This window comes from Petromyzon marinus, unplaced genomic scaffold, assembly GCF_048934315.1.
Source record: "Petromyzon marinus isolate PM22_M1 ecotype Great Lakes invasive population unplaced genomic scaffold, UKy_Petmar_22M1.pri1.0 PM_G_Scaffold_98, whole genome shotgun sequence".
Taxonomy (NCBI): domain Eukaryota; kingdom Metazoa; phylum Chordata; class Hyperoartia; order Petromyzontiformes; family Petromyzontidae; genus Petromyzon; species Petromyzon marinus.
The window spans coordinates 373,516-445,604 of record NW_027423055.1 but is presented as its reverse complement, the minus strand read 5'-3'; the positions used below and the strand labels follow the sequence as shown (position 1 = coordinate 445,604).

Genomic DNA, 72,089 nt, shown 5'->3' with positions numbered 1-72,089 from the left:
AGCTCCGCCGCGCGGGACTCGCTGAGGCACGGCTTCTCGTGCTCGCTGCCATCGTCCTGCGGCGCGGCTTGCATCGTCTTCAACGGACAAAACGAGGGCAATCAAAAAGCTTTTGGGTTTTGCAAGTGCACGTTGGCATCCGCTCCATTCGTGCAGCGCAAGGCGCCTCCGATGAGCACGGTTGGCTACGTACGGTGCGAAACAAGCTCAGCGTACACACGAGGCTACACCCTGGAGGCGCTACGCTTCACGGACAGCCCACAGTAGTTGTCGCATTTACAGAATTGTGCCGACACACGTGGCATACTACTGATTTAAATTACATCTCCGAGATCTTTAGCATCCGACTGTGAAGCAGACAGTCCGCAATATTTACAGTTCATACACCCACAGCGTTAACCGGGGTGGTCGTGGGGCTCGTACCACAAACATCTGCAACGCGCTACCGCTCGGCCATGAAGTCAATCGATCGATCAGCGATCAATAAACAAGTCTCTTTGCTCGCATCACATTTAATAGCAACACATTTCACCGAACAGAAAAGCACCACTTAAACATGTCAGATATAAGATTCGTAATAACAGAGAATTATCCTTGTGTATTTCAGTGGAAATACAGCCAGTGCCTGATAAAGTAGCATTACTGTAACTGGAATTATAACAAGAACCGTGGGTTTATGCAGCATTGGGGAGCTGCAGCTATGGCCCACCGAGTAAACACCTTGTCCCGTAAGCACGAAATCACGTGTTCAAATTCCACTGGATGTGTAATTGTGTGAATAATAATCAGGGCTTAATCTGTCACTGAATATTTTCCGGGTCGCTGGTGCGGAGTGGAGTGGGCAGCACAGCCCCGGTAGCCACGGCGATAGCGAAAGGTACACACTGGACGTGGTGTGCCGGGTGTCAGCAGATTTTTCAGAGTCGCTGACACAGAGCAGCCCTGGCCGAAATTATCTCCATACATATGTAAAAGGCAAAGTTGTGATTATGTGTGTCTATTCAAAATGTTTAGCGTACTTCCCGACATGCAACAAACTTGAAATTTGCCATGTGGGTACTTTCCAGACTGTACACCACGCAAAAAATATTAAAATACACTTTTGTGTTTTTTTCTGGGGGGAGGAGGGGGGGAGCTCAATAATGCATTTTTTTTGCACGGCAAGTGAGCTGTGACGTCAAATCTGTCACGTGACCCACGCATGTGGAAGCTTAACGCATTGTAGTGTAGTGGTTAGCGCACTGCGCTACGAACCCGGCAACCCGAGTTCAATTCCCGCTCACGGCCACCACCGGTGACGATTATTTCAACCGCTCCTGGGCCTCCCCTAGATCGACTCAGCCTCAAACGAGTAATTGCTGTGGTGTGTGAACATCGCCACTGGGGACACAAAGGCGGCCGGGCGTGGTGCTGTCACCCACCCCTTCGTCTGTATATATAAAAGCGAAATTTGTGAATATGTGTGTCTGTTCGAAATGTTTAGCATACTTCCCGACATGCAACAAACTTGAAATTTGCCATGTGGGTAGCTTCCAGACTGTAAACAATGCAAAAAGTATTAAATATACTCTTTGGTTCTATTGGGTAAAGTCACGTAGGTGAAAATAAAATAACAAAAAATCACGACGTTTCGGCCACAACACAAGCGGCCTTCATCAGGTGAAGGGACGAGACTGTCTGGAGGACAGCGCTGGAGTGTGAGAAGCCACGCTCAGATCACGACCTTTAAGCTGTGTGAGAAGAAAAACACAAAGCGCCTTGACAAAGGAATTAGCATATAATTTAGCATTGAAATGGCTCATTGAAATAGCTAAGTTAAAGTATACACATCCGCAGAGGTACCCTTTGACAAAGGAATTAGCATAGAATACAATTTTATAAAACAATAAAATTGTATTGTTTTATAAAACTACAATTGTATTGTTTTATATTTTATTATTTTACTAGCGGTAAGTACCCGGCGTTGCCCGGGCGAAAAAGATAGACTCACACATCAACTTACACACAACAACAACCGCCATTCGCCACTAAGTGGCGGTGACGTCACCACGACGCTTGTGCCAGGCTATGTGCACCCTGAGGCCACGTGAAGTGTCGAACGCCCGCTGGCAGGAGGTCACGGGGCAGACCCAGGTGCCACGGGTCGACTGACTGAGATGACTGGCTGATGCACCACCTGTGCCCCCTACTGTGCCAACCTGCTGTGCTTTAGCCACCCGGCGCTCCGCTCGCTGTTGTGAGCGTCGCTCCTCCGCCCTCCGTTGTTGTTGGAGGGCGACTGCCTCCAACTGCCCAGTAGCATCCTTCACGAGCCTCCTCCACAGAGGCCGATCTTGACACCGCTGGTACCAGTCATCGGCAAGTCCACTCAGCTCCACGTCCTCCTGTACCACATCACTCCATCTCTTCTCTAGCCCGTGCCGCGCCCGCTTAGCCCCCTCAATCCGGCCAAACAAAAGCTGTTTCGGCATGCGGTGGCTGGGCATGCGGGCTACATGACCCAGCCATCGCAGCCTTGCCTGCCGAAGGAGCTCACCGATGGGACCCTGCCCAGATCTTTCAAGGATTTGTGAGCTCCTCACACAATCCAGTCTGGTTAAACCCAGGATGGATCGTAGGCAGGTCAGCCTAAATGTTTCTAACCGGCGAAGATGTTCCATTAGGGGGGTCCACGTTTCGCAAGCGTAGAGAAGGGAGGGAATGACCGTGGCCGAGAAGACCTGAAGCTTAGTGCGGAGCGACAGACCAGGTAGCTTCCACACAGCGTTACGCAACCGATGAAAAGATATTGCCGCTCGACTGATTCGGAGTGAGACCTCTGCTGTTAAACTGGAGCCAGTCATAAGCACACTGCCCAGGTATGGGAAACTCTCCACTCTCTCCACAACTGCCCCATCACCGATTGGGAGTTGTGGGGGTGGAGTGTCCGATGGTACAAAATACCCAGGCAGGTGCTTAGTTTTGGTGGGGCTGATGGTAAGGCCCCACCTCTTAGTGGCACGCTCCAGTCTCAGCAGCAGCGTCTCCAACTCCTCCTCTGACTGAGCAGCTATTACCAAGTCATCAGCATACATAACGTGGTTGAGCAATAGGGAGCCATCCCTTGACCGCACCCGGGCATCGATTAGCCTCCCATTATATCTGTACCATATGGAGATTCCCCCGGTACAGCTATTGAAGGCTTCACGAACTACGTGGTCAAAATAGATGTTAAATAATGTGGGAGCCAGAGGACATCCCTGTCGCACCCCAAGGTGTACAGGGAATGGTTCTGACTCCCGGCCACGTAGTTTTACCCGGGCCCGCTCACCATCATGAAGGTCCTTAATGATCGTGAGCAGAGGGTCAGGTACTCCAAAAGCACGAAGAACGACCCAGAGCCCAGGCCTACTGATGGTATCATAGGCCTTGACCAGGTCAATAAAGCAGAGATGTAGGTCTTGTTGGAATTCCCTACACCTCTGCTGTAGCAGACGGACAGAAAATATGGCATCTGTGCAGGACCGCCCTTTCCTGAAACCGCATTGGGGCTCCGCAAGCCTCTCCTCAGCGTGCCTGGCAAGGCGATGCTGAATAATCCTTGCCAGGACCTTTCCCGGCACACTGAGGAGTGAGATGCCCCTGTAGTTGTTACAGTCTGTGCGGTCCCCCTTCTTAAAAAGGGGGACTTACACACAGACATCGACCCACACACGTAGAAACACATCGACTTACACGCGCACACACATACACATATAGACTCACACAGACAGACATCGACTTACACACACACACATATGAACTTACACACACATAGACATCCACTTTAGATACACCCACATGGAGTTACACACATACAGCGACTCACACACACATCGATTCACACACAGACAAAGGTGAACTCACACACACATTGACGTAAAAACACGTCATTACACACACACACATATCGAGTAAGACACACACACACACGGACGTATATATACACACACATGGACCCACGCACACACATTGACTTACACACACACACATAGACTCGCACACACATAAATAGACTGACACACACATTGCCCCACACACATATGGACTCTACTTTAGATACACACACATGGAGTTACACACACATATCAACTCACACACATGGACTTACACACACACACATGTATGGACTTACACACACACATGTGGACTAACATAGAGACATGGACTGACACACATACACATGGACGTACACACACACATCGACTGACACACATAGACACACAAACGCACATTGACTTACACACTGACATGGAGCCATGCACACACATTGACTAACACACACACAAACACATCGACTAACACACACACAGCGACTGACACGCACACATGGACTGACACGCACCCTTGGACTGACACACACACACAAACACATCGACCTACACACACACACAGCGACTGATGCACACACATGGACTGACACGCACCCTTGGACTGACACACACACACACATCGACCTACACACACACACATCGACTGATACACACACATGGACTGACACGCACCCTTGGACTGACACACACACACACACATCGACCTACACACACACACATCGGGGGTTGTCCGTTAGAAAAAGACAGACACACGCATGGTCCTACACGCACACACGTATGGACTCAAACACACACATCAAATCACAAACAAAGATCCCCCATATAGCCTTAACAGACTGTAGGGGCAAGTGCTGTTAGCGAGCACCTATGAAGGCCGGAACGGTACACCAGGGGGTGAGTGGCCAGCACCACGCCCGACCGCCTTTGTCTCCCTAGTGCCGATGTTTACACACCGCACCAGGTACTCATTTAGAGGCTGAGTCGACCTAGGGGAGGCCCGGGACCGGTTCAGATAATCGTCACTGGTGTTGGCTGTGAGCGGGAATCGAACCCAGGTCGCCAGGTTCATAGCGCAGTGCGCTAACCGCTACACTATCGCTCCCCACATCAAATCACACACACACATCGACGTGCACAGCAATCCCCGATGATGGCACAGCTATGAGCATCGCAGTACTACGTATCAGCAAATAGTGTGACGTGAGCAATCGAAATAGTAGAAATGCATAGAAGAAATCAGCTGAAATAAGTGTACATGAATGAGCATCAGTATGCACAGGTAAGTTGAGAAGCAGGCTACAGTCTAGATTATAGAGTGGCAGTATGTCGACTCAATGACATAAGCATAGCTACAGTCGACATAAAAAGCTGGCAATATGGGCAGCAGCTGAAAAATCAGGATACAGTCGACATGAAAGGCTGGCAGTACACTGAGTGAGGTAAAGAAGCAGGCAACAGATTATAGACTGGCATACACTCATAATGGGCAAAAGCTAAATTAGCAGTGTGTATAATAGCGGCGGTGCACTGGCGTGAATTAATCAGCAGGCAACAAGCCACATCACAGACTGGCAGTGCACGGTCTCAGCGTCATAAAAACACAGCTCAAAAAGGAAACATGTAGCAACCTAAGAATTTAAAAAGTATTTTTCTGCACACAAAGAAAGTGATTGGAATATCTGCCACCTTCTTTGTTTCATAATAGTAAACAATGAACCCGAGTTATTATCTGCACACAAACATTATTATTATTGTAATATCAGACAACTTATTTGTTTGGGAATAGTAAACAATGAACCCGAGTTATTATCTGCGCACGAACATTATCATTGTAATATTTGGCAACTTATTTGTTTGATAATAGTGTAGGGAGGGGCGTGTACATGGGCTATGTGTAGCGACGGTCTGTGTACAACTTACCTGTAAGGACTGACATAGTCCAGTAGGGGCAGTCGCAATATCCCTTGCCCCGTAGCAGGAGGGGGCTGTTGGGTGTCCTGGGATCCGCCGGGGTCCCTCCTGGGGGGAGGCGGCTGCCGGGTGTTCTGTTAAACACGTGAAATAAAATGTCCGGTGTGAGCTCCACTGAACGCACAACACTTGGCGCGGTCCACCACCCCCTTCCCCCCCCCAAGCAATTGGCGTGAGTTGGTACGGTCAATGTCGCGCAGTAAATAAATTCATATAGCGAAATCCTACGAAATCGCTGTGACTAATTTAAAGGTGACGGACATGAAAAAGGAAGAGCCTATTCCCACCGTGGGGCTTAGGGCGTGCTGGCTGGCACATTTTTTTCGATGTCAACCCCACGGTTCGAGAGGCAAATCCCTCGCAAGCGCACGCGCGCGGAGACGTTTATAGATAAGATATTTACATACAAAAATTATGCCTTTTATTTCATAATACGAACGCCCGCTGGCAGAAGGTCAAGGGACAGACCCAGGTGCCACGGGTCGACTGACTGAGATGACTGGCTGATGCACCACCTGTGCCCCCTCCTGTGCCAACCTGTTGTGCTTTAGCCACCCGGCGTTCCGCTCGTTGTTGTGAGCGTCGCTCCTCCGCCCTCCGTTGTTGTTGGAGGGTGACTGCCTCCAACTGCCCAGTAGCAGCGTCCTTCACGAGCCTCCTCCACAGAGGCCGATCTTGACACCGCTGGTACCAGTCATCGGCAAGTCCACTCAGCTCCACGTCCTCCTGTACCACATCACTCCATCTCTTCTCTAGCCCGTGCCGCGCACAGACAAAGATACCCCGTATAGCCTTAACAGACTGTAGGGGCAAGTGCTGTTAGCGAGCGCCTTTAAAGGCCAGCACGGCACACGAGGGGGTGGGTGGCCAGCACCATGCCCGGCCGCCTTTGTCTCCCTAGCGGCGATGTTTACACATCGCTCCAGGTACTCATTTGAGGCTGAGTCGACCTACACACACACAGACACATATCCTTGTGCGTGGTCTCACCTGGTCGTCGTCCTCACGGTCAGTGAGCAGCGTGAGGAGTGAGCGCAGCGTCCCAGCCGCCCTCACCACCCCAACCGCCCACTTCTCGGGTTACTCGCAACCACCACCAACACCACCAGCACCACCACCAACACCACGGCCACCACCCCCACCAACGCCACCACCACCACCACCGCCACCACCGCAACCACCACCACCAACACCACCACCACCAACACCACGGCCACCACCCCCACCAACGCCACCACCACCACCACCGCCACCACCGCAACCACCACCACCAACACCACCACCACCAACACCACCCCCACCAACACCACCACCACCAACACCACGGCCACCACCCCCACCAACGCCACCACCACCACCACCGCCACCACCGCAACCACCACCACCAACACCACCACTACCAACACCACCCCCACCACCACCAACAACAACAACAACCGCCATTCGCCACTAAGTGGCGGTGACGTCACCACGACGCTTGTGCCAGGCTATGTGCACCCTGAGGCCACGTGAAGTGTCGAACGCCCGCTGGCAGGAGGTCACGGGGCAGACCCAGGTGCCACGGGTCGACTGACTGAGATGACTGGCTGATGCACCACCTGTGCCCCCTACTGTGCCAACCTGCTGTGCTTTAGCCACCCGGCGCTCCGCTCGCTGTTGTGAGCGTCGCTCCTCCGCCCTCCGTTGTTGTTGGAGGGCGACTGCCTCCAACTGCCCAGTAGCATCCTTCACGAGCCTCCTCCACAGAGGCCGATCTTGACACCGCTGGTACCAGTCATCGGCAAGTCCACTCAGCTCCACGTCCTCCTGTACCACATCACTCCATCTCTTCTCTAGCCCGTGCCGCGCCCGCTTAGCCCCCTCAATCCGGCCAAACAACAACACCACCACCACCAACACCACCGCCACCACCACCACCACCACCGCCACCACCACCAACACCACCCCCACCACCACCAACACTACGGCCACCACCCCCACCAACGCCACCACCACCAACACCACCACTACCCCCACCACCACCAACCACCACCACCAACACCACCACCTCCACCACCACCGACAACACCACCACCACCAACACCACCACCACCCCCACCAACACCACCAACACCACCCACACCACCACCAACACCACAGCCAGCGGCGGTGGTGTTGGTGGTGCAGCAGCAGCAGCGTCTGAGAGCGCCCAGGAAGCCGAGCCACCAGCGGCACAGCGGGGAGCCAAGCGGCAGTGCGGCAGCAGCAGGAGCAGCAGCAGGGACAGCAGCAGCAGGGACAGCAGCAGCAGGGACAGCAGGGACAGCAGCAGCAGGGACAGCAGGGGCAGTAGGGACAGCAGCAGGGACAGCAGCAGGGACAGCAGCAGCAGGGACAGCAGCAGGGACAGCAGAGGCAGCAACAGCAGCAGGGGCAGCAGCAGCAGGGACAGCAGCAGGGGCAGCAGGGACAGCAGCAGGGGCAGCATCAGGGACAGGGCGCGGAGCGTGAGACAGGAAGGCCGTGTTGGCCATGGTGGTGACAAAGTCCCTCGTCCTGGGGGGGAGGGAGGGGGAGTGGGGGAGTGGTGAGTGTACTAGTGGTGAGTAGTGGTGAGTGTACTAGTGGTGAGTGGTGAGTGTACTAGTGGTGAGTGTACTAGTGGTGAGTGTACTAGTGGTGAGTAGTGGTGAGTAGTGGTGAGTGGTGAGCAGTGGTGAGTGTACCAGTGGTGAGTGTACTAGTGGTGACTGGTGGTGAGTGGTGAGTAGTGGTGAGTGTACTAGTGGTGAGTGGTGAGTAGTGGTGAGTGTACTAGTGGTGAGTAGTGGTGAGTGTACTAGTGGTGAGTGGTGAGTGTACTAGTGGTGAGTAGTGGTGAGTGTACTAGTGGTGAGTAGTGGTGAGTGTACTAGGGGTGAGTAGTGGTGAGTGGTGAGTAGTGGTGAGTGTACTAGTGGTGAGTGTACTAGTGGTGAGTAGTGGTGAGTGTACTAGTGGTGAGTGTACTAGTGGTGAGTAGTGGTGAGTGTACTAGTGGTGAGTGTACTAGTGGTGAGTGGTGAGTAGTGGTGAGTAGTGGTGAGTGTACTAGTGGTGAGTAGTGGTGAGTGTTGAGTGTAAACTCACCAGGCAATGCTGAACCCCCCGGACCCGGATCCAACTCCACACGACGAACCGGTTCCAAACACAAGTCGACAAGGAATTGATTCAGACCCTAAGTCGATTCCTCATGCAATTCAATGAGCAATCGATTTCTAACACAACTCTACAATCCGATTCCCCGTGCAAGTCAATGGGAGTCGATTCTTAATGCGTTTAAAAAGGAGTCGACTCCTCACGAAACAATGTTGAGAATTTGTACGGTGGAGTCACGGAGGAAAAATAAAATAAAACAAAAGAAAACAATTAAATCACGACGTTTAGGAGGCAACACAAGTCTCCTTCTTCAGGTGGTGTCAAGTGGACAGCTCAGTGACACAGAATTAGTAAAGTTGGACTACATGTTTATTTCTCGAAAGCATTTTGGCTGTAGACCAGTGTAACAAGTCAAAAATTTAACTGGAGGCTTTATTTCTTCCAGCACAAGACGCATGATATGGTAGCTGCAGTAAGCCACCCACCGCCGACACACACACACCCACGTGTATTTGTGGATGCACTAAGTCCGACACACACACCTGTACTTGTGGATGCACTAAGTCCGACACACACACCTGTACTTGTGAATGCACTAAGTCCGACACACACACACACACCTGTACTTGTGGATGCACTAAGTCCGACACACACACACCTGTACTTGTGGATGCACTAAGCCGACACACACACACCTGTACTTGTGGATGCACTAAGCCAACACACACACACCCACCTGTACTTGTGGATGCACTAAGTCCGACACACACACACCTGTACTTGTGGATGCGTTAAGTCCGACACACACACACCGACCCATCTGTACTGGTGGATGAACTAAGTCCGACACACACACACACCGACCCACCTGTACTTGTGGATGCACTAAGTCCGACACACACACACCTGTACTTGTGGATGCACTAAGTCCGACACACACACACCTGTACTTGTGGATGGACTAAGTCCGACACACACACCTGTACTTGTGGATGCACTAAGTCCGACACACACACACACACACCGACCCACTGTACTGGTGGATGCACTAAGTCCGACACACACACACACCTGTACTTGTGGGTGCACTAAGTCCGACACACACACACACCTGTACTTGTGGATGCACTAAGTCCGACACACACACACACCTGTACTTGTGGATGCACTAAGTCCGACACACACACACACCGATCCACCTGTACTTGTGGATACACTAAGTCTGACACACACACACACACCTGTACTTGTGGATGCACTAAGTCCGACACACACACCTGTACTTGTGGATGCACTAAGTCCGACACACTCACACACCGACCCACCTGTACTTGTGGATGCACTAAGTCCGACACACATCCACCTGTACTTGTGGATGCGTTAAGTCCGACACACACACACACCGACCCACCTGTACTGGTGGATGTCCTCGAAGGACTTGGAGTTGTTGATGGCGAAGACGCAGAGGAAGCGCTGGCGGTCGGAGACTGAAATGGTGGCGGCTGAGGAGCTTGTTCACTAGCTCACTCCTTGTTTAAAAAATGTTGCTTTGAAGGTCTCGCTCTCAAAATAACGCTCCCAAATAATCAACAGATATTGGTAGTGTGCTGCTATCGACCGCCTAGTGGGAAGGATGTTGAAGCTGCGTCTGCACTGAGAGAGCTTTTTGGGCACCTCCCTAAAGGTGAAATAGTTTTAGTGGGTGATCTAAATTGGAATTGGCTAAACCCGCCGGCCGTGGCCACACATTTTGCAGATGAATTTAATCTGTTTCAATTAATAAATGTCCCCACAAGACCCAACCTAAAATATTCGGGACAGTCAACTCTGCTTGACGTCCTATTGACATATGCCCCTCACAATTTCACACTGACTGGTGTTCTGGGTAATAACCTTAGTGATCACTCCTTCATTTTTGGAGTGAGATCATCAGCCAGACCCAAAGCCCCCCTAAATTGGTTGAGAAGCACTCTATGAGACACTTCAGCACTCAGGCATTTGCTAATGATGTGCTTCACTCGGATATTGACAAGGTCTGTGATATCCCCAACCTGATTACGGCTTGGGAGACTTTCAGGTACACGTTTCTCCAAATTCTTAACAAACATGCTCCGTTGGTTAGATTTAAAACTAAATGCAACCGCCCACCATGGTTTGATCATTTGATTACAAAGCTAATGAAAACTAGGGACAAGGCTTGGGCATGTGCTGAGAAAAGTAATTTGGTCAATGACTGGCTAGAATACAGGATTTTAAGGAATAGATACGTCAAAAAAATACGGCATGCAAAAAATGCCTACTTTTCCTCCACTCTCCTGGAATCACATGGAAATGCCAGGATTTTCTTGAAAACAAATATATCGAAAAGGCATCCAAAACAGACAATCTGCCCGTTGAGCTTAACCGAAATGGGGAATATTTTTCAGATCCCAAAAAAATAGTTGACAATTTTAACCTTCATTTTTCTGAAGCTGGTAATCTTTTTTTATAATGTATTGGGAGTCACCTCTGCTCATGCAAATTCCTACACCCCTGTCCAAACATTAAACGAATTTAGTTTCCAGACAATCCACGAAAGTAATGTTCTGAAACAACTGTCTTACCTCAAAGGGTCTTCCTCTTCCGGAGCAGATAGTATTCCCGTCTTTGCTCTACTAACTGTTGGTCACCTAATATACAAACATATAGCCCATATTTTCAACCTGTCCATCAAAGAAGCATCAGTTCCTCTAGAATGGAAACATTCCTATGTCCGTCCACTTCACAAAGGGGGCCCTAAAGATGATCCAAATAACTACTGACCTATCTCAATTTTGTCCCCGTTGATGAAAATTTTTGAAAAATTATTGACCTACCAAATTAGCAGTTTCCTGTCCACCAACTATCTACTACATCTGAAACAATCTGGGTTCGGAAAAAAATACAGCACCACATCTGCTGCATTAGACTCTCTGAATCACATTTACAGTAGCCTTGATAATAAGCAGTACTGTACCTGTCTTTTTCTAGACCTGTCCAAAGCTTTTGATACAGTAGACCACAACACCCTGCTTAGTAAATTAAGTTGCCTCGGTTTTTCCGAAAACACAGTAAAATGGTTACAAAATTACCTCTTTTCTCGCACCCAAACTGTATTCACAGATGGTTGGAGGTCAAACAGTGTTAAGATAACAAAAGGGGTTCCACAGGGTTCCATCCTCGGCCCCCTTTTCTTCTCTCTTTATGTCAATGACTTGGGCACTGACCTGGATCATTCCAGGGTAAATCTTTTTGCAGATGACACAATAGTGATTACTGCTGGCCGCTCTCCGGATGACGTGATTGCTAAGCTACAGGGTGATTTCAACAAACTACAACATCAGCTAGTTGCTCTTAAACTAGTCCTGAATACCTACAAAACCAAGGTGCTATGCTTCTCACCAGGACTGAAGCAGGAAGTCATGTTTCCCCAATTACATTCCTTAAATAATTATAAAATAGAGCAAGTCAAGATCTATAAGTATCTTGGGGTCATCCTGGATTCAAAACTGAATTTTGAAGATCACATTGATTATATTGGTAAAAAGACAAAAATAAAAATTGGTTTTCTGTATCGACACAAGCACTGCTTCCCCCCAATGTTCCGTTTGGAATTGATAAAAGCTACCATACTGCCTCTACTTGACTACTGTGACATCGTGTATAAATCAGCCCCAAGTACTGTACTGAAGAAGTTTGATTCCATCTATCACTCGGCCTTAAAATTTACATTGAACTGCACATATAGGACTCACCACTGTGATCTCTACATTGGGTCAAACTTAACGTCTCTTAATGTTCGACGGCTTGTGCACCAGATCTTATTTATTCACGATGTACTTACAAAAAAATCCACAGACTACCTGCTGGATCTCCACTCTATTTCAAATAACAAATTTGACCTCAGGTCTTCGCTCATTTACCAGCTTCACATTCCCTATTGCCGTAGGAAGGGCCTTTGCTATTGATGCCCCCAGCGTCTGGAATGCTATTGCCAATAAACTGCAACTTGAATCGCTACCAATGAGATCTTCTCTCAAAACTGCTCTCGAGGAGTTGTACACCCCTAGCTGCCACTGCTATTCATTGGCGTAACATAAAATAAAATGTTTCGCTCCGGATGACGCTGCAAAGTATTATCTGTATTTTGATTTAGCGTGCTGATCTTAAAGGTACATTGAGTAATTTGATACTCAGACCGATGCATCTGTTGTTGTGGAGTAACTCATGCAGCCAACTATGGCTCTAGGATTTGGTGTTACATGTTATTTATGTAGTTAATTGTAAAAATTCGGTCACAGTCCCTGTGATCACTGTTACGCTGCAATTATGGCTTTATTTTTTGGTGATTTGGAAAACGTTTTTAGGTTTGGACATGTTTGTTTTGTTGTAGTACGGAGTTAAACTGATGGCCTTAATCTAAGTTTTTGTGGTTGTTGTTTGACTTGCATCCCACTGGGATTTTTTGCACACAGCGTTGGTGTACGGCTACTTTTTTCAGGAATATTTTGCTGTTTTTTTCATGGATTTTCTGTTTGCACAGTCACATAGTCACTTTAAGATGTTTTTCTTGTTCGTGTTTTTGTTTTTTTTGTTTGTTGTGGTTGCACCCGATTCAAGAGCCGAATCGCTCACAGGGCTAAAATAAACTGAAAACTGAACTGGGCCTTCAAACCGTCACGGAGAGACGTGGGTGGAGGAGGGGCGGGGTTTGAAGGGGGCGTGGTGGAAGGAGGCGGGGCGGGGTGGAAGAGGGCGGGGCGGTGCAAGGGGGCGGGGTGTAAGGGGGCGGGGTGGGGGTGTAAGGGGCGGGGTGGACGGGGGGCAGGGTGGGTGGGGTGGGGAATTGCCCCTCGGTTTAAAAAAACGCCGCGTATTTCTATTGGTCGAGAGGCATGCACGTGACCCACTTTATATTTCATGCAGTTCACATTCCTGGTTCTTTCGGTAAAGTCACGTAGATAGAAAATAAAAATTAAATAAAAAATGACTAAAATGAAACACAAAGCAAAAAACCCACGACGTTGAGCGGAAGAGAAACAAATCCCCCTCCCCCCACAATCCCGCCCACTTGGCGCTACCCAGAGTGCATTGCAGTGCCAGTGGCGTGTCCGTGAACACGTGGGGGCCACGCGGTGGGTTGTTGCCATCATCATCATCACCACCATCATCATCAACACCATCATCATCAACACCATCATCATCAACACCATCATCATCATCAACACCACCATCATCATCAACACCATCATCATCATAAACACCACCATCATTAACACCATCAACAACACCACCATCATCATCAACACCATCAACATCACCATCAACAACACCATCATCATCATAAACACCACCATCATCAACACCACCATCATCATCACCATCATCATCAACACCACCACCATCATCAACATCACCATCATCACCATCATCAACACCACCATCATCATCATCAACACCACCATCATCAACACCATCATCAACAACACCACCAACACCACCACCATCATCAACACCACCACCATCAACACCACCAACACCACCACCATCATCATCGTCGTCGTCTCACGATCCGGGCCAAGTTCCCCCCTCCCCCCCCTCCTCCTGCCCGGCCCCACCAAGGCGGCCCCACCAGCCCCTCTCGTCGCCCGTAGCCAGAGCCGGCGACCATGGACACTTGGGCGGCCTGCATGGGCGTCAGGATGAGCTTGCTCTCCATGGCGGGCATCCGCTACGAGGGCATCCTCTGTGACATCAACACGGACGACTCCACCGTCGTCTTGGCGAAAGGTTACGCACTGGGGGGTGGGGGTGGGTGGTTCACGGGATGACTGTGGACACCGCGAAGCTGCGGGTTAGGGGTTTAATGAAGCCGCTTGAGTCGTCCTAACAGGCGACTCGCTCGGGCAGCAGCAGCAGCAGGAGGAGGAGGAGGCCTTGGGACTGGGGAAAGTTTGCCAGGAGGAGGTGAACGTGTCGGCGACGTTGTCGCCTTCTGGACAGATTGGTGTGGGTGTCGTGGGGTCAATGTGTGGGGGGGGTATTAAAGAGGGGTTTGACCCTTTTCAGAGCAATCAAACAGGAGGTGTTAAGATGCTCAAACGACAAATAAGATAGTCTTTGGTTTTTTTCGGTAAAGTCACGTAGGTGAAAAAAATCAATAAAATAAATGAAAAGAAATAAATAAAATCATGATTGTATTGGATTGCTGTATGTACTTTTGCGTTTTCAATTAACCTGGATTTGTAAGAGAGTCCTTAATCTCAGTGGGAATTGCCCAGAAATGTTTAAAATAACAGCCATTGATGCGTCACGTGGGGGTCAGACATTTGTGACGATGTGTGACGAGGGGCGGTGGGGAGTTGAGAAATGTGACGTCACATCAAAATTCGCAACTTTAAATATAGACAACACGTTCTACTTATCTTCTTGGTTATTTCGGTAAAGTCACGTAGAATGGAAATAAAATAATAAAAATAAAGCAATAACATTTAATTTTCAATAAAATTTTATTATGTTTTATTATTTACTTTATTTGATTTTTTAATAAAATGTTATTTTATTATGTTTTATTTTATTTCCATTCTACATGACTTTACCGAAAGAACCAATAAGATGGATCCCTGCAGTCACGAAAGCTTTAAATCAAAACGTTATACTTAATTAAATAGACTTTTTAATAAATGTTTTCACCTACAACATCAGAGTGCAGCGCCACATTAAATACGCGCTACAATGATAATAGTTTAAAGAGATTTGAAGCATGTTTTATATTTTTTTTTTGGGGGGGGGTGGCAAAAATCGTCCAAAATCGCGCGACGTCATTTATGGCCGGCGCCTCTAGCTGTACTGGGGCAAAGTTCTTCAACTCGTCACCCGCTTAATCACGAATGTTCTGAGGTTGTTGTTCTTGCTGGTTCTGGGTCGCAGTGGTTTCAAGTATTTTTCAACGAAGGTTATTGGGTGCACAGCCGTTTCAATACGGGCACACATTGTTTCGTCCATCTGTTTGCGTTTCTCCCTTGGCAACGGGACCTCGTTGGCTAAACGTTGATGTTTATAAGGGCAGGGGGTGACCAATAAGGGTTTGAATCGATCTGTAACAATCTAGGGGCACTGATAAGGGGTTGACAGCTATGCCAACACGAACGCGCGATTAACCCCGTTGACCTGAAAAAGTTCGTGGTTTCGGTGCGTGCGCGTGTTCAAGTTTCAAGTTTCATTTATTAGGTATACCCCTGTGAGCCATGCGGCTCTTAAGTCGGGTGCAACCGCAACAAACAACATTTGAACACAGAACATCTTAAAGCGACAACGCGTAACAGAAACATTCTGGAATAAACCAGCAAATATTCCACACAAAAAAAACTTATTAAAACGCTGTGTGCAAAAATCAAGTGTTGAAGCCGGGTCGGTAGTCACAGGGCAATGAGACGCGGCTGGTCATAGACGGCGCGTGACCCGGCCAAAGAGCCCGGCGGTGCCACATAAGGGGCCGTCCATAAATGACGTCACGTGATTCTGAACGATTTTTTTGACCCCCCCCGCCCTCAAATATGACGTCACAAAGCTCTGCCCCCTCCCCCCTCACCCCCCGCAAAAAAAAAACACGCTTCAAATCGCTTTAAACTATTGTTGTCATTGTAGTGCGTATTTAATGTGCCGCTGCACTCTGATCTTGTAGGAGAAAACATTAAAAAGTCTAATTAAGTGGAACGTTGTCTATATTTAAAGTTGCGCATTTTGATGTGACGTCACATTTATCAAACTCCCCCCCCCCCAGTCGTCACACATCGTCACAAATGTCTGACCCCCCCCCCAGGTGCGTGACGTCATTTCTGGACGGCCCCAAAACAGTTAATTTGGAAATGTTCCAGATTCATTTTTGCCTTCATTCACAGATTTGGGCCAACGGCACCTGTCGGGATTAAATTGGCACAATGGAGAACTTCTTCTTTGCGACGGTGATGATAGCGATTTGTGATGTTGATACCCATAAACATTCAATACCTGCAGGCATATGGCTAATGGATGACAGGCTATTGGTTTTAATACAGCTAAGACGTAATAAAATAAAATACATATAAAATAAATTTCATTTATATTTTATTTAAATAAAAATAAAATAAATTTCATTTTGAGTTTATGTTTTATTTTTATTATTTTATTATTTCCCTTCTATGTGACTTTACCGAAAGAAACCAGAATATTTAATACAGCTTGTTGCAGGAAATAAATGAATCTCAATTTTTGGCTTGCAGAGTTGAGAAATGTGTGCAGCTCGAAACCCCGCGAGCTAGATTTGATTCCTGGCTACAGACAACGTCGTCGGTGGTGGCTTTGTATCCCAACACATTCTGGGCTTCGCGTAGTAGACTGCCTTCAAGTGAAGTTACCTGGTGCGGTGTGTAAGTGAAAAAGATGATTAAATCAGCACTGGGGAGAATGAAGGTAGCTGAACCAGCTAGAAACTATTTTAAAGAATTGTTTAGGTTGCGGGTAAGGCCCACTTACTATATCGCTCTTTCAGAAGCGACCTGCCCACAAATGGTAGGTAACGCAACGAAGTGGCTTAGCGCGTGGGAACGTTTAGCCGCCAAATACTCTAAACGGATTCACAGATTTGGGCCAACGGCACCTGTCGGGATTAAATTGGCACAATGGAGAACTTCTTCTTTGCGACAGTGATGATAGGGATTTGTGATGTTGATACCCATAAACATTCAATACCTGCAGGCATATGGCTTATGGATGATGGGCTATTGGTTTTAATACAGCTAAGACATAATAAAATAAAATACATATAAAATAAATTTCATTTTAATTTTATTTAAATAAAAATAAAATAAATTTCATTTTTATTTTATTATGTTTTATTTTTATTATTTCTCTTTTACGTGACTTTACCGAAAGAAACAAGAATATTTAATATAGCTTGTTACAGGAAATAAATGAATCTCAATTTTTGGCTTGCATGGCTTGCAGAGTTGAGAAATGTGTGCAGCTCGGAACCCCGCGAGCTAGATTTGATTCCTGGCTACAGACAACGTCGTCGGTGGTGGCCTTGTATCCCAACACATTCTGGTTTTCGCGTAGGTAGACTGCCTTCAAGTGAAGTTACCTGGTGTGGTGTGTAAGTAAAAAAGATGATTAAATCAGCACTGGGGAGGATGAAGGTAGCTGAACCAGCTAGAAACTATTTTAAAGAATTGTTTAAGTTGCGGGTAAGGCCCACTTACTATATCGCTCTTTCAGAAGCGACCTGCCCACAAATGGTAGGTAACGCAACGAAGTGGCTTATCGAAGGACCTGGAGGGGGGGGGGGATCCGCTCGACCCATGGGAAGAGAAAACCTCGCTGACTCCAAATATACAGCAGGTGTTGTCAGGGTTGGGATGAAACGCATGACCTTCGATATATACCAGGCGAGGTAGTTAACTTCTCACCACAGTGGTGCCCAAAACCCACAACCACGCACCTGCTCCGACCTGCATAGGTGCTCTCGACCGTAACAACGCTTGACCAAACGGGTACGTGGAGGTCTGTACCGGCGGCGGGCGTCTTTGTGTGCGCGCAGTGTGCTTGCGCGGGACGGAGGGGCGCCCCGCCGACCGTCCCATTGCCCCTCGCGAGGAGGTCTTCGAACACATTGTCTTTCGCATCAGCGAGATCAAGGACTTGACCCCGTGCGAGTACATGCTGTCCGCTCTGCACCACGACGTGGCCATGGTGCAGGTGAGAGGTGCCGCCGCTCTTTACCATTAAACTATTTATTTATTGTACCATGTGAGGCCCACCGAGCTACTTAACTCTCTTTTCAGAAGCGACCCGGCCACAAATGATTTGCTCAACGAAGCGGCTTATCGCGTGGACATTTCCAGCAGCCAAATACTCCAAATGCACGTCGGTTCTAAAACGTGGAGGTAGAAACTGGATGACCCAGAGAAATCCACGTGACCACGGGGGAGGACGTTGAAAACTCCAAAAATATGCAGGCGTCGGGGGTCTGGATCAAACCCCACGACCTATTGTACTCCAGGCGAGGTAGTTAACATCTTGCCACTGCAGCAGTGCCATGGTTTAGGGGAGCGGTGGCACAGTGGTTGATGCGCTGCACCACAAACCCGCCTACGACCCACCGGGGTTTGATTCCCACTTACGGCCAACGCCAGGTGACGATTATCTGAAACGGTCCCGGGCTTTTCCTGAGGTCTATCCAATGAGCACCTGGTGCGATGTATAAACATCGCCACTGGGGAGAAGGCGGTCGGGCGTGGGTCTGGCTTCCCCACCTCCTCCGTGTGCTTTGCCGGCCTCGTAGTTGCTCGCACTGCACTTGCCCCGAACGTCCGTTAAGCCTTTAAGGGACATCTTTGGCAACATGTTGACAAAATGTGGAAAAAAAAGTCAACGCTGATCGGCCGCATTTCGGGCAAATTTTCCCTTCACGGCACTGGAATCGAGGAAGCCAGAGATGGTGGAGAATACGAGGTTGGAGACTGCACTTCACACTCGGGGGGCTTGATGAAAGTTGCATTTGAGAGTTACAATAGTTAGCTAACAGTGGTAGCTGTGGAGGGTTTTTACAGGTTGAGGAGGAGGAGATGGAAGAGGCTACCAAGATCCGAGCCCGGGTGCCAGCGTGCCAGTGGCTGAATTGCACAACCCTTGGCACCTGATTGGCTCTCGGGTGATGACATCGCAATTATCCCTCCTCCTAAGACTGAAACGGGAGAATCTCTCATGGTAGCCTGATGGCTTACAGAGGTTCTCTGTAAGCCATCTGGCTACCATGAGAGATTCGTTCATGAGGCTATCCACATATACAAACACAGAGACAATTTAAACCGAGAGGAAGGAATTCTGGCTTAGCAATCATTGGAAGGATTTGATAAACCATTCTGGGTCTTAATTGATTGTTCACGCTTACGGTGGCTTTCAGACCGCATCCATCATTTTCGTCTCCCCCCTCCTCTTTTCCGAACATAGATGGACTCGTCCATCTGAATAACTGCCAAATCGCTCTCCGTGGTGCTAACGTAAAAAAAAAAACCGCCACTTTTAAAAAAAAAAATGTCTTGCTGTGGTTTTTACACCTGATGATGATTGCTTGTGTTGCAGTCGAAACGTCGTGAGAATTTTAAAGTTTTATATTTTTATTATTTTATTGTTTCCCTTCTACGTGGTGGTGACTTTACCGAAAGAACCAAGAAGGTGCATAAGAAGTTTGACATGCGTACGTCGTCCGTCGTCATTTGTTCTAATCGCTGCCTAACCCACCCTCACCCCCCGTCCAGTCCTCGCCGGGCACCCCGGGGGGGGCCGCCGCTCGCTGCCACACGTGCGGTATCGGAGCGGCGGCGAGCTGCCACTCCGCGCCGGGCACGCCGACCGGACCCCCCCGCGGTGCCACGGGCGGCCACCCGGGCCACGCGCGGCACGACGCCTGGGCCACAGCGGTCGGGCACCGTCCCTTCGTGCAGCCTGCGTACGGAGGAGCTGCGGGTACGGGAGGGGGGGGGGTGCGGTGTGCGGTAAACATCGGCACTGCAGGGCTGCACCTTTGCCCTCTTAATGCCACGTGGTTTCCGTTGCCCAGTGGCCTTGCCTCGGGTCGTTTTCGCCTTTTGCTCGTTTAGAGGCAACTGCGTGATTTCAATGCGATCTTAATTGAACGCAGTTGAGTTGCAGCTATCTTCATGGAATTATTTCCGTAAGCGCATGCAGGAAAATAAAAGGCTCTGTGTATAACAGCTCGATGATGATGATAATGCGTAGTGCATGCGGACGAGCATTTTTGTTTTTACTTTGCACTTGATGGTGATACCCAGTGATTGTATTTTAAATTGTCGCCTTTTCAAAATAACCCGTCATTTAAAGCGTTATTATTTGGTGCCCTGTCAATGAACTGCTCGGCGAAGGCCGCGCTGTCTTGTCATGCGGGGTGGGGTGGTTATTTCACCTGCCACGCTTCACTTGTGCGGTTGTGGTGAATGGGAAGGTGGGGAGCCAGCCACCGATTTGGATATAATTCGCTCGTGATGTGGCTGAGAATCGAGTTATTTTTTGCGTCGTTGGGTTCGTAGTTGTGCGAGAGCCACTCTTCTACCACGAGATAATACAAATGTGGTGCTAAATGGGTTTTGTTGTTTGCAATAACGGCGTTTATCAAGAAAGCCGCTTTATTCAACGATCATTTGTGGTAAAGTGGCTTCTGAAAAAGTGCAAATATAGCTCGGTGTCTTGCCTGATAAAAAATAAAAACGTTTTAAAATTACCCCTCTTCCACAACTTAACCCAATTAAGATTTGCACCAACAAAATTTAATTGCGGCTTCAAGGTCCTGCACGATGCATTTCTCCATGGCGATGATGAACGAAGACTTTCTTTTTTAAAATCTGTGGTTTTGTGAGAAACGAGGTTGCCAGAGGCAACTTGCTATATTGATCTCAACGAGGTGCTATCGTGGTGCTGAGGTTGTGGCCACCCTGTTCACTGGCTGGGTATTGAGAGAAGAGAGGATTTCTGATCGGATCTCCACCTGCATCTTTTACCAAACACCTGATGCCCGATTTTGTAATGTCCAATGAGACGTCGTACGGAAATATGATTGTTTTTTTGGGTTTTTTTCAACATTCTGGTTTGCCGAAACCACATAAATTGGTGTGGTGCTCCAGGTGACAAATTTGATTTGTTGGGTGGCAGATGGTGTAGCAGAACATTGGGCATTGTAGAGCAGTACCCCAATTTACATTGGTGATGCGTTCCTGAAATGTGCGACGTAAATTTAAGCAATTTTTTCCCAAAATACCGTACATCAATAATGTATTTTGTTATCGAAAGCACAGTACATGTCGTCATGCGCGCGACACCACAGGGTAGTTTACAGGGTAGGTGAAGCAAGAGGCGATGGGGATACGAGAAAGGATCGATGCTGTCACCGACGTAAATTGTGTTAGCGGTGTTCATAATAAAGCGACGACGTGAAAGGGGTGTGAGTTGTAAATTGATATTACTGTGTTACCCCACGATCGTCTCGCCCAGTGGTTCTTAACCCAGGGGTGCACGCACCCCTTGGGGGTTGCAAGATCCCCTTTCTGGGGATTTCTTTCGAAGGTATATCATCGAAATACAGATTGGGCGCGGGCGCGCGGGCCGAGTGCAACCGCTTTGTTTCATCAAACCCCTTACGTCTGTTGACGTTGCACGTTGTTTGTGAACGATTGGGAACCAAAGGGGTTGCAAGGCTGCGGCAAAGGTTACAACAGCAACCGACTTTAACGGAAGCGTCGTGAATCCTCGTGCCGCCCGTGTTGGTGCAGCCGAGGCCTCCCTCTGCAGGCAAGAGGACGAGTCGTGAAGTCTGCCGTGGCTTGTGGACAAGAGCCCCGGTGACCCTCGTTCCACCGTCTCGTTTATTAATGTTAACACCCCCCCAATGTAATGCTGCCCGACCCATAAAAGTTGCGCGCAAACGCCCCTAACGACAAACGTGTGCTAATATTTTTATATTTTAAACCCGTGCGAAATCATCATTTTTGACAAAATATATGAATGGTGGTGCTATGGCAATTCTAGATTTAAAGCTTTCGTGACTGCTAGGATCCATACTCTTTGGTTCTATTGGGTAAAGTCACGTAGGTAAAAAATAAAATAACAAAAATCACGACGTTTCGGCCACAACGCAAGCGGCCTTCCTCAGGTGAAGGGACGAGACTGTCTGGAGGACAGCGCTGTCTTCCAGACAGTCTCGTCCCTTCACCTGAGGAATGCCGCTTGTGTTGTGGCCGAAACGTCGTGATTTTTGTTATTTTATTTTTTACCTACGTGGCTGTGGCAATTGGTTGCATCAAGAGCAAATGAAAGCGGAGTTTCCTTTTCTAAAATGTTGGAGACGCAAACGGGGTGGTCGGCAAACGCTGCGCTTGGCCGCTGAGTGATCTGTGCGGTTTTGACGGCCTCGCTCGAAGCGACGTAAAAATGGCACGCTCGGATACGCTGGGATTTGTGTGCGGTGAGCCCCTCTGCCTGGTGACAACACAAACGTGTGACCTGCAGTCGTGAGGAACGATAGGGGGGGAGGGGTGGTGGTGGTAATTATGATGATGACACTGACACCACGATGGGTGATGGAGGGCTATGGCACTTGTGTCTTGCCCACACAGCTGTTGTAGAACGCCCCCCCCCGCCCCATAATACCAACAGCCGCCTTTCGCCACTAAGTGACGGTGACGTCACCACGGCGCCCGTGCCAGATGAAGTGTCGCCGGTCGTTGCCGGGAGGCACCGAGAGGGTCCCACGTGGCCCCCCCCCGACGGGCTGACGAACCGAGACGACCGGTGGGTGCGCGCCGGCTGTGCCCATCGCCCACAGGTGCGGCAGCGCCCATGGCCGGCGCGGCCGCTGCGCGTGTCAACGCCACGCCGCAGCAGCCGGCGAGGAAGAGCGGCACGGTGGAGCGGGGGGTGCAGACGGTGCCCCGGCGGCGGCGGCGGTGGCGGAGGGCCCCCGTGAAGCAGATTGCAGGTACGGCTACGGGTGGTGTGGGTGGTGTTCGCCCTCTCCACCCGCCACCCCCCCATGCCGTCATTCATCTTTTCATCAAATTTGTAAGTTCGTTTTGAAGCAACGTGTCCCAATTTACAGTCGGCGTCTCGTACCGACGGAGACTAATTAATGCGTTTGCGTATTGAAGGCTCGCCGTGCACAGCTTCTGTGGACGCATTCGTCGTGGGGCTTTGTAAATCGCGGTGGGAAGGCAAAAACCCCTTGCCGCTTTTATCACTGACGTTGCCTCAAAGGCGACGCGGTGCATTAGCCTGGACTTTGGCAATGGCCTTTTGAACATGTGCAGAGGGCGGAGAGAATAACAGATTTTTGGCCGCTGGTGCCGACCTGAATACCGGGCAGCCGGTGCGCTATTTTTTATGGTCGTGAATATTTACCCAGGAAACCTGGGTCGAAAGTAAGAGACTCACATTTGTCCATGAGGGTCCAGCAAAAGTTTTTTTTTCTTTGCAGCAGGGTGTACTCATTGATGCATTATTCCAATGGAGAACGTTTGCAGGAAATCTTTCACATTTGGGGAGAACATGCAAACTTCCAAGTTACAGCAGGAGGTCGAGATAGAACCCACGAGCTCTTGCGTACCAGGCTAGGTAGTTAACATCTCACCACCGCCACCACCGCGGCGTTGGTGGATCACAAACCGAGCTGCCGTTTATTTTTCTCTCCCCGCAGGCTCGAGCCGCCGTGGGCGCCCCCAGAAGGCACAGGCCCTGAACCTGGGCGATGAGTTTCAGGCGGAGTTTGACTTTGAGAGCAGCAACGCGCAGCTGGACCGCGAGGAGCTGGACAAGGAGTTCCAGAACAACAAGGCCAAGCAAGGAGAAGGTGGTGGACCTTTTTTTTTAAAAGGAGCACTTTGAGGGACCCGGTTTCACACCACCACCACCACTCCTGTGGGATGTCTCCTTTTAGAATCAGAATATTTATTTGTCCACTGGGGGATTTCGATGCGCTACAAAGGTTTTTTTGTCCACAGATGTTCAGTAGGGGCGGGTCAGAATGTAACAACATACAATACAAAAACACGATGGGAGTGCACAGTCTATAGGTCAAGTGAACAAATCGCTTGAAAAAATAAAAATCAACTAATCTTGTCTTCTTCTTTGGTTCTTTCGGTAAAGTCACGTAGAATGAGAATAAAATAATAAATTGATAAAATAAAATAACACAATAATATTCTCACGACGTTTCGGCCACAACACAAGCGGCCTTCATCAGGTGAAGGGACGAGACTGTCTGGTAGGACAGCGCTGGAGTGAGAGAGCCACGTTCAGATCACGGCTTTTAAGCTGTGTGAGAGGAACAAAGAGCCTTGACGAAGGAATTAGCATAAAATTTAGCATTGGAATGGCTGAATGATTAGCTTGTGACTGGTCACAGAAATAGCTATGTTAAAAGTTAAAGCATACACATCCGCAGAGGCACCCATTGTTAAAAGGAATTAGCATAGAATTTAGCATTGAAATAGCTAAATTAAGGCATACACATCCGCAGAGGCACCCCTTGATAATGGGATTAGCATAGAATTTAGCATTGAAATGGCTGAGTGATTCGCTTGTAACTGCTACAGAAATAGTTACGTTGAAGTCAGAGCATACACATTCACCGAGGCACTTAGTACAAATCAAACAGGAGAATTTAGCATTGAAATAACTAGGCGAATTTAGCATTGAAATAACTGGGTGATTTGCTAGTGACTGGTCACAGAAATGACTACACATCTGAGCTATTCACAGTACTATATAGTGAACCAATAAAGAATATTATTGTGTTATTTTATTTTATCAATTTATTTTATTCTCATTCTACGTGACTTTACCGAAAGAACCAAAGAAGATGAATCATTGCAGTCACGAAAGCTTTAAATCGAAATTTAACCGCCTCTACGGGGAGGGATTCCACACATCCTTAAGATCATTCAACAGACTTCGGGATAAGAAGGCTCAACTAATCGAGTCACTCACCTTTCTGAAGAGATGCCGCGACTCTAAGGTAATACCAACCGCATTTACACTAACCTCTGCTGTTGCAACTTCTCTCAATGCAAAACGAATTCTAGCTAGAACTAGCTTCGCTCTTATCTCGGAAAAAATCAGACTTACACGCACCGAACTCGATCAGTTAGACAAGACACTCTACAAATCACACTTAAAATTGACAGCAACAATGTCTACATCGGATTGGGAACATGTAGACAATATGACTACCTCTCTGGCTGCCACTATGTCGAACAAATGTAGGGACAATTTGATTTCCAAATTCAATCACCTCTCCAGCAAAAAATCGGATCCACACACCGAAAAGATAGACGTCAACAAAGTCGTAATTAATCGCAGTAACAGTTCCATTTCTGATGGTCTGAAATCCGTTTTAGCTAAAGGTCTAAACTTTGCTGTCACACCGAGACACTTACCGGTTAATGATATCATTGCCCATGTCGACGTTGCACTCAAGGGCTTGAGTCACATCTCTGCAGACGTAGCAAGATCTGAAATCGCTGCAACCCTCAAAAACGCTAAGTTGCCACCTAGCAACATCAGCAAAGACGAACGTTTTGAATTATCTCAATTAAAAAAGAGGGATGATATTGTCGTTCTCTCAGCCGACAAAGGCAATGCCACTGTCATCATGGACAAAACAGAATATAACAACAAAATTCAGGAACTACTCAACGATGGCAGCTATACAAAAATAAAAAGAGATCCCACCAACAGCTTGGTCACCAAAACGAACAAAATTATCTCTGATTCAACAGCATTAATTGATGAGAACAAACAGTTCTTGTTGAAACCCTCTGCTGCCAGACCACCAAGATTATATGGCCTTCCAAAGATACACAAAGAAGATACACCCCTTCGTCCCATCGTCTCTACTATCAGCTCCCCCACCTACAAACTGGCACGTTTTCTGGCTGATATACTGCGACCTTTCACTGGAAAAACCACCTCTGCGGTACTAAATTCTACTCACCTGGTATCGACAATCAAAGACATTTCCCTGTCCCCAAACGACCTGCTTGTCAGTTTTGATGTGGTGTCCTTGTTCATCAAAGTCCCGGTACCTGACACCATCGCTATCATTGAAGACCTGGTTCATCAAGGACTGCATACTGATGTACCCCCCCTGGTGAGACATTGCTTAACCAACACATACTTCACCTGGAATGGAACTTTCTACAAACAAACTGAGGGCACCCCAATGGGCTCCCCCCTATCTCCGGTTGTAGCCAACGTATTCATGGAAAAATTTGAAACTGACGCCATCCAGACTGCCACTCTACGCCCGACCTTATGGAAGAGGTACGTTGATGACACCTTTGTCATCTGGCCACATGGCCAGCCTGCTCTAGACCAATTCCGCGACCACATCAATTCCATACACCCAGCCATCAGATTTACCATGGAGGTCGAAAAAGATGGCAAACTACCCTTTCTGGATGTCTTAATTAAAAGGAGACATGATGGTTCAATGAGCCACTCTGTCTACAGGAAAGCTACCCATACAGATGCTTACTTGAAACCGGATTCCCACCACCATCCATCCCAGAAGAACTGCCTCATCAAGACTCTATACCATAGAGCCCAATGCATTTCCGACCAGGAACACATTACCAGTGAACTCAAGCACGTACACCAGGCTCTCAGGGCTAATGGCTACTCCGACTACACAATCCGCAAAGCCATCACTCCAGTCATGAAGAAGGATCCTCTTGTGGAGCCACTCAAAACCATCACCTTACCCTACATTGCAGGGGTCACTAAAAAGATCTCCAAAATCCTGAATAAACACAAGATCCAGGTCCGATTCAACACAGTACACAAAATCCGTGATTTAGTTCCATCTGTAAAAGATGCTCTTCCAGACATACAGTACCCGGGCGTTTACAAACTAAAGTGCCTCTGTGGTAGTAGCTACATTGGAGAAACCAAAAGACATATCTCGGACCGCATCCGCGAACATAAAGCAGACTTGAAACACGGTAAGACGAACTCCTCTGCCGTGGCAGATCACTGTTACAATTCAGTGGGCTCACATGACATTGACTTCTCCAAGACGGAGGTTCTTTGCAAACCAACTGGCTACCATGAGAGATTCGTTCATGAGGCCATTCACATATACAAGCACAGAGACAATTTCAACCGAGAAGATGGATTCAGGCTTAGTAACCACTGGAAAGATGTGTTAAATCATTTCTGTTCCTAATTAATTGTAATTTTACGATGACCTTCAGACCGCAGCTCTTTCGCCAGCATTGCCTCTTAATACCTCTCACACCACGGTTAATGGTATGGTTTACAACATGGAGTATACTAGGGCTTCGCAGCTGTCTCTCTCCCCCTCCTCTGTTCCGACCATGGACGAACTCGTCCGTCTGAACGGGGCCCGTAGCTATCCGTGGTACGGAAATTTGAGGGTAAGAATCCACCCATTTTTTCGCCATATAGCATTGTGATATATAACGACTTATGGTTGGTAGCTTAGCTGATTGGAGAATATAGAGTTTATTGATAACATGAAGGTAATTTATATTTTAGTTTTTATTGGTTCACTATATAGTACTGTGAATAGCTCAGATGTGTAGTCATTTCTGTGACCAGTCACTAGCAAATCACCCAGTTATTTCAATGCTAAATTCGCCTAGTTATTTCAATGCTAAATTCTCCTGTTTGATTTGTACTAAGTGCCTCGGTGAATGTGTATGCTCTGACTTCAACGTAACTATTTCTGTAGCAGTTACAAGCGAATCACTCAGCCATTTCAATGCTAAATTCTATGCTAATCCCATTATCAAGGGGTGCCTCTGCAGATGTGTATGCCTTAATTTAGCAATTTCAATGCTAAATTCTATGCTAATTCCTTTTAACAATGGGTGCCTCTGCAGATGTGTATGCTTTAACTTTTAACATAGCTATTTCTGTGACCAGTCACAAGCTAATCATTCAGCCATTCCAATGCTAAATTTTATGCTAATTCCTTCGTCAAGGCTCTTTGTTCCTCTCACACAGCTTAAAAGCCGTGATCTGAACGTGGCTCTCTCACTCCAGCGCTGTCCTACCAGACAGTCTCGCTCCCTTCACCTGATGAAGGCCGCTTGTGTTGTGGCCGAAACGTCGTGAGAATATTATTGTGTTATTTTATTTGATCAATTTATTATTTTATTCTCATTCTACGTGACTTTACCGAAAGAACCAAAGAAGATGAATCATTGCAGTCACGAAAGCTTTAAATCGAAATTTAATCTTGTCTTACCAGGTAAAGATCACTGAGCTATTCGCTTTTTCAGAAGCAACCTGGGCACAAATGATAGCTCAATGAAGTAGCTTATGTGGACATTTATATTAGGCCCTTTTTTTCATACGAGTTAGAGTAATCGTGAGGAATGATAACTTGAGAAACTCTCCGCATGTGACAGCCTTTAGTAAGCTTGGCTGTCACTGCACTTGTGGGTGAGGGCCTCGCATCACTCTGGTCAGGTGTGGGTTGCAGAAAGAGTGGAGCTTGGATAATGTAAAGCATGGATGTGCAGTGCAACGGCGGATTTGTCTTACACCGCCTCTCTTGTGCCAACAAATTATTAGGCGGCTGTGGGGGGGGGGGGGGGGCTACCTTGCCTCGTGGGTTTGACCCAAACCCTGACCATTGTATATTTGGAGTTTGCATGCGTCTCTCTCCCCGTGGTAGTGTGGATTTTTCTCTGGGTCGGTTGAACATGTAGGCTTTTGCGACCAATATCATCCATGATAGATTTTTTTTTGGGTTGGATCACGATCTAACCCAAAAAAACCTGTTTTCTCTGAGTCATCCGGTTTTCCCTCCACATTTTAGAATCAACGTGCACTTATTGGAGTTTACCTGCCAGAAATTTTCATGTAATAAGCCACTTCGTTGAGCTATCATTTGTGGCCAGGTCTCTTCTGAAAAAGAGCCATATAGCTTGATGGGCCTGAAATATAATGCAAAGTTTATGGTCGTATTGTTTTAGCCCTGACTCGCATTGGTGAATGGTTGTATTTTAACAAATGGTAAAAAAAAATTTGGAGAATCCCCTGTACTAAATGTTGGTCCCTTTAGGACCATGATGCACTTTTGACAATTTTTGTTCACGAGGAGCAATCTCCACGAACGTCCATCACGGTGGCCTGTTGCCACTGCTGCCACGGCGTCTTCTGTTGAAAAGTTTGGTTCAACAAATCTGTACCGTCGCCCCCCTCTAGTGGCTCACCTCAGCCATCGCCATGAGGGAGACGAAGGTGGCCGGGCATGGTGCTAGGCCCACCCATGCCTTCGTGTGCCGTGCCGGCCTCGGGGTGCCACTCACTAAGAGCACTTGCCCCGATAGTCTGAAGTGAAACGGGGTGGGGATCTTTGTCTTTAATTGTCCAGGCCATCCCTTAATTAGTTTCTGACATTGACGTCTCCCTTTGTGCTGCAGACATGCAGAGGGGTCCCAGCAGGAGCTCTGCCGTGTTTCCTGACAAATGCTTCTACGACAAAACAAGATGCTTCTTTGACAACATTTCCAAAGATGGCGGCAGGTAATGGCATTTCTGCCACTTGTGATTTTTAATTGGGTCTCCTTGCTCATCGCTGGGTTGATGGTCTCGGACGGGCAGTGGTGGCGGCACACCTTTATATACAGCGCCTGGAGGAGGCAACGGGTTGGTGGTTCACAATCTTCTGCCATGTGCACCGACTTGCCAGGAGGTAGCAGTACAGCATATTGATTCATCTCCATCTGTACGGAGATGGGGTTGCTGTTCCCCCCCCATTCACTCTCCCACCTTTGCACGTGTGGGTTTTCTTTGGTTTCGTCCCTCGTGTAATAAAAACTCACAAATGGAGTTGGCCTAACCATCCTAATATAGGATGACAGATCTCGGGCAATTGTTGGTGCCGTTGCTGGCTGCCTTCTCACTCGTATGCGGTTGACTACGCCTCCTGAATATCTGGAAACTTTGGGGCGTTGCAAATGTGTGACGTTAACTTTAATTACTCTGCGCAGAAAATGCACGCCGCGTGAATTGCGGTGTTGCGCTTGATTCGGGAAAAAATCCTAGCTCGAAAATAAGAGGAAGAACCGTGTAATTATTTGACTGGGCACGAGGCGAACATTTCTCTAAAACGCAGGATGGTGTGGAACCGTGCAGGGAACCTCTAATGTAGGGTTTAGCGTTCACTCGAGCAATTCTGTAGTACCGTGATCTATCGTCATCCACAGGCCACTCTTCAACATGGTGTGGGGTGAGCCACTGCTCGGAGCGTCAGACAGAGTCGTTGTCGCGTAACAACAAAACTATTCGCGGTGCAAATCTAGTGGCTGCTCTGATTTATAATACTGCGGGCGCATTAACCGTAGGGATGTACGCCTGCTGCTTGGCAGGGAACATTCAAAGAATCCCGTGACGTGTTTTACAAGTGGCAGGCATTTTTCGTGTGCCGGTGTAAAAACTGCGATATTTGCCAAAATGAAAATGAGTGACTTACTGTGGCCCTTCTGCCAGTAGTAGTGGCACGAGCAAGAAGTTGTAGCACTGCATCTTTATCTCCTCCCTCCACCTCCAATACCAACACGCGCCATTCACTGCTCGGTGAAGGTACACGTGGAATGTCGAAGGCTCGCTGACAGGAGGTCATGGGACAGACCCCAGGTGGCCATGGATAGACTGAGATGACTGGCAAGATGCACCAGCTGTGCTCACAACCCCCGCCACCCCCTTCCTTCCATCTTGTAAGGAACTGCCGCGTGACGTTGGCGGAGGAGCAGCGCTTGAACATGCAGACGTTCGGGGAGAACCTACCGGCCGCGCGCAATCGCCGCTTCTGGCACAGTTGGGGCCACGCGTCCTGGCTCAATCGCCGGACCCTGTGGGGTGGGGACGGGCGGCCGGGCATGCCCAAAGCAGGGGTGCGGTCTCCTCTGCCGGCCAAGGTGCAGGCCTAGACAGATGATGAGGATGAGGAGCACGTGCAGGTAAGGGCAGCTCCCGCTCCTGCACTCCCGTTAAGCTGCAAAACAAAAATATCGAGAATCTGCTCGTGCCTCCCTGAGGAAGTCACGTGACTTGTGTGGCCATCCCTGCTGAATCCCTTACCCTCTGCCCCCAAAACCCCCCCCCTGTGAAAATACCCTGCTCCGTGGAGGATGATAGAGAGACCCTTTTAAGGTATTGTCTCTGATCCCATTTTTCCATTTGTCTCCTCTACCTCTTTCTATTCCTCTTCCCATTCATTACATCCTTGACTCTACTCGCCTTCTCGTGGTTGTAGCCATGGGTACACTTCTAGATTTAAAGCTTTCGTGACTGCAAGGATCCACACTCTTTGGTTCTATTCGGTAAAGTCACGTAGGTAAAAAATAAAACAACAAAAATCACGACGTTTCGGCCACAACACAAGCGGCCTTCATCGGGTGAAGGGATCAGGCTGTCTCGAGGACAGCGCTGGAGTGAAACACAGCCACGCTCAGACCGCGACCTTTAAGCTGTGTGCGAGGAAACAAGGTGCCTTGACAAAGGAATTAGCATAAAAATTAGCATTTGATTGGCCGACTTAGCATAGAGGTGGTGTACGTGCGGGTGAACATGCCGTTTGGCGGGGGGGGGGGGGGAGTTTACCTATTGATGGTGTGAAAGGGGAATTTTTAAGAGCTGCGAAAGTTTGGGGTACCACTACTTGAAAAATATACTGTACCATTGAAAATTAGTTTAATGTTTAGTTCGATTTAGAACATCTTTCCAATGGTTGCTTAATTTGAAACCATCTTCTCGGTGAAGGGATCAGGCTGTCTCGAGGACAGCGCTGGAGTGACTTTACCGAATAGAACCAAAGAGTATGGGTACACTACCGCATTTGCTCACATAATATAATTTGCGTATTATATCGTGAACAACTTCTCAATCATCATTTATATAAAATCTTAAACATGACTAGATTTTTTTTATCGATCAATCGCATGCCAAATTTAATGCTTTTGTACGATCTGACCTGCTGGAGGGCTACATGTGTAGTGGCCTTATTGACGTCGGAGACTGTTTACTTGAGGCAACACGTATTTATTACAGACACTTCTGTTACAGTTGCGAGTCTTATACTTGAAGAGGTAATGGCCTCTTCACCCGTACTTTATAGAGGGAAACGTTCCCCGAGCTTTAGCCCACGCTAGCTCCCTGGTTCCCTCTATCCTGTTCCTCTCCCGGGAGGCTATCTGACCTGGCCCAGCTTCGGCGCAGGTCCCGATCACCAGCCACACGAGTCCGGCCCTCAGAGGGACATCGGCCCTCGTGGCTCCGGTGTCGCACCCTGGCTTGCTTTGCCCGGCCCTCAGAAGGTCAGCGAATCAAAGGAGTTCCAGGGTCTGGCTAGTCAATCTTCGTTCTTCACTGGCTCTTCATCTTGCTTGAGTTGAACTGCCTCTCAGCTCCCCGGGTCCCACCTTTTATACTGTCTCTCACTGAGGGGCGGGGCTGGGAGTGATCACAGCATCCCCCACAGCCCCCCAGGGTGGTGACCGTAGCGGACGTGTTTGTGGCCACCGTTATACAACCGCGTGTCACCCTCCCGTAACACCTCTACACGTGTTTGGAAGATCAAGAGGTACAAGAATGGTTATGGCCAAGATTGGTACAGGTTTTCTTCAAGTGTCAGAATGTCCTCTTGACGATTCTATTTGGATGCCACGGTGGCTAGGAGATGTTAACTCACTTTGCCTGGTATGCAGCAGGAGGTCTGGGGTTCCATCCCAACCCCGACGCCTGCTGCATATTTGGAGTTTGCAAGTTCTCCCCGTGGTCATGTGGATTTTTCTCCGGGTCCTCTGTTTTTTTTTCCCTCCCACGTTTTTAAAAGCATGCGTTTTAGAGTATTTTGCTGCTATAAATGTCTACACGATAAGCCACTTCGTTGAGCTATCCATTTGTGGTGGCTGTCTCGGCCTCACTACGCTGCGTTGCATCACTGTCCGAGTAGTAAACCTTCAGAGCCAGGGTGACCATCCGACTCCAACGTATTTAACGAATAGAACGACATAAAACTCATGGGAAAACACAGCACAAAATAGAGCATCTGTTAATACTTGCAATATCAATATAATTAATTAACACTGCAGCATCATAACATTGTGTTGGACAACATGAATCTCAATCATAGGTCCTGGATGGACCAGGTACCTACATTAGCACTGAATAGCTCTACAACAAGAGAATAAGCTACTATGTTCAATAAGGTCACTTTGTGTAATCACCATACTGCAGCCCAAATGTACAGCGCTGCTGCACATAACACTGAACTGTAGACGAGATACATCTTCATCCTTGCTCTCAAGAATGCATTAAAGTTACATGGGCACAAGTCTGGCTCGACTTATCTAATTACAAACAACTATTCACAATAATGCAAGTGGCAGGCTTCGTTGTTAACCAGGCCTCCATATTTATCGTAACAATTTAACAGCATTATAAAGGCATTTACAGCATTATAACGGCAATCCTAACATAACAGGAGTCCCAGTAATTATAAGAACACGAGGGGGTTTGGTGGCCAGCAGCACGCCCTGCCGCCTTTATCTCCCCAGTGGTGATGTTGACACCCAAGCAGTTACTCGTTTGGTGGCCGTGAGCGGGAATCGAACTCGGGTCGCCGGGTTCGTAGCGCAGCGTAGCGCTAACCACTACACTACAATACGTTACGCTTCCACACACACACAGACACACACACACAGACACACACAGACACACACAGACACACAGACACACACAGACACACACAGACACACACACAGATACACACACAGACACACAGACAACGCTAACCGCTACACTACAATGCGTTACGCTTCCACATGCGAGGGTCACGTGACAGATTTGACGCCACAGCTCACTTGCCGTGCAAAAAATATATGCATTATTGAGCTCCCCGCCTCCCCCCCTAAAAAAAAAGTGTATTTTTTATCATTTTTGCATGGTGTACAGTCTGGTAAGTACCCACATGGCCAATTTCCAGTTGGTTGCAAGTCGGGAAGTACGCTAAACATTTTGAACAGGCACACATTCACAACTTTGCCTTTTATATATTTGGAGATAAACGAACTTGCAGACAATGATTCTTAAAGTCCCACAATGAGCAGATGCTCCCGTCTTCGCTGAGATGCTAATTGTGCCTCCATTTTGTACTCTTTGTAATGACTGACACCCCTGCCTTGCCTCGTCGCTTCGAGACCCTTAACGCGTCACTTCCAGGTCACGTGACCAAACTCGACACCATCATATCAGGAAGTTCCTGTGTAAACACAGCCCCATATCTGCCGTGGGGCAGAACAGTGGCCATGTCTCTCCGGAAAGAGCGCTGCATAGCTCCGTGGGCCTTACCTGGTAAAATACAAATGTAGAGTAGTTTCTTTCAAATGGAGTTGGTTGGCAACGCTCTCGTGCCCAATTTTAGAGATTGACGAAGGGAATTGGATGGTTTGGAGAGGCACCTTGTCACCAAATCTTGGCCTAAATCGGGACCACGCAAACCAAATTCTCCAAATGAGAATGGAGCCCTTTGTGGGGTCGACGATGATCTGTTGGTTTTGCTTCTTGATGTCGGCAATGCTTGCTTTTGTTGTTGCAGGTTGCAGAGAACTTCCTCCCACAGTGTACATATATTGGGGGTTTGCTTGATTTAAAAAGTTAAAATTTGTTGGGTCTGAAGAAACGTTACGTAGAGGGGTAGTGCAAGGACTGTATGTGGGTTGTGTTAATTGATATGCGATTCTTTTAATGTCTATGGTGTGTAAATAAGATACACACCTCGTTTAGTTGAACACTTTACACATTTATAATTGTAAGTATAGTTTTAAACTTTAGTCTAATGGGTGTGGTAAAACATTTCTGTAAAGTCGGACTTAACTTTAAAGCTTTAATTGTCTCCTAAAATTGGTTATTTTGTGCGACCGGTCTTAAGCTGTAATGAGCATGGACATGACAATTTAATTGAGTTGTGTTTGTATTTCACAAGGCAGCATTAAATGTTGCGGAATTTATATCGGTGCATTCGCTGTGGTGAAATGGCCGGCAAATAATTAAGTTGGCCAACTGTTAGCTTTACAACATTGCTTCGTTGAATTTTTACTGCATTGCTTTAGATTCCTGTAAACTTTGTCCGTAATGTAGTACAATGCATGGCTTTAACAGGATCGGGGATGGTGGGAGGGGGGGGGTTGCTGTATTTGAAAAAAAGTAAAGTGCATTTCAATAAATTGAGGCATCTGTTCCAGCTTGAGGGCCGATTTTGAAAATTTAATCTGTACTTGGTATGTTATGCAGCGTGGTGTGGCAGCCCAGCCCCAGCCTGCCAAGGTGCCACCTCGGCCGGCTGGGCAATCTAGGCGAGGCCAGGGGCTCTGCATGAGACTAGGCCTCACCACGGTACTCTGAGTAAGAAGTTAACTGCAATAGAGTCGGTATATACTACTGTTGAGTCGGTAGATACTGCTGCAGAGTAGATGCTACTTTAGAGTAATTAAATACTGTTATAGAGTAAGCAGACACTGCTATAGTCAGCTGATAATACTATAGTCAATAGATATGACTATCGATTCCATAGATACTGTGGTGCCACAGCAACGGAGCAACTCCGCCGGCGCCACCATCCCCTCGCACCCCTCCACACGAACATACGCACACTCCCACTAAACACACACACACACTCACGTAGGGTCTCGAAGGGGGGTGCCTGGCCCACGGGCTTTCATCCGAAGGGCTCCTAGCAGGGATGTCCCCCGGTTTCCCGTTGCCAGGAGATTGGCTGACCCCCCCCCCCCCAGGCCGGATTACACGGCGGCCCCCCCTAAAATCAGCTTTAAAAAGTCGCAGGGGCGCATAGTGCTTTACAGGCTGGCCGCAATGAAGCGCACGCAACACGGGAGATGGGGCCTCGAGGGCAGAACACTCCGCTGGCAGCGCAGACGTGGAGGTGGGAGGGAAGTTCCTAGCCACGCCGCGGGGTGGGGAGGACCGGGTGGGGAGGAGGGGGTGGGGAGGAGGGGTGCGTAGACAATGGGTCAAGGCTCAACGGAAAGTCACGCTCCAGGTAAGGGCGGGAACATCGGTTTAAAATCGAAATGTAGGCGCTCGATTGGTCTGCGCAGGATAACACCACGTGACCCTGGATCTTCGGATTCCCAGGGCGTCAAAGGGAGGGAGGTGAAAAAACGTTCAGGTGGTTCTCCAGCCATCCAGCCACCCCAGTCTGACTCCCGCTCCCGGCGTCCGAGGGACGCTGGCGAGCGCCGCTACGACTCGACCCCAGGCGGAGACCTCTTGGATCATCGTCCCTCCAACTCCCGCAGCTTCCGTGCGACACCGTGAGTGCATCTGCGAGTTGAGAAGTAGAGTGTGGGGGGTACACCCAGGGATTGAATAGGGATAGGCTACACGCTGCTCGTGGAATATTTACTACTGGGCCGCACAGGGTTTTCTTTAGACGCGTCATTAATAAACTTCAGTTCAGAAGATCGGTGCGGTGCGATTTCTGTGTGCGCGTGTGGGCGAACTTCGGCGTGGTGTCTGTTATTTTTGAGTGGAGCGACTGCGTGCGGGGCCGGGGTGCGTGAGAGAGCGAGCGCGGGGCTGCAGTGTGTCGGCCCGGGGTTGGTGTGTGAGGTGCGCATCTGTAGTGGATTCGAATTAGGTGCACACACAACTTCCTGGGAGGCAACACTTATTTATTAATGAACACAACAGTTAGCTCTTACATTACGCATAGGGTGGTGACCACCAACTTACTCTAGCTAACACACACTTCTCAGATACCCTAGGGAGGTACAGCCTCCTGTCTTGGCGGGACTTACACGTCTACCGCTATCCTGGAGTCCGCCGGCTGGGACCTACACACGGATCTCTTCTTGGCGTCTTCACGATGCATCTTCATTCTTGATACGGGCAGCCTCGAACCTCGTGAGGAGGCTGCTTATATGGGCCTCGGCGTGCCCAGGCTCCGCCCCGGCCACGCCTCCCTTCGAGAACCCTCTCGAAGCCCCCCCCCCCCACATGCCCCCCGAGGTGCCCTCTAGGCCCCCGGCCCCCACTGGGGTCCAGTCACGTGTCCAGCTGGGGTCACAGAGAGGGCCACGACCTCACACCACCCTCGTGGCCTCCCGAGTCCAGAACCGGCCCTAACGTCATTCCCGTCTCCAGCCGGGATGACGTCATGTGTGTGTGTAGACCGGCGTGGTAGTGACGCTCCCCCGCATAGTGACGTCACACGTGTGCGTGTGTACGCAGTAGTGATGCAACCATCACTACACATCTATTACCGTCTATACGACCGCCACTGGTTACACGGGGTATCGCGCGGTGTGTGTGTGTAGAAGACGCGCGTCTGCAGCGCAGCGTGAGTGATTAAGGTGGGGTTCGGGGTGCGCTAAATCCACTCCACCGCCGTGTGCGTAGATCGCCATCTCTACGACCTGCTACGGTTTACGCGAGGGTTTCGCGTCGTGTGTGAGACGCACGTCTGCAGCGCCGTGCGAGTGATTTGAGCGCGGTGCGCGTGAGGCACTCCGTGTACTGCAGCACACGGAGCGGCCGTGCTTGCGTGCGTGTTGTTGCACAGCGCGCCTAACGCAGCGCGTTCGCACAGTAGCATTCACGTTAACGGTGAGGCGTTCCCCATAGCCTGGTCCCAGCCGTTCCTTTCCCGCTTGCATTAGCACCTGTGCACAGCGGATTAAGGCTTATCCACGGTGGGGGGTGGGGGGGGGTGTGCATATTTGTAGTGTTCGATTTCACTCGGACAACTTTTGTCTTTCTTCGAACACCGCTTTATTTACAACTCTCCACATGTCCTCCATATTTCACAGTAGCCATGTCGCCACGGCTCGCTCGCCACCTTTGTCTCTCCACTCCCCACGATTACTGCGCTTATTCCACCGCTAACTTCTTCGTCTCCGCTCTCCGCTATCACCGTCACGATGCTCTCTCCACTGCTAACTACTTTGCCTCTGCTCTCCGCTATCACCGTCACGATGCTCTCTCCACTGCAAACTGATTTGTCTCTATACACCGCTATCACCGTCACTATGCTCTCTCCACTGCTAACTGCTTCGTCTCTGTTCAGCTCCGCTATCGCTACGCTCTCTCCACTGCTGGCTACTTCTCTTCAGCTTTGCTATTGCTACGCTGTTTCCAAGCTCCGGCTCCAACTCTGTCTCTCCAACTCTGTCCCTCAAACTCTGTCGCCAAGTTCTCCACCCTTCAATTCCCCGCTGCTGACTCCAAGCTCTCCATCTTCAACAACCTCGCTCAAATTCCCGACTCCCCAATTTATCCCCGCTCTGATTACTCCCCAATTAATTAGTCCGTGCCCCAACGACGCTCCGAGTCGTTCGCACCTGTTTCTCACCCAGACCTTTAGGCGCCACTCTAGCCTTAACAACAGCTCCAGACAATCACAGCCGTCCTTGGCTCTCGCAGCTTAATTGCCCTAACATAACCTGCACTGTATTTGCCTTCGCGACAGGCTGACCCAACATAACCCGTACTGACTGTGTTATCATGTAATCACGCTGTTTGCACTACACACCTTCCTACTCCACTACATATTCATACAGCCGCCAGTTATTTTCAGTTAGCATTGCGGGCACGCGGATTAGGCCTTAATCCCAGGAGGTGCGCGCGTGTTACTGACACAGCAGCAGCCGATTTCTTTGTTTAGCGCTCAGCGTGCGCGGGAGAACGCCGGCGGCGGTGAGCCGGCCGTGTAGAGATGTCCCTCGGAGCTGGTGCGGGGGGGGGGGATCACTCGATCGGCGGGGGCCCGGCGAGAGGTGGCCAACGAGGAGGAGGACGGGGGAGTTGAGGGGGTGGACGTTGCGCCCTGCCTGCTCACTGGGAGTGGGGAGGTGGGCGTCCGCCCCCACAAATGATGCTGCGCCAACTCCCTTCACCGTGGGCGTCAATCGACGATGAGCCACGCGACCCCCCCTGGCTCGCCAGGAGATGACGACATGGCAACGAGGCGTGGACTCCGCCTGTTGCCTCTCCACGGGGAGGCGAATCCCCATCACTTCCCCGATGTTGCACCGCACACTCGGCTTTAGGGTGCGAAAGAAGTTTCGACGTGACATTGGGGACTCACAGACGACCCGTAGACTCATAGACTCACCCATGGGTGTCTGTTGTGTGTGGGTGTCTGTTGTGTGTGGGTGTCTGTTGTGTGTGGGTGTCTGTTGTGTGTGGGTGTCTGTTGTGTGTGGGTGTCTGTTGTGAGTTTATGGGTGAATCTATGAGTCTATGGGTCGTCTGTGAGTCCCCCATGTTACATTGAATCTTCTTTCGCACCCTACACGCGTAAATTTACACATGTAAATAAAATGGTCCGCACCTAGAGAATAAAATGTTTCTTGCCAAAATAATCCTGCGGACCCACCCGAAGTGAGACCTGGGCTGGAGGGCCCACCGTGGGCTCCCTGGATGCGCTGAATGGAGCTCTCCTGTGCGTCTCACTTCATTTTGATGAATTCTTGCTCCAAAGGTATCATTGCCTTGTGACGGACGCCTTTTATGGGACGTACGAAAGGCGTGCCCCGTTGTGTAGATCAGGAAGCCGATTCACTGGGGGAGCGGCGCTTGACGCCGCCTTGCGGGTGCCCCTTTCTCTGACGCGGGGCCACATGCCACGTGTTGCCGTGACGTCGATAACACAAACGGCGTGAAATAATGGAAAACAACAGCAAAGGTGGCAAACAAAATAAACGTTCTGATATTATTTTAATGTGACCATCACTAAAGGATTCGTGTACGACGGTGTTTTACCTTACTAGTTTGCTGTGTCGGGTGGTGGCGGGTTTAACGACACATTTAGATATTTACGCGATCTAACCCACACACCTCTGTTATGGATGAACTGCATCGTTTTGCAAGTCATCAGAGTGGACGAAACGTTTGCAGCTTGACGTTAATTGCAAGACAATTCACATAGGGTGACTGTAGCAGTGTGACACACAGGGTGACTAACTGTGTGTCACACACAAGGTGACTATAGCTGTGTCACACAGGGTGACTGTAGCAGTGTGACACAGGGTGACTGTAGCTGTGTGTCATGTGACTGTAGCTGTGTGTCACACAGGGTGACTGTAGCTGTGTGTCACGTGACTGTAGCTGTGTGTCACACAGGGTGACTGTAGCTGTGTGTCACACAGGTTGACTGTAGCTGTGTGTCACACAGGGTTACTGTAGCTGTGTGTCACAGCTACAGTCACCCTGTCAGACTGGACGAAACGCAAACGTTTCGTCCAGTCTGACGACTTGCAAAACGAAGCAGTTCATCCATAACAGAGGTGTGTGGTTTAGATCGCGTAAATATTAAAATGTGTCGTTAAACCCACTACCACCCGACACAGCCAACTAGTAAGGTGAAACACCGTCGTACACGAATCCCTTAGTGATGGTCACATTAAAATAATATCAGAACGTTTAGTTTGCTTGCCACCTTTGCTGTTGTTTTCCCTTATTTCACACCGTTTGTGTTATCGACGTCACGGCAACGCGTGGCGCGTGGCCCCGCGTCAGAGAAAGGGGCACCCGCAAGGTGACGTCAAGCGCCGCTCCTCCAGTGAATCGGCTTCCTGATCTACACAACGGGCACGCCTTTCGTACGTCCCTTAAAAGGCGTCCGTCGCAAGTCAATGAAACCTTTGGAGCGAGAATTTATCCAATTGGAAGTGAGACGCGCAGGAGAGCTCCATTCGGCGCATCCAGGGCCCTCCAGGCCAGGTCTCACTTCGGGTGGGTCCGCAGGATTATTTTGGCAAGAAACATTTCATTCTCTAGGTGCGGACCATTTTATTTCCATGTGCATATTTACGCGTGCGTGAATTGCACCTTCAATATTTTTTTGTAAATGCTTTGTATATGTTTACGCATATATATGGTAAGCGGTGCAAAGATCCACCGGACCAATGTGAATTTGGATCGGGTAGATATGTAATGTTCGATTTCACTCGGACAACTTTTGTATTTCTTCGAACACCGCTTTATTTACAACTCTCCTCAATATTCCACAGTATCCATGTCGCCACGTACACGATGTGTGCGCGCAAACACAGTACCATGTATACACGGAACACACATGCAGGATGTTTACAATGATTATGAATGTAATGTCTTACACAGCACAAGCACTACAGTACTGTTGAGTCCTTGTCGTACTTCCCAAAGCCACATTTACTACACCGTCATCAGCAGCTATGATTGATCCACTGCTGGGTGAAGGCCTAAGGTTAGAAAGCAAACATTTATTCCGTGGTGTAACCCCCCCCCCTCTGCCCCCATCCCAACTCACCAGGCAATTTCAATGAATTGTCACAATTCAGGGTCGCGAATTGATTAAATAATCCATTCTTCTTTTATATATAAAATTGCGGTGAATGTATCGGCCACTAGTGGCTGCTGCGAGGGTTACACGATCCCATGACATGCAACATATGTATACGATTTCACCAGAACAAATATTATTCTTACATGTGCACGTACACACGATGATGCATCGTGAGGTTAATAATTCAACATGAATCAGCGCATCATCTCTAAGAGACCGTTGTTTTAGTCACGTTTGAGGAGCTGAAGAACGTCTATGAAAGCAAATCTCAGCAATCTCTCTAATGGACTTGGCGGTCCCGCTGTGGTTAGAAATGGAATGTTTACGTCAGCAGTGGCAGGTAGTGTGCTCCTCAACACACTGTGGTGCTCACTTCTGGCTTTACTCTGAAACATTTTTTCCAACACCAACTTCTCTCTCTCTCTCTCTGCCCCCATCATGTTAATCCGCTGTTCTTTTACGTCGATCAACTGCGGGATGAATGCCTCCCCATGCCGAGTGGTCCGTGTGCGTTATTTGAACACATTTCATCGCGCCGGTCAGTGCGGGTTGGTGAGAATGGAGGTGCGTATTAAGTGGGAGCGTAGAAGAACGCTACAACAATTAACTTTCCTGTACTGCCTTCTCCTACCACAGCCCTCTTGTACACGGTGGTTACTCATCCATGCACTAGCCGGGCTCAAACCTGCTTAGCTTCTGAGTGTTTTGATGACCTGGTGCATTCCGAGAAAATTGGTCACACGCTCTCGAGACGTTCTGTCACCATGAACACGATTTTTTATGTTGAGCCCCACAATTCACAGTCAGCCCATTTTTGCAGTCCTCTCTTTCTCTCCTTCTTTCCTCCCACTGCTCGACTTTGAAACAAACTAAAAACTAAACTCCGAACTATTTTTCATTTCACCAGGAAAGGCCCCACTGAGCTACACACAGGCAGATATTTTTGTCAGAAGCGAGCAACCTGGCCACACATTATAGCTCAGCGAAGTGTGCTTATGTTGTGTGTGGTGGACATTTATAGCAGCCAAATATTCCAAATGCATGTTTCAAAAATGCGGAGGGAAATCCGGACCACGGGGAGAAACTGCAAACACCAAATATAAACATAAAATACCCCTCGTCACTTTTCTTAAGTTCTTATTACCTTGCTTATTGCAGGAAGTGTGTTGACGCTTCTTTTTTGCATCTTCTAGTGCACTGTTTGTTGCTGGCTCATTGACATTTTGAGCACAAGGCAGGATTGTGACCACAGGCTTACCCCTGCCTTGAATGTCACACGTGCACGTACAACAAATCATGACTCTGGCTCAGATCAAGAACCGCGTTCCACTCCCATCAACCACAGCTCCCATCAGAGTGCTGTTTGTGCCTGGCCGCCTCGCGTGTTGGGCCTCTACTCAGCAACTGTTTGCATGCAAAATTTACAGGCAGAAACCATCGGTTTTATGGTTTTATTATTTTTAATGTTCAATTTATTATTTTTATTTGAAAATGTTATTTTATTATTTTTATTTTCTATCTTCGTGACTTTACCGCAAAGAATATTGTAATACATTTACACTGTCAACTTTAGCTGTACATTGTGAATACGAAGTGTATATGGTATATTTATGTTTTATATAACGTAACACAATCAGCCATAGATCAGCGGGGTCGTGGTTCAAGCGCGGGGTCAGAGGTCGGCAGGAAGCGCGCGGCGGGGTCAGAGGTCAGCAGGAAGCACGTGGTACTGGCGGCAACGCGGCCTCAGTTCAGTTCCATGTATTTGGTATAACCCTGTGAGCCATTCAGCTCTTGAATCCGGTGCGGCCCTTCCCTCTGCTGCTGCTGCCCTCTGCTACTGCTGCTGCCCTCTGCTGCTGCTGCCCTCTGCTGCTGCTGCTGCCCTCTGCTGCTGCCCTCTGTTGCTGCTGCCCTCTGTTGCTGCTGCCCTCTGCTGCTGCTGCCCTCTGCTGCTGATACTGCTGCTGCCCTCTGCTACTGCTGCCCTCTGTTGCTGCTGCCCTCTGCTGCTGCTGCTGCTGCTGACCTCTGTTGCTGCTGCCCTCTGCTGCTGCTACTGCTGCTGCCCTCTGCTGCTGCTGCCCTCTGCTGCTGCTACTGCTGCCCTCTGCTGCTGCTACTGCCCTCTGATGCTACTGCTGCTGCCCTCTGCTACTGCTGCTGCCCTCTGCTGCTGCTACTGCTGCTGCTGCCCTCTGCTGCTGCTACTGCTGCTGCCCTCTGCTGCTGCTGCCCTCTGTACTGCGGCCCTCTGTTGCTACTGCTGCCCTCTGCTACTGCTGCCCTCTGCTACTGCTGCTGCCCTCTGTGCTGCTGCTGCCGCCGGTGCCCGCGGGCTGCATTGAGCTTCGCGTGCGAGCCGAAGGGCGACGCGAAGCGGCACTTCTACGGAGAGGAACAGCAGCAGCAGGAGCACAGCGCCCTCGACTGGCAGGTGCGGTGGTGGCGGCCTGGGGTCGTGTTAGTGGTGGTGGTTGTAGTGGTTGTAGTGGTTGTGGTGGTCGTGGTGGTGGTTGTGGTGGCTATGGTGGTGGTTGTGGTGGTGGTGGCTATGGTGGTTGTGGTGGTGGTTGTGGTGGCTGTGGTGGTGGCTGCGGTGGTGGTTGTGGTGGTGGTTGTAGTGGTGGTTGTAGTGGTTGTGGTGGTGGTGGTTGTGGTGGCTATGGTGGTGGTTGTGGTGGTGGTGGTTGTGGTGGTGGTGGTTGTGGTAGCTGTGGTGGTGGCTGCGGTGGTGGTTGTGGTGGTGGTTGTAGTGGTGGTTGTAGTGGTTGTGGTGGTGGTGGTTGTGGTAGTGGTTGTAGTGGTGGTGGTGGCTATGGTGGTGGTTGTGGTGGCTGTGGTGGTGGTTGTGGCTCTGGTTGTGGTGGTGGTTGTGGTTGTAGTGGTTGTGGTGGTGCTGGTTGTGGTAGTGGTGTTTGTTGTAGTGGTTGTAGTGGTTGTGGTGGTGGTTGTGGTGGCTATGGTGGTGGTTGTGGTAGCGGTGGTTGTTGGGGTTGTGGTGGCTATGGTGGTGGTTGTGGTGGCTGTGGTGGTGGCTGTGGTGGTGGTTGTAGTGGTTGTGGTGGCTATGGTGGTGGTTGTGGTGGTGGTTGTGGTGTTGGTGGTTGTGGTGGTGGTGGTGGTTGTGGTGGCTGTGGTGGTGGCTGTGGTGGTGGTTGTGGTGGTGGTGGTGGTTGTGGCTCTGGTTGTGGTGGTGGTAGCTGTGGTGGTGGTTGTGGTGGCTGTGTTGGTGGCTGTGGTGGTGGCTGTGGTGGTGGTGGTTGTGGTGGTGGCTGTGGTAGCTGTGGTGGTGGCTGTGGTAGTGGTGGTTGTGGTGGCTGTGGTGGTGGTGGCTGTGGTGGTGGTTATGGTGGTGGTGGCTCTGGTTGTGGTGGTGGTGGTGGTGGTGGTTGCGGCTCTGGTTGTGGTGGTGGCTGTGTAATTGGTTGACAATATTTTGTATTTCTCTCATTTTCAATAGATTTTATAATTAGTATTGGCCAGTATTAAGACTAAAATAACACCAAAGAAATATGTTGTTGTTTGTGTAAAACGAATTATTATTGGCCACGACTATTTAGATCATCTGTTGAAATTGAGAGAAATAAAAAACAATTTCACCGTTCTGACAGCTGCAGGCTCAGTGCTGCTGGGAGCGTATTGTTTAGTAATACATTTAACGCATGCTTATATCCAGGTTATCGTATGGTTACTCTTTGGTTCTTTCGGTAAAGTCACGTATGTAAAAATAAAATAAAACAAAAATTAAAATTAAATTAAATCACGACGTTTCGGGCGCAACACAAGCGTCAAATATTGCATTCACTTGCAGAGAGTTGTACCTGTACATATCCGCCCTGAGGCCAATACAGTCTTTTGATTTTGGAGAGCTTTTGTTTTTATGTGAGGTTTACCTGAAATGGAATTGTGTAAAGTGTTGTGCATTTTTAACGTGAAGCTATCTGTGTGTGTGTTTTTACGTAAATGTAATCACAGGCCGAGCGATATCAGACTTTTCGTCCTGAGACGGCGGTCTAGAGATTTGATCCAGACGTCTTGTCTCCTTGCACGCCTCGAAAGATGATGAAGCTACGCCTCCCGGTCCTGTTCCTCTCGCTGCTGCTGCTCAGCATCTCATTGCTGCTGAGCGTCTGGTACATGTACAGCTGGACGGGCTTCCTCGTTCGCGACCTCGATGCACTCGGCAACTCGTCCGTCTTCAGGCCAAAGCCGGGGTCTGCTTCCGATAAGATCAACCACGTGACGCTGTGCGGGCAACGGGGAGCGCTGCAGAACACGTCGATGATGCGCGTGCGCGACACCAAGATATTCTTGGTGTCGGCGTACCACGACCAGCGCGAGGCCGGTCAGAGCACACGCATCATCGGCATCGCCAACCAGTATGAGCCGAACGTGCTCTCCTGCCACTTCTGCTGCCGAGGGCACTCGGAGATCCTGACGGTCACCGCCAGCGCCTACGTCCACTCGGATCACTTTGACTTCCCGTACGGCACGGCCGACTTCCTGTGCACGGAGCCATTGGACTGCGAGCCGGGACACGTGTCCGTCCAGCGCATGCGCACAATACCGGACGAGGAGGAGGCCGAGTGGGTCTTCATGCCCGTGCGAAATCGGCTCTACATGCCCCCCACCTTCACACAGGAATTCAGCGTCTGCATCTCCATGCTCTTCGGGAACTACGGCAACGTCCTGCAGTTCGTGCAGGCGATTGAAATGTACCGCATCTTGGGTGCGGGCCGCGTGACGGTATACAACACAAGTTGCAGCTCTGAGCTGAACAAAGTGCTCCTCTACTACATCAAGACCGGCCTCGTCGAGGTCGTTCAGTGGCCCATCACGGACTACGTGCGGGTGTCCAGAGGGTGGCACTACCCCGAGCACCCAGGCGAGCTGCACTACTATGGCCAGATAGCGGCGCTGAACGACTGCGTGTATCGGCACATGTACAGCACGCGCTACCTGGTCCTCACGGACATCGACGAAGTGATCATCCCTTTGAAGCACACAAACTGGAAGGACCTCATGCGGTACTTGAACAAGTACGGCGCCGACATTTACACATTCGAAAACCACGTGTTTCCCTACACGGTATCGGAAGAGTTTGGGTCGAAGTTCCAGGCGTGGAACGCCATCCCGGGCGTCAACATCATGCGCCACATTAGACGGGAGCCAAACCTGCCGGAGGTCTTCAACCCGACCAAGATGATCCTGAACCCACGCGCGGTGCTGCAGACGTCGGTGCACAGTACGCTCAACGCGCTGGGCATCTCGCAGATGGTGCCCGGAGACATCGCGATCATGCACCACTACCGATGGCCCAAGCAGCCCGACCTGCCGCTCGACTCGCTGGTCGTGGACCTCACGCTGTGGAGATACAATGCCACTCTGATCAGAAATGTCAACAAGGTCCTCAACAGGGTCTTCTGGAATGAGTAGGCACAACGGGCGGCGGTGGCGGCGGCGGCGTTGATTGTCGTCTTGCGTTTTTTGCGGTCTTGCAATTTAAGTTAAACACCGGTGTTTGTGAGTTTTCCGTTTGCGAATGTGGTCAATGTATGGGACATATTTATTTGCTAATCTTATGATTGCGTTTACAGTTAAAATTTGTTATCTTAATTTTTTTCTGCATTTTAATCCACCAGGGCACAATAGGGTTTGTATTGGTATGTCTTATGGAAGCTAGGGAAGTTAACATTGGTTTATTTTAAACCAATCCTAATTATTTCTATTGCTTTTGGGAGTACCACTCGAAATGTTTTCAGGTTAAAACATTTAAAATGTGGCACAAATTTATTTAAATAAATGTTCAGTGTGCATGTTCTACCAGTCTCTAATGAGCTTATTGTTTTCATGACTCATATCCACGGAGAAGAGTCAAATCCCAGAGTGTCAGGATTTTAAAAAGTAAATCCTGTGGTGATAAAAAAAATGTACATACGATATTAAACTTTTAATTTGAGTGATAATTTGAATGACAGGTGTGTTTTGGGCCAAATGAGCTAGTAAAGACTCACATTAAACATTATAATAGATTCAGTAGGAATATATTTATACATCCAAATGTATATAGTTGTGTATTTGAATATGTAACAACACCAGCTGTTGATACATACAGCTCATTTTAAATTATAAAGCCATGTTAATGTATTCCTAAACAATACATGGAGTTGACATTTCTGAATTGTTGCATTAGATAGTTTCACGATGGATTATTCAGCAGAAATCATCATTATCACGTATTATCAATCTTGCAGACCAGTTTTAAACATATACAGCAAAATGCTATTACTATTCTTTATCTACATATATAATATCACAGATCTGTCCTGTCATTCTGTGACTGTGATTAACGCCCCCGGATTGGTTTAAGTGCGTCACGTGACCCCGAGCAAGCAGCCAACCAGAGGTGCGCCCCCCCCCCCCAAACATGTACGCCCCCGGATTGGTTTAAGTGTGTCACGTGACCGCGAGCAACCATCCAAGCAGAGATGAGCCCCTCCCAAACATGTACGCCCCCCGATGCTGCCCTGAGGCAGAGCCGTGCTCGGGCCGCTGCTGCCCCGAGGGAGATGGGTGAGGAGACAGGTGAGTGACAGTGAGGAGAAGGGTGAGTGACAGGAGAAGGGTGAGTGAGAGTGAGGAGAAGGGTGAGAGTGAGAAGGGTGAATAAGAGTGAGAATGGTGAGAGTGAGGAGAAGGGTGAGTGAGAGTGAGAATGGTGAGAGTGAGGAAAAGGGTGAGTGACAGGAGAAGAGTGACAGTGAGGAGAAGGGTGAGTGAGCGTGATGAGAAGGGTTAGTGACAGGAGGAGGGTGAGGAGAAAAGTGAGTGAGAGTGGAGACAATATGTAATTTGTACGTGTTTATCTTAGGGATGATCCTTTGGTAGAATACTTCAATACAAAACTTCCATAAATCGTTAACAAGTTTATATGCTTAACCCAGATATCATGGCACTTATGTATTTGTAATGAGAGTGCGCCACCTACAGGACGACCGGGGGGTTATTGCAGACACGTGCTATGTTGTCTCACATCCAATCAGTAAGGGGGATCCCATCTGGGTGAAAGGTAAATGGGTAGAGCTAGCGGGAAGCCTCGAGAGCCCTCTAGAATGTTCCGAGAGGGGCGTGGCTAGAGGCAGAGCTTAGCACCGCCGAGAGGGATATAAGCAGAAGCAGCAGAGGACTCTGGGTCGTCGGTGTGTGAAGAGCCCGGGTCCGAACGTCGTCACCACCTGCGCTACCACCCATCGGCCACGTGGCGGGCTCCACCAGCTGAGCCTCCCCTCTCTCCAACACGCCGTCAGCCAGCGGCGAGGCGGAGAGAGAGCGAGTGCCACGGCGGCGGGAGGCAAAGCGTGCGCCGCCGTCCCGAGAGCAAGAGAGAAGCCAGCCGCGAAGGGAGACACGTGCTGTACTGCAACTTGAGAATAAATACAACTGAAGTTTAACCCAGGTCGGAGACGCTGATTACATATTGATAAGTGAATGTTAATAAAACATGCAACTAGTCGTATTCAAAACCTTCTGTATTGTCATGTAACAATGTATCCTTTCACAAAAGTTAAAATTTAAAATCATGACGTTTAACAATATTCACATGCAGTGGGGTGGCATTTTTACGTTTCAACTTTCCAGGCACTCGGGTTTGTTAATTCAGAGAGTGAAACAGCAAGGGACATTCTCATCTCTTTGTCCTGTGTTTGCCCTCGGGTGCAATGAGTTTATGGTGTTTTGCCATGGGTCCTCCCTTGCTCTCTCAGAAATTCCCTGAGTCACTCCTTGCCCAAGTACGGCGCCGACATTTACACATTCGAAAACCACGTGTTTCCCTACACGGTATCGGAAGAGTTTGGGTCGAAGTTCCAGGCGTGGAACGCCATCCCGGGCGTCAACATCATGCGCCACATTAGACGGGAGCCAAACCTGCCGGAGGTCTTCAACCCGACCAAGATGATCCTGAACCCACGCGCGGTGCTGCAGACGTCGGTGCACAGTACGCTCAACGCGCTGGGCATCTCGCAGATGGTGCCCGGAGACATCGCGATCATGCACCACTACCGATCGCCCAAGCAGCCCGACCTGCCGCTCGACTCGCTGGTCGTGGACCTCACGCTGTGGAGATACAATGCCACTCTGATCAGAAATGTCAACAAGGTCCTCAACAGGGTCTTCTGGAATGAGTAGGCACAACGGGCGGCGGTGGCGGCGGCGGCGTTGATTGTCGTCTTGCGTTTTTTGCGGTCTTGCAATTTAAGTTAAACACCGGTGTTTGTGAGTTTTCCGTTTGCGAATGTGGTCAATGTATGGGACATATTTATTTGCTAATCTTATGATTGCGTTTACAGTTAAAATTTGTTATCTTAATTTTTTTCTGCATTTTAATCCACCAGGGCACAATAGGGTTTGTATTGGTATGTCTTATGGAAGCTAGGGAAGTTAACATTGGTTTATTTTAAACCAATCCTAATTATTTCTATTGCTTTTGGGAGTACCACTCGAAATGTTTTCAGGTTAAAACATTTAAAATGTGGCACAAATTTATTTAAATAAATGTTCAGTGTGCATGTTCTACCAGTCTCTAATGAGCTTATTGTTTTCATGACTCATATCCACGGAGAAGAGTCAAATCCCAGAGTGTCAGGATTTTAAAAAGTAAATCCTGTGGTGATAAAAAAAATGTACATACGATATTAAACTTTTAATTTGAGTGATAATTTGAATGACAGGTGTGTTTTGGGCCAAATGAGCTAGTAAAGACTCACATTAAACATTATAATAGATTCAGTAGGAATATATTTATACATCCAAATGTATATAGTTGTGTATTTGAATATGTAACAACACCAGCTGTTGATACATACAGCTCATTTTAAATTATAAAGCCATGTTAATGTATTCCTAAACAATACATGGAGTTGACATTTCTGAATTGTTGCATTAGATAGTTTCACGATGGATTATTCAGCAGAAATCATCATTATCACGTATTATCAATCTTGCAGACCAGTTTTAAACATATACAGCAAAATGCTATTACTATTCTTTATCTACATATATAATATCACAGATCTGTCCTGTCATTCTGTGACTGTGATTAACGCCCCCGGATTGGTTTAAGTGCGTCACGTGACCCCGAGCAAGCAGCCAACCAGAGGTGCGCCCCCCCCCCCCAAACATGTACGCCCCCGGATTGGTTTAAGTGTGTCACGTGACCGCGAGCAACCATCCAAGCAGAGATGAGCCCCTCCCAAACATGTACGCCCCCCGATGCTGCCCTGAGGCAGAGCCGTGCTCGGGCCGCTGCTGCCCCGAGGGAGATGGGTGAGGAGACAGGTGAGTGACAGTGAGGAGAAGGGTGAGTGACAGGAGAAGGGTGAGTGAGAGTGAGGAGAAGGGTGAGAGTGAGAAGGGTGAATAAGAGTGAGAATGGTGAGAGTGAGGAGAAGGGTGAGTGAGAGTGAGAATGGTGAGAGTGAGGAAAAGGGTGAGTGACAGGAGAAGAGTGACAGTGAGGAGAAGGGTGAGTGAGCGTGATGAGAAGGGTTAGTGACAGGAGGAGGGTGAGGAGAAAAGTGAGTGAGAGTGGAGACAATATGTAATTTGTACGTGTTTATCTTAGGGATGATTCTTTGGTAGAATACTTCAATACAAAACTTCCATAAATCGTTAACAAGTTTATATGCTTAACCCAGATATCATGGCACTTATGTATTTGTAATGAGAGTGCGCCACCTACAGGACGACCGGGGGGTTATTGCAGACACGTGCTATGTTGTCTCACATCCAATCAGTAAGGGGGATCCCATCTGGGTGAAAGGTAAATGGGTAGAGCTAGCGGGAAGCCTCGAGAGCCCTCTAGAATGTTCCGAGAGGGGCGTGGCTAGAGGCAGAGCTTAGCACCGCCGAGAGGGATATAAGCAGAAGCAGCAGAGGACTCTGGGTCGTCGGTGTGTGAAGAGCCCGGGTCCGAACGTCGTCACCACCTGCGCTACCACCCATCGGCCACGTGGCGGGCTCCACCAGCTGAGCCTCCCCTCTCTCCAACACGCCGTCAGCCAGCGGCGAGGCGGAGAGAGAGCGAGTGCCACGGCGGCGGGAGGCAAAGCGTGCGCCGCCGTCCCGAGAGCAAGAGAGAAGCCAGCCGCGAAGGGAGACACGTGCTGTACTGCAACTTGAGAATAAATACAACTGAAGTTTAACCCAGGTCGGAGACGCTGATTACATATTGATAAGTGAATGTTAATAAAACATGCAACTAGTCGTATTCAAAACCTTCTGTATTGTCATGTAACAATGTATCCTTTCACAAAAGTTAAAATTTAAAATCATGACGTTTAACAATATTCACATGCAGCGGGTTGGCATTTTTACGTTTCAACTTTCCAGGCACTCGGGTTTGTTAATTCAGAGAGTGAAACAGCAAGGGACATTCTCATCTCTTTGTCCTGTGTTTGCCCTCGGGTGCAATGAGTTTATGGTGTTTTGCCATGGGTCCTCCCTTGCTCTCTCAGAAATTCCCTGAGTCACTCCTTGCCCATGGAAGAGTTATTCCTTTATGGCCTTTCATTAACGTTTCACCTTTTGCTACATGAGTTAGGTTTATTCCTGAGAAGCGAAATATTCGACGGCTTTAAGGCCCTCCTCAGCTCTGGTTATTCTCATCATGCCCATCTGATCAATGTCTCTTGTATTATGTTTACCCGTTTCTCATTATAGTGCTGTTTTGGCTTCGTCATCTGGTTTTCCCAAGCTTCAGCATGCAGGGAACGCATATTTGTCTCCAAGGAGCCATGATATAAAAAATAGACAATATTACACAATAACATTTTTTTTGGAAGAGGTATATATACAACAGGTGTGGGAGCATGGCGCTGAGGTTTAGGAAACTGTAAGTCCCAGGCTTCTATGGTCTGGCTTTCCCATAAACAAAACGCGAGGAATGGTAATGGTGGTTGCTTACGCCTCAACCGACTATTAACACCAGTGGAGGGATGGTGGCAAGGCTGGTGAGTCAGATGCCTTCTATGACCTGTCACAAGTACTAGCTAAAGTCGCCCCTTGGGATGGAGTCATCCTGTCGGATGACTTTAATACCTGAGTGGGTCATGACACTGGCACCTGGGCCAGAGTGATTGGAAGGCATCGGCCAGAACAGCTCAATAATAACGGTAGGAGGCTGCTAGACTTCTATGCAGCACATTGGGCTTACCAACACGCTGTTCCGGCATCGGCGCATCCACACAGCATCATGAATGCACACTGGGTCCAAGCAGGAACATCTGCTGGACTATATAGTAACAGAACACCGAATGCGAGCCCATGTCCTTGACACCAGGACCTACTGTTGAGGTGATCTGCCCGCTGACCATATGCTTGACATCTGTAAGATTTTCCATTCCGGTGGTGGGTGTCCATCTAGGACACCATTCAAAGCCACAGTGGCCTGGTCTCAGCTAGCTGATGAAAGTTGCAAGTTAGAATGTCATCATCTCTTGCAGGAAAATACAAGTTAGGAAGCAGTAAAGTCAGAACACAGATCAGAACATTTAATTAAATGACTGCGTGTTGTCTTGGTGTGGTCTGGGACTGTTTTGTTGGTGTTTTACTGCCTTGCCCTAGCTTGCGTTCGGTATTGATACATCGGCAGGCATGTATGTACTCATTTAATTTGTACTTAGATACTATATTTATATTCGTACATTTTTAGTGACTTGCATTACTTTTTTCTATTTTGTACTCCTAACAAAATTGTATTGCTTGTTGTAACTTGATCCGCCCCTGCTGGACATTTGTGAAAAAGACCAGAAACCTTCACATTACAGGCATCGCAGAGTCCAATTCCAGTTGTCTCCAGACACTCAGACCGCCACACGCAAGCCCGCACTTTGTTGAAGGAATTGGTTCCCAGAGAGTTGGCTGCAACAATCCAATGCAACCGATTTAACGGGGTTCAGGAGTTACATGAGGTGCATCCGAAGTCAACGCTACATATTGACAGAAATAATTGAATCACGCTCTATTGGGGGGCAGTGGTGCACCAGAATGGGTCTGGGATCGATTCCAGACTCGTGTGCTTTTTTGGGTGGGGTTGGCATGTACTCCCCTTGTTCTGCATGAGGGTGAGTGAGCGTGTGAGTGGAGTTGGAATGTACTCCCCTTGTTCTGCATGAGGGTGAGTGAGCGTGTGACACAGTGCACACATACACAGTTTGTACGCACACACTGTTTGTACACACACACAGTGTACACACACAATGTACACACAGTGTACACACACACTGTACACACAGTGTACACACACACAGTGTACACACACACAGTGTATACACATAGTGTACACACACAGTGTACACACACAGGGTACACAGTGTATATACACACAGTGACACACACACAGTGACACAACAACCGCCATTCGCCACTAAGTGGCGGTGACGTCACCACGACGCTTGTGCCAGGCACAGTGACACACAAAGACAAAGATCCCCCGTGTAGCCTTAACAGACTGTAGGGGAAAGTGCTGTTAGCGAGCACCTATGAAGGCCGGAACGGTACACGAGGGGGTGGGTGGCCAGCACCACGCCCGACCGCCTTTGTCTCCCTAGTGGCGATATTTACACACCGCACCAGGTACTCAGTGACAGCGACACACACAGTGTATACACATAGTGTACACACACACAGTGTACACACACACACGGTGTATATACAATAATGTCCACGTTGTTGCTGAGCTCACACACCAAAGGGAGGAAGCAATGGAAAATGAATCTAAATTAACTTAAACTGCAACTCTGTGACGTCACCACTCTGCAGTACCTCATCGGCGTGAAACGCCAGGGGGAGGTGTACCTCTCTAGTGACGTCATGTCACCAAGGTATTCACCCCTCCCCCGTCCACCGCGCTCTTGAGCGTGACGTCACCTCCGCTTGGATCACTGCCGATATCGGTCCAGTGGCAATCCTTATTTGGGCAAAGCTACGCCCGGTGACTGGTGGTTCATTAACATAATGTATCCGTTAAAGCCGTCGAGAGTTTATTACGACGGGTTCAGCGCCCACGCCCCCATCCCTCGACGTAGGTCGGGTCTCATTAACATAATGTATTCAGTTAGAGAGCCGCTCGTGGGAGAGAAGTGACGTCATACTACTTCCTGCTGTCGCGAGGTAACAGGAAGCTGCCGCGTGCGCGCTTGCACTGAAATCCGAGGTGAGAAATTCTCATCGTTGTGGTGGTGGTTGTGGTGGTTGTTGTTGTTGTTTACCAAGGTAGAGCCTCGCTCTCTCGTAGGGATGTCAGTTGAGTAGCAGCGAGCATGGGAATCGATGTCCAGGTTGGAACTTTACAACGCGGGGCCTAGCCACGCGGGGCCTTGCCTCCTGCCCTCGCCTGATTGCATTCACTTTAATTATCTCGCTTAAGTTTAATTTGTCTTCACCCGGCTCGCCACTTTGTAACTTTGTTTTATTGTAAATATTCACGCAGTTTTTATTTTCTTTTGTTACCAGGCCAATCCCGCTTGAGCTGCTATACCGCTCTTGTTATCAGAAGCGACCTGCCCACAACAACACAAGGTGAGGCTTTGTCAACGTGTGTGAATGTTTTGACTTAAAACTTTGGTGACTGCAGGAATTAATATTCTTGGTTCTTTCGGTAAAGTCACGTAGATAGAAAATGGAATTAAAATAAATACAAATAAATTGTAAATAAAGCAAAAAAACTCACGTTTTGATTGCAACACAAGTGGTCTTTATTTAATGTAATTGTATTATCTGTTATTGTTATTTTCTATCTTCGTAACTTTACCAAAGACGCTAAACGGAGGGACCCGCAAACTCCAAATATACAGCAGGCGTCAGGGTCGGGATCGAACCCACGACTTCCTGTATACCAGGTGAGGTAGTTAACATCTCACCACGGAGAGAGACACGCAAACTCCAGTTAGCCTCGGCTATGTTCGTTGATCCTCGATTAATTACTTGGTGGAGTGAGGAAGCATTCATGCCAAGCAGATGAAGGTGGCCAAGCGTGATTCTAGACACGCCACCGCCTGTTTACCCAGTGACAGTGTACAGTTTGTGTTTGCAGTAACGTCTATTAACTCTGTTGAATATGGATGTTATATCATAACAGTAGCTTACATTTGTTTTCCTCTGGAACTCTTTATAAGAATGGAAACAGGAGGTGAACACAGCACGCACATTCAGCTGAAGTCGGAACTGTTCATCCCAGCATTTAAGGACATCTGAGCCTGGATTCACACCTCTAAGTTGCGATTGAATGTTAATTTATGCATTTCTGCCTAACACAAATAATATTGTTTTCAACACCCTTTGCTATGTCAGCTGAATTTAGCTCTCATAAATATTCCTTTTGTAGCCAGACAGCTGAAATTGTGTGCTCGGAGTTTTTGGTGAACATTCATTTTGAAGATACGAGGGCTTCCAGGCATGTTTATAACCATTTGCCCTCTCATTGTGTGCCATAACAGCCCGTGTGATGAATTTGGGAAACGTTTTTACTACATCATGAACATATGAATATAGACGTGTAAGTCACATGTGACTATATATGCATTCCTCTGTGCCTCGATACTGATGTGTAGATGGTGTGGATATTATTTTCTGTCTGCAGCTGACGCTTCCTCCGCAGAATTGGTCTGATGGAGCAAATGCACTCAGCGCAGCTCGGTATGACAAGTCAACAATGCGACCAGCGTGCATACAGCACGGATCGGACTGGAAATTTGACACAGCACCAGAGAACTCACACAGGAGAGAAACCCTTCAAGTGCACCGTGTGTGACAAGGCATTTGCATGGCCATCAGTTCTTGAGACCCACCAGAGAACACACACAGGAGAGAAACCCTTCAAGTGCACTGTGTGTGGGAAGGCATTTTCACGGTCATCTGCTCTTAAAAGACACCAGAGAACACACACGGGAGAGAAACCCTTCAAGTGCAGTGTGTGTGGGAAGGCATTTTCACGGTCATCTGCTCTTAAAAGACACCAGAGAACACATACGGGAGAGAAACCCTTCCAGTGCAGTGTGTGTGGGAAGGCATTTTCACGGTCATCTGCTCTTAAAAGACACCAGAGAACACACACGGGAGAGAAACCCTTCAAGTGCAGTGTGTGTGGGGAGGCATTTTCACAGTCATCTGTTCTTAAAACACACCAGAGAACACACACAGGAGAGAAACCCTTCAAGTGCACTGTGTGTGGGAAGGCGTTTGCACAGTTATCAAATCTTAAAGTACACCAGAGAACACACACAGGAGAGAAACCCTTCAGGTGCATTCTATGCGGGATGGCGTTTGCAGTTTCATCAAATCTTCAAGTACACCAGAGAACACAGAAGCATCAGAAGATCTGCAAGGAGTGGAGTCTGAAATCAGCTTGTGAAAGTCAAAGTTCCACAATGAGCCCATCCCTCATGATACAAGAACCGGAGGAAAATCCCAGCTTTGACACTGTCAAGGAACCGAGGTGAAATATGAAGAGGTGAAGGTGAAATGTGAAGAAGTGATGGTGAAGAGCAAAGAAGTGAAGGTAAAATGTGAAGATGAAGATTCAAATCCAAAATGGGACCTTCACATCGATGGAGGCAACGCGAAGCAGGAGGAGAATTCTGACTGTGAGGCAGAGTTAGGCAACTCCCAGCAGTTTGTGGAAGTGGAGGTGTGGGTGGACTTCCTCCGAGACAATACAAAGTCAAGTGGAGACCCGGTAGATGTGTAAGCTTGAGACAATGTCGCTACAATAGATGCAGCTTTGTCACAGGCCTTTAATGACAAGAATGTGAAGTTGAACACTCAATTCCTAGGTTCAACCTGGAGAGTAAGAACGAGTGGCCAGTCTTTGTGGACCTGTGGGTTGGGGAGATCTCTGACCAGGAGCGAGAGCCAATACGCCCCCAAGCATTCACTATGTTACAATAATTGCTTTTACACGGTGCTTGCTTAACCGCCTCGGCAACTCGGAGTTTTGTATCTCGTCTGAAACACTCGAAGAGCATCCCCAAGTAGCAGCTGCCCCTGTGTGGCACAGGGTGGTGGCCCTGCACCGGCCTGCATTTATTTTTTTCTGCCTGAGAACGACCGCTTGTGTTACAATCGAAACGTCATGATCTATTATTATTTTGTCTACCGACGTGACTTTACTGAAAGAACCAAAGAGTATGTGAACAACAGGCTGTCAGTAGGGGGCGATGATTGATGTTTCATCTCAGTTGTGTAATTTGTCGCTAATGTTTAGAATTCGCCAGCATGCAATGGCCTCGTTTTGAATGACAATAGTATGTTTTACATCCACTGTTAAGCAGACGGTGCATATTTTTTTCAAATAGCTTCTTAATCAGATGTCTGATGCAGTATATTTCACTGCAGTAATTACATTTTGTTAAAATGCCTGTCAATAATTCAGAATGAACACTTGTCTTATTTTGTGTGTACATGCATCACTTTATTTTTTATAAGGGTCAAACATTGAATAAGTGATGTTAGGACAAAGTGTGTGTGTGTGTGTGTTTTGGAAGTAACCTGTACAGAGAACTCAGGTGAGACCCGTTGTTCTTGTGATACAGGTCAAAGGGTAGTTTTGTGTTTCAGGAAGCATCTGGAGCAACTCATTGTCTTTGACATAGGAAGCACACTCGGATCATTCATTAGTTACAAGGCATACCACCTTAAAGTTACACGTAGAGGAGATACATTCTCTACAACACGAATTATAATTTTGTCTTACGTGTTGACGTAGATTTTGTCGAACTTGGACTAGAAATGCTCCTTGCTGATTAACGTCTGGATGTTCACAACCATGGCTTGAAGCAAGCCCCACTGCTGTTGAGACATTGTCTACCAAAACCGGTCCACAGTTGGCTTGCACACACAGTGTACACACACATAGTGTACACACACACAGTGTACACACACATAGTGTACACACACAGTGTACACAGTGTACACACACACACTGTATCCACAGTATACACACACAGTGTACACACACACAGTGTACACACACAGTGTACACTGTACACACACACTGTACCCACAGTGTACACACACAGTACACACACAGTGTACACACACAGTGTACACACAGTGTACACACACACAGTGTATACACAGTATGTACATACAGTGTATATACGTACACACAGTGTACACACACATTTTACACACACACAGTGTATACACACACACAGTGTACACACACACACAGTGTACACACACACACACAGTGTACACACACACACAGTGTATACACAATAATGTCCACGTTGTTGTAGCTGGGCCCACGCACCCAAGGGAGGGAGCAATGTAAAGTGAATCTAAATCAACTTAAACTCCAACCCCGCTCTGTGACGTCACCACTCAGCATTACTTCATCGGCGTGAAACGCCAGGGGGAGGTGTACCTCGCTAGCGACGTCATGTCACCAAGGTATTCACACTCCCCCAACCCCGTCCACGGCGCTCTCGAGCGTGACGTCACCTCCGCTTGGGTCACTGCCGATATCAATACAGTGGCAATCCTTATTTGGGCAAAGGTACGCCCAGTGACTGGCGGTTCATTAACATAATGTATCTGTTGAAGCCGTCGAGAGTTTATTGCGACGGGTTTAGCAGCCACGCCCCCATCCCTCCACATATGGGCTGGCCTCATTAACATAATTTATTCAGTTACAGAGCTGCTCATTTTGGGAGGGGCGTGTCTCTTACCCCGAAAGTGACGTCATGTTACCTGCTTACCCGCGTGACGTCACGAGGTAACAGGAGGCTGCCAATCCACGCTTGCACTGAAATCCGAGGTGAGAAATTCTCGTGGTGGTCGTGGTGGTTGTTGTTTACCAAGGTAGAGCCTCTCTCGTAGGGATGTCAATTGAGTAGCATCGAGCATGGGAATCGATGTCCAGGTTGGAACTTTACAACGCGGGGCCTAGCCACGCGGGGCCTTGCCTCCTGCCCTCGCCTGATTGCGTTCACTTTAATTATCTCGCTTAAGTTTAATTTGTCTTCACCCGGCTCGCCACTTTGTAACTTTGTTTCATTGTCAATATTCACGAAGTTTTTATTTTCTTTTGTTAGCAGGCCAAGCCCACTTGAGCTGCTATACCGCTCTTATTATCAGAAGCAACCTGCCCACAACAACACAAGGTGAGGCTTTGTCAACGTGTGTGAATGTTTTGACTTAAAACTTTGGTGACTGCAGGAATTAATGTTATTGGTTCTTTCGGTAAAGTCACTTAGATAGAAAATAAAATTAAAATAACATTGTAAAAATAATTAAGAATTGTAAATAAAGCAAAAACCACGTCGTTTCGATCGCAACACAAGTGGTCTTTATCTTATTTAATTTAATCTGTTATTTTATTTTCAATCTACGTGACTTTACAGAAAGAACCAACAATACGTGCGTCAATATCTATCGGTCAAAGACGCTAAGCGCGTGCCGCTGTTGACTCTGAATGTGTGGAGGGGAACACCTTCACCACGGGGAGAGAGAGACAGAGACACGGATAGCCTCGGCTATGTTGATGATCCTCGATTCATTACTTGGCGGAGTGAGGAAGAATTAATGCTGAGCAGATGAAGGTGGCCAGGCATGGTTCTGGTCACACCACCACCTGTTTACTCATGGCAGTGTGTGACAGTGTCAAGTTTGTGTTTGCAGTAAAGTCTATTAACTCTGTTGAACACGGAAGTTATATCAAGACAATAGTTTTTTTTTGTTTTCCTCTGGAACGATTTATAAGAATGGAAACAGGAGGTGAACACAGCACACACATGCAGCTGAATTCGGAACTGTTCATCCCAGCATTCAAGGACATCTGAGCCTGGATTCACACCTCTAAGTTGCGATTGAACATTAATTTCTCATAACACAAATAGTATTAGGAATAGGTTTTACCCTTTTAACTGGCACAAAAACTGACACCTTTATTCAAGGCATCATGTTTGCAATAACCACAACACAAGCAGTCAAAATGCAAACAAATAGTATTGTTTTCAACACCCTTTGCAATGTCAGCTGAATTTAGCTCTCATAAATATTCCTTTTCTAGTCAGACAGCCGAAATTGTGTGCTTAGAGTTTTGAGTTAACATTCATCTTGGAAGATATGAAGGCTTCCAGGCATATTAATGACATTTTCCCTCTCATTGTGTACCATAACAGCCTGTGGAGAGAAACCCTTCAGGTGCACTCTGTGCGGGAAGGCGTTTGCACGTTCATCAAATCTGATGAATTTGGGAAACTTTCACTACATCATGAATATATTAATAAGTATAGACGTGTAAGTCACGTGTGCATTCCTCTGTGCCTGACGTGTAGATGGTGTGGATATTATTTTTTCCTGTCTGCAGCTGACGCTTCCTCTGTAGAATTGGTCTGATGGAGCAAAGGCACTCAGCGCAGCTCGGTACGACAAGTCAACAATGCGACCAGCGTGCATACAGCACGGACCGGACTGGAAATTTGACACGGCACCAGAGAACTCACACAGGAGAGAAACTCTTCAAGTGCACTGTGTGTAACAAGGCATTTGCATGGCCATCAGTTTTTCAGAACCACCAGAGAACACACACGGGAGAGAAACCCTTCAGGTGCACGATGTGCGGGATGGCGTTTGCACAGTCATGTAATCTTGTAACACACCAGAGAACACACACGGGAGAGAAACCCTTCAAGTGCAGTGTGTGTGGGAAGGCATTTTCACATTTATCTACTCTTAAAAAACACCAGAGAACACACACAGGAGAGAAACCCTTCAAGTGAAGTGTGTGTGGGAAGACATTTTCAGATTTATCTACTCTTAAAAAACACCAGAGAACACACACAGGAGAGAAACCCTTCAAGTGCAGTGTGTGCGTGAAGGCATTTGCACAGTCATCTGATCTTGTAAAACACCAGAGAACACACACGGGAGAGAAACCCTTCAGGTGCACGATGTGCGGGATGGCGTTTGCACAGTCATGTAATCTTGTAACACACCAGAGAACACACACAGGAGAGAAACCCTTCAATTGCACTGTGTGTGGGAAGACATTTTCATATTCATCTCATCTTCAAAGACACCAGAGAACACACACGGGAGAGAAACCCTTCAAGTGCAGTGTGTGTGGGAAGACATTTGCAGATTCATTTACTCTTAAAACACACCAGAGAACACACACGGGAGAGAAACCCTTCAAGTGCAGTGTGTGTGGGAAGGCATTTTCACATTTATCTACTCTTAAAAATCACCAGAGAACACACACAGGAGAGAAACCCTTCAAGTGCAGCGTGTGTTGGAAGACATTTTCAGATTTATCTACTCTTAAAAAACACCAGAGAACACACACAGGAGAGAAACCCTTCAAGTGCAGTGTGTGCGTGAAGGCATTTGCACAGTCATCTGATCTTGTAAAACACCAGGAGAGAAACCATTCAGGTGCACGATGTGCGGGATGGCGTTTGCACAGTCATGTAATCTTGTAACACACCAGAGAACACACACAGGAGAGAAACCCTTCAATTGCACTGTGTGTGGGAAGACATTTTCATATTCATCTCATCTTCAAAGACACCAGAGAACACACACGGGAGAGAAACCCTTCAAGTGCAGTGTGTGTGGGAAGACATTTGCAGATTCATTTGCTCTTAAAACACAACAGAGAACACACACGGGAGAGAACCCCTTCAAGTGCAGTGTGTGGGAAGGCATTTTCACATTTATCTACTCTTAAAAAAACACCAGAGAACACACACAGGAGAGAAACCCTTCAAGTGCAGTGTGTGTGGGAAGACATTTTCAGATTTATCTACTCTTAAAAAACACCAGAGAACACACACAGGAGAGAAACCCTTCAAGTGCAGTGTGTGCGTGAAGGCATTTGCACAGTCATCTGATCTTGTAACACACCAGAGAACACACACAGGAGAGAAACCCTTCAGGTGCACGATGTGCGGGATGGCGTTTGCACAGTCATCTACTCTTGTAACACACCAGAGAACACACAGAGGAGAGAAACCCTTCAATTGCACTGTGTGTGGGAAGACATTTTCAGATTCATCTACTCTTAAAACACACCAGAGAACACACACGGGAGAGAAACCCTTCAGGTGCAGTGTGTGGGAAGACATTTTCACATTCATCTACTCTTAAAAAGCACCAGAGAACACACACGGGAGAGAAACCCTTCAGGTGCAGTGTGTGGGAAGACATTTTCACATTCATCTCTTAAAAAGCACCAGAGAACACACACGGGAGAGAAGCCCTTCAGGTGCAGTGTGTGTCGGAAGACATTTTCAGATTCATTTGCTCTTAAAACACACCAGAGAACACACACAGGAGAGAAACCCTTCAAGTGCAGTGTGTGTGGAAAGGCATTTTCAGATTCATCTGCTCTTAAAACACACCAGAGAACACACACGGGAGAGAAACCCTTCAAGTGCACTGTGTGTGGGAAGGCATTTGCACAGTCATCTGCTCTTAAAAAACACCAGAGAACACACACGAGAGAGAAACCCTTCAAGTGCACTGTGTGTGGGAAGACATTTTCAGATTCATCTGCTCTTTAAACACAACAGAGAACACACACGGGAGAGAAACCCTTCAAGTGCACTGTATGTGGGAAGGCATTTGTACAGTCATTTGCTCTTAAAACACCAGAGAACACACACGGGAGAGAAACCCTTCAGGTGCAGTGTGTGTGGGAAGACATTTTCACAGTCATCTGCTCTTAATACCAGAGTACACACACGGGAGAGAAACCCTTCAAGTGCAGTGTGTGTGGGAAGGCATTTTCACAGTCATCTGCTCTTAAAACACACCAGAGTACACAGAAGCATCAGAAGATCCACAAGGAGTGCAGTCTGAAATCAGCTTGTGAAAGTCAAAGTGCCGCAATGAGCCCATCCCTCATGAAACACGAACCGGAAAAAAATCCCAGCTTGGACACTTTTAAAGGTATCGAGGTGAAATGTGAAGAAGTGATGGTGAAGAGGGAAGAAGTGAAGGTAAAATGTGAAGATGAAGATTCAACTCCAAAATGGGACCTTCACATCGATGGAGGCAATGTAAAGCAGGAGGAGAATTCTGACTGTGAGGCAGAGCGAGGCAACTCCCAGCAGTTTGTGGAAGTGGAGGTGTGGGTGGACTTCCTCCGAGACAATACAAAGTCAAGTGGAGACCCGATAGATGTGTAAGCTTGAGATGATGTCGCTCCAATAGATGCACCTTTGTCACAGGCCTTTAATGACAAGAACGTGAAGTTGGACACTCAATGGCTAGGTTCAACCTGCAGAGTAAGAGCGGCCAGTCTTTGTAGACCTGTGGGTTGGGTAGATCTTTTACCAGGAGCGAGAGACAATAAGCCCCCAAGCATTCACTATGTTATCATAATTGCATTTACACGGTGCTTGCCTTATCGCCTCGGCAACTCAGAGTTTTATGTCGTACCTCGTCTGTAACACTCGAAGAGCATCCCGAAGTAGCAGCTGCCCCTGTGTGGCACAAGGTGGTGGCCCTGCACCGGCTTGCATGTGGACAAGAGCCTGTCAGTAGGGGGCGATGATTGATGCGTCATCTCAGTTGTGTAGTTTGTAGGCAATCTTGATTCGAAGCTTTCGTGACTGCAGGAATCCACACTGTTGAGTTATTTCGGTAAAGTCACCACGTGGGTAGAAACATAACAGATCACGGCGTTTAGATCACAACACAAGCAATCGTCATCAGGTGGGACAACCACAGCAAGAGAAACTGCTGAAGTAGGCGCCTACTCCAGCAGTTTCTTCTTCTTGCTGCTGTGCTTGTCCCACCTGATGACGATTGCTTGTGTTGCCATCGAAGTGCCGTGATCTATTATTTGTAGCGTAATGTTTAGAATTTGCTACATTTTGACCCAGACGCCAGCATGCAACGGCCTACTCGTTTTGAATGATGCAACAATAGTACGTTGTACATACACTGTTAAGCAGATGGTGCGTATTTGTAAAATAACTTCTTGTTAATACGATGTAACGTGATGCAGTCAATTTCGCTGCAGTAATTCAATGTTGTTAATATGCCCGTCAATAATTTAGAATTAATACTTGTCTGATTGTGCGCGTACATGTAATATTTTGTCTGAGGGTCAAACATTGAATAAGTGATGTTAGGACAAAGTGTGTGTGTGTGTTTGGAAGTAACCTGTACAGAGAACTCAGGTGAGACCCGTTGTTCTTGTGATACAGGTCAAAGGGTACTTTTGTGTTTCACGAAGCGTCTGCCTCTGGAGCAACTCATCGTCTTTGAAATAGGGAGCACGCTCGGATCATTCATCAGTTACAAGGCATACCACTTAAAAGTTACACGTATAGGAGGAGGTACATTCTCTACAACACGAATTGTAGTTTTGTCTTACGTGTTGACGTAGATTTTGTCTAACTGGGACTAGAAATGCACCTTGCTGATTCACGTCTGGATGTTCGTGACCATCGGTTGAAGCAAACCCCACTACTGTTGTTGAGACGCTGTGCACCAATAAGGGTCCAACACATTGACGGCCTTCAGGCCAGGAAAGTCACAACATTTGAACACGAAAGACGCATTCACGCAAGTACCCCATGCTCCGTTTTGAAGTTTTAAAATGAACCATCTTGGAATTGTGTTGTGTTTTGAATTAGATGATTTTATTTCCTCATTAAAAGCTTGTATCAATTTACATCTGGAAGACTTCATTGAAAAGGACATTTCGTGTGAATTTTCTCTCGTCATTAAGTAGATGGCCTTGCCGGGGGTTCGCTTCAATGCGGACACAAACAGTGTACACACACACACACAGTGTACACACACAGTGTACACACACACAGTGTACACAGAGTCTATACACACAGTGTACACACAGAGTCTATACACACAGTGTACACACAGTGTACACACACACAGTGTACACACACACTGTACACACAGTTTATACAGTGTACACACAGTGTACACTGTGTGTACACAAACAGTGTACACACAGTGTACACACAGACAGTGTACACACACAGTGTACACACAGTGTACACACACACAGTGTACACACAGTGTATACACAGTGTACACACAATGTACACACACACTGTACACACACACTGTACACACACACAGTGTATACACACAGTGTACACACAGAGTGTACACAGTGTACACAGTGTACACATAGTGTACACACACACAGTGTACACACACAGTGTATACACAGTGTACACAAACACAGTGTACACACACAGTGTACACACACACAGTGTACACACAGTGTACATACAGTGCACACACAGTGTACACACACACAGTGACACAGTGATACAGTGTACACACACAGTGTACACACACACACACAGTGTACACACACAGTGTACACGCACAGTGACACAACAACAATCGCCATTCGCCACTAAGTGGTGGTGACGTCACCACGAAGCTTGTGCCAACAACAACAACAACCGCCATTCGCCACTAAGTGGCGGTGACGTCACCACGACGCTTGTGCCAGGCTATGTGCACCGTGAGGCCACGTGAAGTGTCGAACGCCCGCTGGCAGGAGGTCACTGGGCAGACCCAGGTGCCACGGGTCGACTGAATGAGATGACTGGCTGATGCACCACCTGTGCCCCCTACTGTGCCAACCTGCTGTGCTTTAGCCACCCGGCGCTCCGCTCGTTGTTGTGAGCGTCGCTCCTCCGCCCTCCGTTGTTGTTGGAGGGCGACTGCCTCCAACTGCCCAGTAGCATCCTTCACGAGCCTCCTCCACAGAGGCCGATCTTGACACCGCTGGTACCAGTCATCGGCAAGTCCACTCAGCTCCACGTCCTCCTGTACCACATCACTCCATCTCTTCTCTAGCCCGTGCCGCGCCCGCTTAGCCCCCTCAATCCGGCTAAACAAAAGCTGTTTCGGCATGCGGTGGCTGGGCATGCGGGCTACATGACCCAGCCATCGCAGCCTTGCCTGCCGGAGGAGCTCACCGATGGGACCCTGCCCAGATCTTTCAAGGATTTGTGAGCTCCTCACACAATCCAGTCTGGTTAAACCCAGGATGGATCGTAGGCAGGCCAGCCTAAATGTTTCTAACCGGCGAAGATGTTCCATTAGGGGGGTCCACGTTTCGCAAGCGTAGAGAAGGGAGGGAATGACCGTGGCCGAGAAGACCTGAAGCTTAGTGCGGAGCGACAGACCAGGTAGCTTCCACACAGCGTTACGCAACCGATGAAAAGATATTGCCGCTCGACTGATTCGGAGTGAGACCTCTGCTGTTAAACTGGAGCCAGTCATAAGCACACTGCCCAGGTATGGGAAACTCTCCACTCTCTCCACAACTGCCCCACCGATTGGGAGTTTTGGGGATGGAGTGTCCGATGGTACAAAATACCCAGGCAGGTGCTTAGTTTTGGTGGGGCTGATGGTAAGGCCCCACCTCTTAGTGGCACGCTCCAGTCTCAGCAGCAGCGTCTCCAACTCCTCCTCTGACTGAGCAGCTATTACCAAATCATCAGCATACATAACGTGGTTGAGCAATAGGGAGCCATCCCTTGACCGCACCCGGGCATCGATTAGCCTCCCATTATATCTGTACCATATGGAGATTCCCCCGGTACAGCTATTGAAGGCTTCACGAACTACGTGGTCAAAATAGATGTTAAATAATGTGGGAGCCAGAGGACATCCCTGTCGCACCCCAAGGTGTACAGGGAATGGCTCTGACTCCCGGCCACGTAGTTTTACCCGGGCCCGCTCACCATCATGAAGGTCCTTAATGATCGTGAGCAGAGGGTCAGGTACTCCAAAAGCACGAAGAACGACCCAGAGGCCAGGCCTACTGATGGTATCATAGGCCTTGACCAGGTCAATAAAGCAGAGATGTAGGTCTTGTTGGAATTCCCTAGACCTCTGCTGTAGCAGACGGGCAGAAAATATGGCATCTGTGCAGGACCGCCCTTTCCTGAAATCGCATTGGGGCTCTGCAAGCCTCTCCTCAGCGTGCCTGGCAAGGCGATGCTGAATAATCCTTGCCAGGACCTTTCCCAGCACACTGAGGAGTGAGATGCCCCTGTAGTTGTTACAGTCTGTGCGGTCCCCCTTCTTAAAAAGGGGGACCACCAGGGCATCCTTCCAATCCTGCGGAACCCGTCCAGTGGTCCAGACTGTTGTTATGATGTCATATAGGGCAGTCTGTGCACAAACGCCACCCTCTCTCAGCATTTCGCTTGGGAGATCATCTCTGCCCGCTGCCTTTCCTGGTCTAAGACTCCAGATCGCCTTCAATACTTCCTCAGCAGATGGCACCTCAGCCAGCCACTCACAGGGGGTGACTTCTTCCAATATTTGAGGCACCGCAGCCTCAGCAGGGTCATCCTCACTTTGTGCCACAATGTTTTCCTGGCTGAGGGATTTTCCCTCCCCCAGGACCTCACAGAAATGCTCAGCAAATCTGCGAACCTGTTCCTGGGGGTCGGAGATTGGATCACCGTTTTTTCCCCTAATGATGGTAATAGGTGTGGCGCTGCAGGTTACTTTTTTGATGGAGTTAAATAGAGATTTGTGATCACGGGCCACTGAGGCAGACTCCATCTCCTCAGCAACCCGCGACCACCACCCATCCTTGCAGCGCCTCACGGCTCTCCGAACCTCCGAGCGAAGGCTGCGGTAAGCCTCCTCATTCTCTGACGTGGGATTCTGTAGCCGATGACAGTGGGCCTGTCGCTTTTTCTCAACCATCCTGAACACCTCCTCTGTCAGCCAGGGTCTCTGGGGAGGTCTGGACCGCGTACCCAAAGCAGCCATTGCAGCTGCATGAGTCACAGTCCTAAACCTCGCCCATTTACCCTCGACATCAGGAGGAGTCGGGGACGATGCCAATCCCAGCCGCAAGCGATGATGAAATTCTCGCTTGCAACTTTCATCAGATAAGTGAGACCAAGCCACTTTATGTTGGAATGGGGTCCTGGGTGTACACCCACCACCGGAGTGGAAGAATGGCAGGCGCATCTTACAGATGACTAGTCGATGGTCAGAGGGCAGATCAGCTCCACGGTAGGTCCTGGTGTCAAGGACATGGGCTCGCATTCGCTGGTCCGTTACTATGTAGTCCAGCAGATGTGCTTGCTTGGACCCGGCATGCATCCAGGATGTTGTGTGGATGCGCCGATGCCGGAACAGCGTGTTGGTAATTACAAGCTCATGGGCTGCACAAAAATCTAGCAGCTTCCTACCGTTGTTATTGAGCTGATCTGGCCCATGCCCTCCAATCACTCCAGACCAGGTGCCAGTATCATGACCAACTCGGGCATTGAAGTCACCCAACATGATGACTCTATCCCGAGGGGCCACTTTAGCCAGCACCTGTGACAGGAGGTCATAGAAGGCATCTGACTCATCGGCTTTGCCTGCATCCCTCCACGGATGTTCATCTTCGGTGGGGGCATAAGTAACCACGACCACCATTCCTCGCCTCCGGTTGATGGGAAGGCGAGCCCAAAGTAGCCTGGGGCTTACAGCTTCCCACACCTCACCGCCACGCTCCCACGCCCCCTTCATTCTTTTGTTCAAAAGAAGAGCCACACCCTGTTGTTTGGCAGTCTGTTGCCCCGAGTAGAGGACTGTCCACCTCTCATGGTGGCAGGAGCCAGAGCCGGTCCACCGGACCTCCTGAATGCCACATAGATCCAGGCGGTACCGGTCTAGCTCCCGACAGAGGAGTGGCAGCCTCTCCTCTGCAGTGAGCGTTTGAACATTCCACGTGGCCACCCGTAGTGGCTTTTCGTTGTTTCTGGAGTAGCCCCGAGGGTAGGTATTCAATTTCCTGGCTCCGCCAATTGGGGTTTGGCCAGGAGATGTCATAGACGCCTGGCCCCCCGGGGCCTCCGGCACAAGCTTATTAGTTACATATTTCAGTTTAATTTGTGGTTTCGTGGTAATTAATTGAAGGTGGAGGGGTTACCAGCCCCTCGCACCCGTCCAGAGCCCCCGTTTAGCCCCTGTGGTGGACACATGCCATGAGGGGAGGAGCCAATCAAAATTGGATCTCCCCCCACAGCACTGTCCACGACAGAGTTGCCCGTCCGGCACCGCGAGGAGGTCGGGGGTTGTTTTGCCGGACCCAGTGACAACAACAACCGCCATTCGCCACTAAGTGGCGGTGACGTCACCACGACGCTTGTGCCAGGCTATGTGCACCCTGAGGCCACGTGAAGTTTCGAACGCCCGCTGGCAGGAGGTCACGGGGCAGACCCAGGTGCCACGGGTCGACTGACTGAGATGACTGGCTGATGCACCACCTGTGCCCCCTACTGTGCCAACCTGCTGTGCTTTAGCCACCCGGCGCTCCGCTCGCTGTTGTGAGCGTCGCTCCTCCGCCCTCCGTTGTTGTTGGAGGGCGACTGCCTACAACTGCCCAGTAGCATCCTTCACGAGCCTCCTCCACAGAGGCCGATCTTGACACCGCTGGTACCAGTCATCGGCAAGTCCACTCAGCTCCACGTCCTCCTGTACCACATCACTCCATCTCTTCTCTAGCCCGTGCCGCGCCCGCTTAGCCCCCTCAATCCGGCCAAACAAAAGCTGTTTCAGCATGCGGTGGCTGGGCATGCGGGCTACATGACCCAGCCATCGCAGCCTTGCCTGCCGGAGGAGCTCACCGATGGGACCCTGCCCAGATCTTTCAAGGATTTGTGAGCTCCTCACACAATCCAGTCTGGTTAAACCCAGGATGGATCGTAGGCAGGCCAGCCTAAATGTTTCTAACCGGCGAAGATGTTCCATTAGGGGGGTCCACGTTTCGCAAGCGTAGAGAAGGGAGGGAATGACCGTGGCCGAGAAGACCTGAAGCTTAGTGCGGAGCGACAGACCAGGTAGCTTCCACACAGCGTTACGCAACCGATGAAAAGATATTGCCGCTCGACTGATTCGGAGTGAGACCTCTGCTGTTAAACTGGAGCCAGTCATAAGCACACTGCCCAGGTATGGGAAACTCTCCACTCTCTCCACAACTGCCCCATCACCGATTGGGAGTTGTGGGGGTGGAGTGTCCGATGGTACAAAATACCCAGGCAGGTGCTTAGTTTTGGTGGGGCTGATGGTAAGGCCCCACCTCTTAGTGGCACGCTCCAGTCTCAGCAGCAGCGTCTCCAACTCCTCCTCTGACTGAGCAGCTATTACCAAGTCATCAGCATACATAACGTGGTTGAGCAATAGGGAGCCATCCCTTGACCGCACCCGGGCATCGATTAGCCTCCCATTATATCTGTACCATATGGAGATTCCCCCGGTACAGCTATTGAAGGCTTCACGAACTACGTGGTCAAAATAGATGTTAAATAATGTGGGAGCCAGAGGACATCCCTGTCGCACCCCAAGGTGTACAGGGAATGGCTCTGACTCCCGGCCACGTAGTTTTACCCGGGCCCGCTCACCATCATGAAGGTACTTAATGATCGTGAGCAGAGGGTCAGGTACTCCAAAAGCACGAAGAACGACCCAGAGGCCAGGCCTACTGATGGTATCATAGGCCTTGACCAGGTCAATAAAGCAGAGATGTAGGTCTTGTTGGAATTCCCTACACCTCTGCTGTAGCAGACGGACAGAAAATATGGCATCTGTGCAGGACCGCCCTTTCCTGAAACCGCATGCCCTGGTGGTCCCCCTTTTTAAGAAGGGGGACCGCACAGACTGTAACAACTACAGGGGCATCTTACTCCTCAGTGTGCCGGGAAAGGTCCTGGCAAGGATTATTCAGCATCGCCTTGCCAGGCACGCTGAGGAGAGGCTTGCGGAGCCCCAATGCGGTTTCAGGACCCAGTGACACACACAGTGACACACACACAGTGACACACAGTGACACACACAGTGTATACACATAGTGTACACACATAGAGTGTACACACATATAGTGTACACACACACAGTGCACACACAACAATGTCCACGTTGTTGCTGAGCTCACACACCCAAGGGAGGGAGCAATGGAAAATGAATCTAAATCAACTTAAACTCCAACTCTGTGACGTCACCACTCTGCATTACCTCATTGGCGTGAACGTCAGGGGGAGGTGTACATCGCTAGTGACGTCATGTCACCAAGGTATTCACCCCTCCCCCGTCCACCGCGCTCTTGAGCGTGACGTCACCTCCGCTCGGGTCGCTGCCAATATCGTTCCAGTGGCAATCCTTATTTGGGCAAAGCTACGCCC

General features: G+C 48.8%; 3 protein-coding genes across 3 annotated transcripts in view; 2 read left to right on the top strand and 1 right to left on the bottom strand.

Moving 5' to 3' along the window:
• The window catches only part of LOC142922470 (hydroxylysine kinase-like), a gene marked incomplete at its 3' end in the record, with an annotated part of 13,396 nt that extends 6,453 nt beyond the window's left edge, over positions 1–6,943 (bottom strand). The window contains exons 1-4 of the mRNA XM_076063279.1: positions 6,813–6,943; positions 6,360–6,506; positions 5,772–5,896; positions 1–77 (exon numbers count right to left, since the gene is read on the bottom strand). The exon at positions 1–77 is cut by the window's left edge and continues 251 nt beyond it. Coding sequence (XP_075919394.1) covers positions 1–74 — 74 coding nt within the window. The remainder of the gene's footprint in view (positions 78–5,771; positions 5,897–6,359; positions 6,507–6,812) is intronic.
• A 7,091-nt stretch (positions 6,944–14,034) lies between these two features.
• LOC142922474 (protein LSM14 homolog B-like) lies at positions 14,035–35,734 on the top strand. Its single transcript, XM_076063288.1, has 8 exons — positions 14,035–14,747; positions 18,535–18,692; positions 20,255–20,462; positions 23,332–23,484; positions 24,199–24,351; positions 29,960–30,062; positions 31,261–31,498; positions 35,137–35,734. Exons 1-7 carry the CDS (start codon positions 14,627–14,629, stop codon positions 31,466–31,468), a joined length of 1,104 nt encoding a protein of 367 aa, XP_075919403.1. The 5' UTR covers positions 14,035–14,626; the 3' UTR covers positions 31,469–31,498; positions 35,137–35,734.
• An 8,349-nt stretch (positions 35,735–44,083) lies between these two features.
• LOC142922473 (beta-1,4-galactosyltransferase galt-1-like) lies at positions 44,084–47,710 on the top strand. Its single transcript, XM_076063287.1, has 2 exons — positions 44,084–44,323; positions 45,865–47,710. The coding sequence occupies exon 2, from the start codon at positions 45,949–45,951 to the stop codon at positions 47,323–47,325; it is 1,377 nt and encodes a 458-aa protein (XP_075919402.1). The 5' UTR covers positions 44,084–44,323; positions 45,865–45,948; the 3' UTR covers positions 47,326–47,710.
• Positions 47,711–72,089: the final 24,379 nt, after the last annotated feature.

Coding starts and splice junctions, on each gene's coding strand:
- LOC142922474 (XM_076063288.1), top strand. CDS start 14,627: ATGGACACTTGGGCGGCCTGCATGGGCGTCAGGATGAGCTTGCTCTCC. Junction 14,748..18,534: donor CACCGTCGTCTTGGCGAAAG/GTTACGCACTGG, acceptor GTGTGCGCGCAG/TGTGCTTGCGCGGGACGGAG. Junction 30,063..31,260: donor ATTTCCAAAGATGGCGGCAG/GTAATGGCATTT, acceptor CCATCTTGTAAG/GAACTGCCGCGTGACGTTGG.
- LOC142922473 (XM_076063287.1), top strand. CDS start 45,949: ATGATGAAGCTACGCCTCCCGGTCCTGTTCCTCTCGCTGCTGCTGCTC.